This window comes from Somniosus microcephalus, chromosome 2, assembly GCF_052327205.1.
Source record: "Somniosus microcephalus isolate GS21.2 chromosome 2, FLI_Smic_1.0, whole genome shotgun sequence".
NCBI classification, from domain to species: Eukaryota; Metazoa; Chordata; class Chondrichthyes; order Squaliformes; family Somniosidae; genus Somniosus; species Somniosus microcephalus.
In genome coordinates this window covers 260,707,433-260,779,521 of record NC_140988.1, presented here as the reverse complement: position 1 = coordinate 260,779,521, position 72,089 = coordinate 260,707,433, and the positions used below count along the sequence as shown (strand labels likewise).

Here is a 72,089-nt window from a genome sequence, read left to right as displayed (position 1 = left end):
CTGATGTTAGGCTCACTGACCTGTAATTCCCTGGTTTATCCCTACTACCCTTCTTGAATAATGGTACTATGTTAGCTGTCCTCCTGTCCTCTGGCAGCTCCCCTGTGGCCAGAGAGGTTCTGAAAATTTGTATCAGAGCCCCAGCAATCTCCTCCCTTGCCTCACATAGCAGCCTGGGATACATGTCGTCTGGGCCTGGCGATTTATCCACTTTTAAGCCCGCTAAAACTGCTTGTACCTCCTCCCTCTCAATACTAATTTGTTCAAGTATATCACAATCCCTCTGTCTGATTTCTATGCCTACATCCTCCTTCTCCATAGTGAACACAGATGCAAAATATTCATTTAAAATCTCACCCACATCTTCCGGCTCTACACACAGATTGCCACTGACATGAATCTTGTCATTCATGTGGAAATGACTTATGAAATAATACTGGGCGGCCTGCTGGTGGCGCTGTCCAGGGAGAGTATAAATACTCGGGCATGGGCCCAGCTTGCTCGGAACATTCTTTAACAGGAATTAGTGAAGGACACAACTAGACTTCCATGTTGTAAAATAGTTGCTTAAAGCTTTAACGCTTAGACCAAGTGCCCAGTAGTTTTCTTACGTCAGCCACTTTGGTCCCTAATGGGATCTACTCTTTCCCTGGTTATCCTCTTGCCCTTAATATACTTATAAAACACCTTGGGATTTTCCTTTATTTTGCCCGCCAGTGTTTTTTCATGCCCCCTCTTCGCTCTCCTAATTTATTTTTTATGTACCCCCTGCACTTTCTATACTCTGTAGTGTCCGTGTGTTGATAAAGACACTGAAGACAGGAGTTGGTTCATAGGTGTTTACTAAGCAAAGTCTGGGGGGGGTTCTAACGGATATACACAATATACAGGCTTATATAGCCCGAGTGGCCATTACCAGCATTACAGCACACCTGGGGCTCTTAAAGGCACATACACTACAATTCCTCCCCTTTTAGCTAACCAGTACATCATATTTTAAGTAATTATTAATTATATGTTATAAGAAAAATAATATACACATTGCTGTAGTTAATTAATTATAAGTCAGTCTCTCGGGAGGCTTCCTGACTCGGTCCGGATAACGCCTCGGGGGTGTAGTAGTTTCTGGTGGTGCAGTAGGTTCTTTTGGCAAGGCTGATTCAGCTTGAATGCCAGTGTCGGGTTCGTCGGGTTCCAGTATCACCGGATCGGAGGTAGATATGGGTATCTCTACTTCATCGTTAGACGTATAGAGTTGTGGTGTAGGTTGTCCCTTTTCGGATGACTTTATGATTTGGTCAGCATGGCGCCTTATTATGCTTTCTCCGATGTCCACGGTATACATCAGTGGTCCTAGTCGTGTGCAGATAGTTCCAGGCTGCCATTTCTCGGTACGGTAGTCACGGGCCAAAACTTGTTGACCTATCTGGAAGGTTCTAGTTGGCCTTTCATTCATGCCTTGAAACTGTCGGTTCTCCACGTCCCTTCTGATGTTGGGCTTGACCAAATCCAGCCGGCATCTTAGGTTTCTATTGAAGAACATCATGGCGGGAGTTTGGTTGGTAACCATATGTGTTGCATTCCTGTATGCGAATAAGAAGTTATCCACCTTGTGCTGAAGTTTTATGTCTTCATTACCCATGGCCTTTATGGCCTTCTTGAAGGTCTGGACAAACCTTTCAGCCAATCCATTGGTGGCGGGATGGTATGGGGCGGACATGTAGTGCTTAACCCCATTGTTTTTTAAGAACTTTCTGAATTCTTCGGACACAAATTGCGGTCCATTATCAGAACATATCTGTTCCGGCAGCCCATTCCTGGCAAATATGGTCCTTAATACTGTGATGGTTTTTTCCGTGGTGGTGGAGGACATCTTTATTACCTCCGGCCACTTCGAGTGTGCATCAACCGCGATTAAGAACATTGAGTCCATAAATGGACCAGCAAAGTCGATGTGCACCCTTTGCCAGGGAGATGAGGGCCACTCCCATGGATGTAGAGGGGCTTGTGGTGGAGCGTTTTGGACCTTCTGGCATCCTAGGCAGCTCTTGGTCATTTCTTCGATGTCTCCATTGATACCTGGCCACCATACAAATGCCCTAGCTAGGTTCTTCATTTTCACTCCACCCAGATGCCCCTCGTGAAGCTCCTTTAGTACTTTATCCTGGAGTTTGGGTGGAATCACCGCTCTGGATCCACACATCAAGGTTCCTCGGCACACTGACAGCTGTTCTCTTCTTTGCGAGAATGCTGGCAACAGTGGTTCGCCATGTGCTGGCCATCCCTTCACTGTTAAATCGTAGACCCGTGAGAGAGTCGGGTCATTTCTCGTCTCCCTTTCAATGGCAGAATTTGTTGCTGGTAGACATTCCACTATGGTAGAGTGGAACATCTCTACTGGGTCTACTGTAGGTGCCTCTTCTACCGTTGGCAACGGTAGGCGCGATAAACCGTCAGCATTCCCATGCTGTTTTCATCCTTTGTATTCTATGTTGTATTGGTGTGCCCCTAGAAAAAGGGACCACCTCTGTAGCCTTTGTGCTGTCATAATGGGAACACCCTTTTTAGGGTTGAATATGGAGATGAGGGGTTGATGGTCAGTCAACAAGGTAAATTTTTGTCCGTTTAGGTAATGGTTGAATTTCTTCACTCCCCATACCAGGCTGAGTGCTTCCCTGTCGATTTGGGCATAGTTACGCTCAGCTGAGTTTAATGAGCGTGACGCAAAAGCTATCGGCCGTTCTGAGCCATCAGGGAATTTATGGGATAATACTGCTCCTATGCCGTAAGGGGATGCATCGCACGCCAGTCTGATTGGCAGTGATGGGTTGTAATGAGCCAAAACTTCTTCGGATGTGATTAAGTCTTTGCATTTATGGAAGGCACGTTTACAGTCTTCGTTCCATTTCCAAATCACTCCTGTTTGTAAAAGTTCATTAAGAGGGTGTAGAAGAGTTGATAAGTTCGGTAAAAATTTATGATAGTAATTTATTAATCCCAGGAACGACTTTAATTGTGAAACATTTTCAGGTGCTGGGGCTTTTATGACCGCTTCAATTTTTTCAGGTGACTTATGCAACCCTTCCTTATTAATTATGTGGCCACAATATGATATCTGATTTTGGAAAAATTCGCACTTGGGGCGATTTGCTCGTAGGCCCCGTTCTTTCAGCCTAGTGAGCACCTGCTCCAAATTGGCAAGGTGCTCGTTGTCATTTTCTCCTGTTACAAGGATGCCGTCTAGGTAGCATTGAGTCCCCGGAATCCCTTGCAGGACTTGCTCCATAGCTCTTTGCCAGATAGCTGGAGCTGATGCTACTCCAAAAACCAGTCGATTGTACTGGTACAGGCCTTTGTGTGTGTTTATCGTGAGATACTTTTTAGAGGTCTCCTCAACCTCCATTTGTAGATATGCCTGTGCCAAGTCAATTTTGGTGAAACGTTTCCCTCCGGATAGTGAGGCGAAAATATCTTCTATCCTCGGAAGAGGATACTGTACTGTGTGAAGGACCGGGTTTACAGTCACCTTGAAGTCTCCACAGATGCAAATTTTTCTCTGTTCTTCAGATTTATCATTATTCAATGCTTTTTTCATGACTGGAACGATGGGTGTTGCCCACTCGCTCCAATCTATTTTGGATAATACGCCTGCCTTTTCCAAATTCTCCAGCTCTGCCTCGACTGCTGGACGAATTGCCTTAAAAAATTTGGGAATTGCTGCATCTTCCACTTTTATTGAGGCAGTGATGCCTTTCAAGTTTCCTAGTTTCTCTTGAAACACTTCTTTGGCGTTGGCCAAGATGTCTTTTAATCGTTCAGGTCATCATTGTTTATTTTCTTACTGGTCACCGTCAGTGCCTGAATGGAGTGCCAGTCTAAACGTATCTTTCTGATCCATTCACGTCCCAACAACGGTGGACCACCATCTTGTAGAATGTATAAATACAACTTTTGTATTTCTTTGCCGTTGTATACAACAGGCACCCTTATTTTTCCTTTGGGGTATACTTTCTGCCCCGTATATGTTTTAAAGATAATGGATGTGTCTTTTAGAGGTATATGCGAAAATAGCCTCTCGTAATCCCGTCGATTTATTACGGTTAGAGCTGATCCTGTATCTAGCTCCATTTTAACAGGGGACCCTGCTATAGTGAGGGTAACCCAAATGGTTTGGTAATCATCTTTGGCAAGTACATTATGTAATTTGAGACAGCTTAGTCTCTTGTTTTCGGAGTCGCTATCGCTCTTCTGGTCTTCGGAGCTACTGTCCGTCATCATTTGTACCTTCCTGTACTTTCATTTATTGATTTTTTTTTCTCTGTCTTTGGATTTATTTTGTCCAGATCGGCATACCCGTGCAATGTGTCCAATCTTTCCGCATTGCCTGCATGCTTTGTCCTTGAACCAGCAGTCCTTCTGGTTATGGGTGGATCTGCCGCAGCGATAACATCTTTCGAAACCCTGTGTCATTTCATGGGTGCCGAAGTCCTGTGTCTTTTGTTGTATCTCTGCAGCTCCTCTTGCTGCTGCTTCGTATGATACAGCCATACTGAAAGCTTTGTCCAATGTTAAATCTTTTTCAGAAAGCAACCTTTTTTGTGTCCCTTCACTTAAGAGACCGCAAACGAATTTGTCTCGAAGATAATCTGCTAGTCCTGCCCCGAATTGGCAGTACTTTGATAGCTTTCTTAATTCGGTTAGGTAATCAGCGTTACTTTCATTCTTGTGTTGATTTCTCTTGAAGAATTTGAATCGTTCCGCTATCAGCAGCGGTGTTGGGTTTAAGTGCTCCTGCAGGGTATCAACAATTTCTTTAAAATGCTTGTCCTTTGATTTGGCTGGAGTGATTAAATTTTGTAACAGCCCGTATACCTTTGCGCCCATTAGGTTCAGCAGTACTGAAGCTTTTTTTTCATCTTCTATTCCATTTGCAGTGCAATATACCTCTACTCTTTCCACGTATGTGGTCCAATCCTCTATTTCGCTATCAAAAGCATCAATATTGCCAGACTTAGGCATTTCAGAAAAGATATGGCGCTTCCCGCGCTTTTCTTTCTTTTCAGCAGCAAAGATATGGCGCTTCCCGCGCTTTCCTGCCGCTGCTGCCGATGACAACGCTGTTTCCCGCGGTTTCCATTCTTTGTTTTTTTTAAATTTTTATTTGTTTACAGTTGGAGACTCGTTCCCGCCAGACTTTCTCTGCAGGTCTGAACGCTGACCTGCTTGCCGCGCCGGCCGTCTCCCGAGTGCTCCCTCCCAGTCCGTTATTGCTTGCCTCCGATTTCGCTGCCTGTCTCAACTGTAAAGCCAGCCGCTGGAGCCCCAGCCTGACGCCCAGGAAGGATTAGCGCAGTACCTGCCACCAGCTTGGTCAGCTGGTGAAACCACAGCTTCTCTCACTTTCTTGAGTCTTCTGGACGCCCGAGGAATCGATGTCCTTGAGGTGCTGCCGAATTGCAGGTAAGTCCGTTTCCACTTCGTCGCCACTGTAGTGTCTGTGTGTTGATAAAGACACTGAAGACAGGAGTTGGTTCATAGGTGTCTACTAAGCAAAGTCTGGGGGGGGTTCTAACGGATATACACAATATACAGGCTTATATAGCCCGAGTGGCCATTACCGGCATTACAGCACACCTGGGGCTCTTAAAGGCACTTACACTACATACTCCTCTAGGGTTTCCACTGTTTTTAGTCCTTTGTATCTGCCAAAAGCCTCCCTTTTTTTCCTAATCCATTCTTGTATATCCCTTGACATCCAGGGTTCCCTGGGCTTGTTGGTCCCACCCTTGAACTTAATGGGAACATGTTGTTGTTGTACTCTCTCTATTTCCTTTCTGAAAGACTCCCACTGCTCTGATGTGGATTTTCCTACAAGTAACTTATCCCAATGCACTTTGGCCAGATCCTGCCTTATCATATTAAAATCGGCCTTCCGATTAGAACCTTTATTTCCGGTCCATCTTTGTCCTTTTCCATGACTACCTTAAATCTCACCGAATTATGGTCACTGTCACCAAAATGCTCTCCTACTGACACTTCTATAACTTGCCCGGCTACATTCCCTAGAATTAGGTCCAGTACCACCCCCTCTCTTGTAGGACTTTCTACATGCTGGCTCAAAAAGCTCTCCTGGATGCAGTTTAAGAATTCCGCACCCTCTAAGTCTTTTACACTCTGACTATCCCAGTTAATATTGGGGAAGTTTAAATCCCCTACTATTATTACCCTATTATTTCTACACTTCTCTGAGATTTGCCTACATATCTGTTCCTCTATCTCCCCCTGACTGTTTGGGGGCCTATAGTACACTCCCAGCAAAGTGCTTGCCCCCTTTTTGTTTTTAAGTTCTACCCATATGGTCTCATTAGAGGAACCTGCTAAGATATCATCCCTCCTTACAGCAGTAATTGACTCCTTGATTAATATTGCAACACCCCCTCCTCTTTTACACCCCTCTGTCTCGCCTGAAGATTCTATACCCTGGAATATTGAGCTGCCAGTCCTGCCCCTCCCTCAACCATGTCTCTATGATAGCAACAATATCATACTCCCATGTGTTCATCAACACCTTCAATTCATCTGCCTTACTCGTAAGACTCCTTGCATTAAAATAAATGCCATCCAGCTTTGCCATACTCCCTTGTGCCATTACATATTTGCTCTGCCTTCCAGGCTGACTTGTTTTATCCTCTATATTTGGTTGTGCATCACCCCCTACTATAGCTCCCCTCTGTATCCCATCCCCCTGCCAAGTTAGTTTCAACTACGGATGGTGCTTCTGGATGAAGTCAAGGAAGATTAGTTATTTGCTGTAATGATATCTTCAACAGCAACTTGTATTTATATACCACCTTTAATGTAGAAAAACATCTCAGAGTTTAATTTTGGGGTTACCCTGCAGAGCAGGGCAGAAGAGCTGGAGGTCACTTGAATCCTCCTATAAGTGAGTTTCAACTTTTATATTTTGTTCTGATTGAGGTTGATGTGGAGCAGGTTTAAATAGCATTGTAGTGTTGGATGAAAGGATTTGGGGAGGGAGAGGCCACCTTTAGTGTCATTGCGTTGACTCTCTGAGGACCTTGGCTGATACAGACAAGGTTCCTGCTCTTCATTTTTATCAAGGGAGGTCTGCTGGGAAGTCAATGCTGGGTAAGGATCATACTTGGTTGCGATGCCCTCCATCATCCTGTCATCACTCACTGTCATGGCTCACCTATGAGAATGAACACTTGGAGAATTATTGGAGGGCTGCCAGGATCTGTGTAACCGTACCCCAGAATGTGTCATTATCTTCAGGAGGAGGAGCAGAAAATTTGCAAAAAACAAAAGTCAACTGAATAAATATCTTGTTAGAAATGGCTTTGACCATTATAAGGATGAGTACAGAAGAGATTATGAAATGCCGTGTGGAACATTAAGGTTCTGATTTTCTACAATCACAAAAATGTTATGCCAAGAAAGACATCTGCCTGGGATGTATAATGTAGGTGTAAGGTTAGATAGGAATTCTGGAGCTTTCATAGGATCATACAGCACAGAAGGAGGCCATTCAGCCTATCGTGCCTGTGCCTGCTCTCTGTAGCTACCAATTAGTCCCACTCCCTTGCTCTTTCCTCATAGTCCTACAAATTTTTCCTTTTTAAGCAGAGATCCAATTCTCTTTTGAAAGTTACTGTTGAACTTCTTCCACCACCTTTTCAGGCAATGCATTCCAGATTATATCAACTTGCTGAGTAAAAAAAGTTCTCATCTTTTGCCAATTATTTTAAATCTCTGTCCTTTGGTTACCGACCCTCCTGCCAGTGGAAACAGTTTCTCCCTATCTATATCAAAACCCCTCATAATTTTGAACTCTATTAAATCAGGGGTTTTCAATCTTTTTGCTTCTGAGGTCCCCTCCCGTGTTATAAAAATTCCACGGACCCCCTGTAACACAACAAGTATTTTTCCTGTATAAAAATTAGTTATACAATTAAACATATATTGTAGGAATAGGTGTATTCCTAACAAATAACGGAGCTTGACTCGGAAAAACAACAAACAGGATTTTAATGTTGAATTATTAGATGAAATACAGCAAACAACATAGAACAATGCAGGAGAGTCGTGGAACAGGTCTTTCCCCAGTGGGGACACCACGAGGACCGACTAGGCAGTCCGGAGGTTTGCGCGATGACGTCATCGCGTTTGCGTCGTGACGTCATCGTGTTGCTCGCGTTTTCCCGCGCTTGGGGCGTCACGTGACTTGCGACGTGACGTCATCGTGTTTGCCCACACTTGGGGCGGTCACGTGAATTGCGTGATGACGTTATCACGGTTACCCGGCATTGGAGCTGGCCGTTGCGGCCGAAGTCGCGGGAGCGGGAGGCCGAGCTGGGCTGGCGATTGCTGCGGGAGCGGGAGGCAAAGCTGGGCCGGCGATTGCCGCGGGAGCGGGAGGCCGAACTGGGCCGGCGATTGCCGCGGGAGCAAGAGGCCAAGCTGAGCCGGCTCACGTTTACCCGCGTCATCGCGTTTGCCCGCGTCATCGCGTTAGGTCGCGTTCTTAAAGGGGCAACGCCCCGTACAGGTAAACTATATACATACATCGTTAAGTTAAAGGGAATTATGTATAATATAAGTAAGGGACACTTGGTGGTACCGCTACATGCGCCGCCCCAGAATTCGCTTTAATGAACGACAAAAGGTGAGGTAGTCTGACGAGCCTGTCCGAACGACTCCTGCAGTCTCGAGACGGAGACTGTTGGGTGGCTGGTGCTCAGGCGGACGATCGTAACTGGTGTGCTGCAACGACGATGGGTGGTCGGTGGTCTCGGCGGTCGTGCTGTCTGGACTTGGCGGGCGAGGTCGAAAGGTGCTGGTCGTGAGCGGATCCTTGCGTGCGTCGTGGCGAATAATAAGTATCCAGCCGTGTGAAGGACCGCGGCGTCATGGCGAATAAAACGTATTCAGCCATGCGAAGGACCGTGGAGATGCGTGACCTCTGCAGCCCGTGGTTCGAAGCGCGCGCCAGGGCGAAACAGCAGGCCGCGTCATAGTGACAGGCAGGTTGGGCAAACGCGGACCATGGCTCTGTTGTTGTTGGAAAAAGTCCCCAGTCTGACGAAATCTGCATGAACGCCGAATGGGTGATCCAGGAGGACTTGGCGGCTGAGGTCGGTGAACTCGCCGACAGGTGAGCGAACTCTTTGGCAGTCTGGAACGCACGGAACGGTGTGTGCCATAGTGCTACGACAGTAACACAAAAGAGAGTGAACTGTGGCTGCGTTGATCAGTGATCAGTGAAGACAGCAACTTTCGCGTGGCCGATCGCGGCCGTGGGATGCCCGTTGGACCCGTCCTCGATGTTTGCAGTGTCAGTAATGTTTGCGTTTGTTGAAGGGAACACTGTAGAGAGGGCGGCAACGCTTCTAGTTGTTGGTTTAGGGGAAAAACTGCCGGGAGGGCGGCAACGCTTCTAGTTATTGCAGCGCGGTGGCATAGTGGTTAGCACTGTTGCCTCACAGCACCAGGGACCCGGGTTCGAACCCGGCCTCGGGTGACTGTCTGTGTGGAGTTTGCACATTCTCCCCGTGTTTGCGTGGGTTTTCTCCGGGCGCTCCGGTTTCCTCCCACAGTCCAAAGATGTGCGGGTTAGGTTGATTGGCTATGATAAATTGACCCTTCGTGTTAGGGGGGATTAAATACGTGGGGTTACGGGGATAGGGTGGGATATGTGTTGGTGTAGGGGTTACGGGGATCGGGTGGGATATGTGTCGGTGCAGGCTCGATGGGCCGAAATGGCCTCTATCTGCACTGTGGGGTTTCTGTGATTTCTGTGATTTCTGTGATTGAGAGGGAAAACTGCCGGGAGGGCGGCAACGCTTCGCTTTCGTGCTGAAAAGAGTGGTAGAAAACACAACCAGCAGGCTGTCGGGCTGGTGCGTCGTCGGCGGGGAATGAGTCTTTGTGTTTCACGAGGGATGGGTCCTCATGGTTTGCAAGGGAAGGGTCCTCGTGGTTCGCGAGGGATGGGTCCTCGTGGGTCGCGAGGAGTGCGTCCTCGTAATTCATGAGGGGTGGGTCCTCGTGGTTCGAGAGGGATGGGTCCTCGTGGGTCACGAGGAGAGTGTCCTCATGGTTCGTGAGGAGCGAGTCCTCGTGGCATCTCCGCGGGGGCGCGCTCCGATCTTGTGGGCCCGAAAACCTGCGGAACCCGCGCTTGGAGGGATGCATACTTGCTGTTGCGTTGGGAGATGTCGTGGAGGCGGACGATCCGTAAGACGGTAGAGCTGACGAATACGGAGACCTCGTTGGTCTGCGCCGCATCGATGTTCTTGGCGAACGGGGCTTCTACCTGAAGAAAGCACGAGTGCGGTTGCTGCACCCTGAATTGCGGTAGCGACAGCGAAACGGCTGATGCTTCCATGGCGTGCTTCTTTTGTGAAAATTGTTCACAAAAATCGGGGTCCGGCTGCGTTACGTTCATGAAAAATGGGATCACCTCCAGGCTGCACTTCCTTTGCGAATACGTTCGCAAAGACGGGGTCGCCATACGTCGTTGGTCAGCAATTGTAGGAATTGGTGTTCGTCGGTTGTTGCTTGTCGGATGTTGTTCGCCGTGCTCTTCCTCTGTGAAATCATTCACAGAGATGGGGTTCAGGCTGTGCGCTGTTTCCGTGAAAAATGTTCACAGAAAACGGGGTCACCAATTGTAGGTTTTGATGAATTCCCGTCCTCACGTCGTTGGGTCACCAATGTAGGAATAGGTGTATTCCTAACAAATAACGGAGCTTGACTCGGAAAAACAACAAACAGGATTTTAATGTTGAATTAGATGAAATACAGCAAACAATGTAGAACAATGCAGGAGAGTCGTGGAACAGGTCTTTCCCCAGTGGGGACGCCACGAGGACTGACTAGGCAGTCTGAAGGTTTGCGCGATGACGTCATCGCGTGGCTCGCGTTTTCCCGTGCTTGGGGCATCACGTGACTTGCGACGTGATGTCATCGCATTTGCCCACGCTTGGGGCGGTCACGTGAATTACGTGATGACGTTATCGCGTTCACCCAGCATTGGAGCTGGCCATTGCGGCTGAAGTCGCGGGAGCGGGAGGCCGAGCTGGGCCGGCAATTGCCGCGGGAGCAGGAGGCCAAGCTGGGCCGGCTCGCGTTTACCCGCGTCATCGCATTTGCCCGCATCATCGCATTAGGTCGCGTTCTTAAAGGGGCAACGCCCCGTACAGGTAAACTATATACATACATCGTTAAGTTAAAGGGAATTATTATGTATAATAAGTAAGGGACACTCGGTGGTACCGCTACAATGGCCCAGAAATTAAGATTGGGGGCTTGCCGCGCGTGCAAGCCCCCGATGTGCACTCACCCGGCGCGCCGACATCTGAAGCCTGGGCCTGCTTGGAATTCCTGTCACTGGCCCGGTTCAGATGTCGGCGCGCTGTGCTTGCCTGATCCAGCGGCGTAGTTAGTGCGATGTGCCGGCTGGGATCAGGTGAGCACTGTGCAGCCAATCAGGGGAGGGGAAACTTCATTCATGAGTTTGATAGTAAGAACTGTCAAACTCATGAAAAGTGCGGGCGCCCAAAAGACTAGTTTAACTTTAAATAAAATTTAAAAAAACATCCCAATAATTAAATAAACTATAAATAACTTTAAAAAATTATTTTAAACAATTAATCAAATTTTTGAAAAAATTTTTTTTTTAAGAAATCAGGTCTAAAAGTAAACTTACCTTACTGTAAAGTCCTTAAAAACAATAAAGCTGTGGAAAAAATGTTATCATTTTAAATAATAGACCACTTACCTTAAAGAATCAAGTCCTTATGCCTCCTTTTTATATGTCTAAAAAGTTCAGGCCCTTGCACACGGGCAAACCTGTCAAAAAGAAGGAAGTTCAACGCGTGCGCGCAGAGTCCTGCGCGCACGCGTTGGACCTCTGAACCCCTTGGAGGAAATGCCGGTTTCCCGCGCATGCGCTGTGCATGCTGAAATCCAGCACTTCCAACGGGCCCACGCGTGAGTACACCATCCGTACTCACGCGTTGGGACTGGAATTACTGGCCCAATATATTTATTATTATTATTTTGGTTTTACTTACAACTTGACTGCTATCCGCCAGTCTTTCCACTTCTTGGGCTGAGATTCTTTATTTTTTCCACACTCCAACTGACCAGAGACATCTCACATAATTATCCTTCCAATTTGCAAGTTTTTGGAACCTTAAGCAAGCATTTTTGTAAAATGCATATACTGTATAAATATGTTACTGGACACAATTCTAATTCCCAATGGTACAGCAGACAGTAACTCAATAGTAACTTTCCCATTCTTGTAAATTCACTCATGGAATTACAAAATCATAATATACATATATAATATCTGCATTAATGATTTAGTTTAATACAATTCAGTTGCACAGCAATTGTAACAAGCCCTGTCTTGACCAGTGTTTTTCCACTCAAATGGCACATGCATACATTGACTCACTCCAAAGACATATAAACACTTTTCCAAATTTTGGGCTTTCGTGCAATGGCTATAACCATCCAGCATAGGCCCAGCCCTTGTTAGCTGCTGCTTTACAAACAACATAGAAATAAAAATTTTACAAACAAGGACAAGATTTGCTACAAAAGAAAAATACTGCGGATGCTGGAAATCTGAAATAAAAACAGAAAATGCTGGAAATACTCAGCAGGTCAGGCAGCATCTGTGGAGAGAGAAACAGATTTAACATTTCAGGTCGATGACCCTTTGTCAGAACTGGAAAAAGCTGGAGATCGAACAGGTTTTTAAGCAAGTGCAGGGACAGGGAAAGGGGTGAGGGGAGGAAAGAACAAAAGGGAAGGTCTGTGATAGGATGGAAGGCAGGAGAGATTAAGAGACATTAAGAGATGGCGCAAGGCAAGATTTGTTAAGTGCAACTGCTTTATTGATAATGCAACACCAAGGGGATGGTTTAGGATTAGGAAATGAGTTTTTAATATATAATAGATACATATAAAATTAAATTACCAGGTTCCAGTCTAGATTACGACAAAACTCTAGGTGCAGAATGGGGTTTTATCTCACAAACGCTAACAATGTCCTGACTTACCCAGTTTTCCCCGAGATTCCTCCAGCTTCTGGATCCGGTTCTCCAGGGACAGCATCGTGGTCACAAATGCCACAACCACTGGAAGCTGCAATTTGGGCAGCAGGATAATTCTTAGAAGCCCCATGAAATTATCAAGATATAATGCAAGTGAAAAAAAATAAAGAAAATCGAAGAGCAGAGAAGGGGGAGGTGGGTGGGGGGTGGGAAAGAATGAAATCACATGCACGGGTTGGAACTAAGGAGAAATCAGAATCGCAAAGAAAACATGGGCACATGGAGAATTTTGCCAACTGATTTAACGCACTTAATCATGTCACTGGGGAAACAAGAGATGAAGCTTTAAGTCACGGCCTCTCTCTCTCTCTGGCACAAATTTTCAATGCTGTTCATCGGACAAAGACTCACCGGCCTAGAAATTCAGTTGCGTTTGCGCCCACTTACTGGCTATAGAGTGGGTTGCGCCGGAAGTTTTTTACGCCCGAAATTGAGTTCGTCCCTAACATCGGCGTTAGCCGGTAGCGCTGCACCGGCACCGATGACGTCATCGGTGTGCGCAGCGCCCCGGTTCCAATGGTAAACCGTCCCGATGGCCAAATTCAGTTGCGGCCGCCTCGCCCATCGCGGCCGCAAACAGCGTTTGCAAAACGGTGCCTTGCAGCTCCGAAAGGCCGGCGCATAAAGGTGGAGCGGCGGCCGGCCGCTTTTCCGGCGGCCACCTGCCCGCAGCTCCCTCCCCGGACTCCTGCACCACCCCCCCCGCGGCATTGGTGTGTGACTCCCGCGAGCCCGGCACTTCTCCGTGGTGCTGGGCTCATTTGCCGGGGGAATCCAGCGGCGATCTCACGGCTGCAGGCAGCTCCTCCTTAAGAGAAGGAGGAGGCCTGCAGTACCCCAGCCTGCCGCACCGCATCGGTTGCCGCAGCGGCAGCTGGGCGCCAGAAACTGGCATTCTTCGCCCCAAACGAGGTGGCCAAACCCTGCAATAGCGCCCGCCGCCGTCTTGGGGCGGCGCTACTGAATTTCAGGCGGGCGCTAGGGGAATGCGGCCCAGCGCTAAATTTTGGGCACTAAAGACCTGGCGCGGCGAGACCGAATTTTTAGCCCACCGTCTTATTTACTTGCTCTACCACTCTCCTTCCTTCCGGGGTCTCCCTCCGTGTGCTACATCCAAACACCAACCATCGCCGCTGCTTTGCGCATCGTCCAGCTTGCTTTTTTATTCTCTCGCTCCACACTTCAATGAAGTGCGAACACAGAGAGACCCCGGCTCTGATTTCCTCTCATTGGACAGCATCCCTTGATTAACAAGGCATCTTAGCCGTTGCTTGTCCCGACTCCGATTCTTATTGGTCTAATACCACGTCAATCTTTTTTTTCCAACACATTTTTGACGGACCCCTTGAAACCTTCTCACAAACCCCTAGGGGGCCACGGAGCCTCAGTTTAGAACCCCTGTAATAAATCACCCCTTAACTTTCTCTGCTCTAAGGAGAAATATCCCAGCTTCTCTAGTCTCTCCAGAAAACTGAAACTCCTCATCCCTGCCACCTTCAAACGTTTGTGTATGTGAACCCCAGGTCTCTCTGTTCCTGCACCCCCTTTAAAATTGCCTATATTTACAGAATCACAGAAACAGAATCACAGAAACCCCACAGTGCAGATAGAGGCCATTTCGGCCCATCGAGCCTGCACCGACACATATCCCACCCGATCCCTGTAACCCCTACACCAACACATATCCCACCCTATCCCCGTAACCCCACGTATTTAATCCCCCTAACACTAAGGGTCAATTTATCATAGCCAATCAACCTAACCCACACATATTTAGTTTATCACTGTGACTAATGACAATGATACAGCACATGTCCTTGCGCATGTGCAGTGCATACAACACATTTGCGCATTCGCAACTCCGCGGTGCGTCCAAGTTTGCGCATTGGCCCCTATAGTTTATACTGCCTCACTTTTCCTTCCAAAATGCATCACTTCAAACTTCTCTACATTCTCTGCTTGACTTGCTTTATTTTGGAAGGATGGAGTGAAACTACACTGAACTTTATCACAGCTAATTAAAAAGAGCAGGTGAAGTCCAAGGCAGCAAATGTCTGTAATCTGTGCAAGAACGGGCTTGATGGGCCAAATGGCCTTTTTTTAATTCCATGCTTTCATATAATCTAAGCACCGGAAACTTGGCACTTCATCTAAAACATCATCCATTCCAAGTCATGTCAACTCGCACTGCTCCCTCCTTACTATATAAAGGGAATGCATGATTTGATTTATACATGTTTGATATTATGAGCATGGAGAGAAGTCCAACTGACTGCTTGTTTTAGCCTGACAGAAGAATCAGCTGGAGAGAAATACTCCCCCAGCTCATCTCCAAAAAGGCTCCTCTGCCAGTTATTCCCACAAAAAATTAACTTGGAGGTAGTTTCAAATAGCTAAACCTACTATCAGATTTATCACATCTCAAACTGCAGAAGGCACATTAAGTGGTCCTAGACCCCGCCCCTCACCTGCCCTCCCAGGGCCTGGTGCAATCACATGTACTCAATCAGGTAGGATACCTGGATTTGATCCTGAAGCTGATTCATCCCGATCAGACAGGGTGATGTGCACTCGGTTAATAATGTGAGGCACCTCCCGAGTATTATACAATGTCTCAACACAATGATTGATCACATTTTTGTCCTCGCCTCTCTTTGGAAAGCCTTTCAATAGAGTGGGAAAACATGGGAAAAGCACCACAGACACTGGACGGGTGGGGGGGATAGTGAATTTCCGCGAGGCTTCTCCTGCTCCACTGCCATAACTTCAGTGGAAACTCCATTTATGAACGTAAATGGGTTTCTGCCAAGGTTATGGTGGCAGAACGCGAGAAGCCCTGAGGAAATTAACCCCCCAGGTTTTTGGACAGGCTTTATCCAGTTAGCTTCCGTCATTTCCCTCTAGGACTTTTAGTAGATGGCCCATTGCAATGCGTGTAAACTTTTATTCTCATTGCCTGCTCTATTGGACTCACTTTCTTTCTTGAAAGGTGTGCAAGCTGAAAATGTGAATCTTCAAGAATAAATATTTTTTTAATGGAGCACCAAGAAGAGCACAAAAAGACACATCCATCATTTTTGTTTTAATCTGACATGTCGACAAGGAATGAGGGAGTAATAGAAGGGGGTGAATGTGACCATTATCAGGATAAATATATTTTTACAGCAGATGGTATAGCACATAAATATCAATAAATACTTTTAGCAATAAATATCTAAATTAGAAATTTGTTGATAAAATTAAGAGCAATGGCATCTGGACACAATCATGTCATCAAATGCTGTAAGTGTTAATTTGCTATTACTGTTAAAATGGAGAAGGGTTAGTGGTTCATAGGATGCTGGAACACAGCAGGGGGCAGGAATAGCTCCATTAGAAAGACGATTCATCTTTGATTTGATTAGTGTATGCATTGTGGCAAGTTTGTACTTTTGTGGACAAGTGCCATCACAGTAAAAGGCATTATAGCTTAGCGGGGCCCTGATCCAGTCTGACCATCCGATCTCCTCGAAAGATACATGTAGCGATCGCCTACAACACTGTATTTGATCTCTCTGGCAGTCCTCGGTATGGCTTTCACGACGTGTGCGAACCTCTTTAAAAATCTTTTGCATTTCTATTTGCAGTTCTGCTTCAATGGCCACTTTGTCTTCAGGATTGTGTTTACGACTGGAAAACCGGGGAAGCAACTCAAGTTCAAGCCCGTAATTTTCCTGTGGGTGGTTTATCCAGTGTTCAACAGTTTTTCGAATGTCAAACATCTCAGCCTTTTCAGAATTTGATGTAATAAATTTAGAGCCAAGGAAATTGAGCTGAAAATCTTTCCTTTTAATTGCTGGCTTGAGTAACTGGTAGACTTTTACAAGCTGCAGTTTTCCGCCCCTCCTTTTCTGATGTAAACTTGCATTCCGCCGAATGCGCTTGTAGACTTTAAGTTCACCTCTCAAAATCTTTACTTTAGGAAAGACAAGTCTGTTCCTAGCAATGGTAATATTAAAGTACAGTCGCTGTTTATTGCTGGTCAGGTCATTTGTTGTTCTACTGGTGTTTTCCAAAAATGTCCCTGTTACAAAAATAAGAGAAATATATTATTACATAGTTTATGATTATGTGGATTTTCCTTGTATTCTCCTATTTCACTTCCTATAGACTCAATGCTATGCAGCTTCCCCCGAGAAAGAGGATGGGCTGGATACCTACTCCTATCTTCCCAATGCAGCTGTAGGATTTGCAAGAGAACAGCCTGAAGTATTTGCCTCTCAGATTTTTCTTTTCTCCTTCTATGACCTTGCTCAGTATGACTTTGCTCAGATGTGTCAGGCGTGGCTCAGTTGGTTGCATTCTCACCTCTGAGTCAAAAGGTTGTGCGTTCAAGTCCCACTCCAGAGATTTGAGCATAATAATTTAGGCTGACATTCCAGTGCGGTACTGAGGAAGTGCTGCACTATCGGAGATGCCGTCTTTCAGATGAGATGTTAAACCAAAGCTCCATCTGCCCTCCCAGAAGGATGTAAAAGATCCCATGGCACTATTTCAAAGAGAAGCAGGGGAGTTACCCAGTGTCCTGGCCAATATTTATCCCTCAATCAACATCACTAAAAAAACAGTTTAATAAGAACATAAGAATTAGGAGCAGGAGTAGGACATACGGTCCCTCGAGCCTGCTCTGCCATTCAATAAGATCATTGCTGATCTTCAACCGCAACTCCACTTTACATGCAAAGCAGCAGTTTAAATAGGTTTTTGGAAGTTTTTTGAAGATTTTGGTAACTTTCATAAACTTTTTTAAATGTTTACATTATTTTGAGTAATCTGAAGTAGTTTTAAACAGAATTAAAGCAATTTAAAGACTTTTAAAAGCCCTAAAAGAATTTTTTTAATTCCATTTATTTATTTAGCAATGTCGTCGTCATACGTGTCTTCACACTGTTCCCTTTGGGGAACTGGAGGAAGTGGTGGAAGGATTTATGGCCATGATTAACGCTCATTCCGTGACCGTAACCATCTTTGAACCAGGCATTAGGGCGGTTAGTCCTATGGCGGGAGGGTTTTACGGGCTCCCACAAGCTATACAAGGAGGGGGGGCCACCCACACCCACGGACGCAAATATCCCACTGGATGTCAACCCAGAATTTAGAGCCGGAGCTCCGACTCCACTTGCCGGGACTGTCTGGAGCGGGGTTCAAAACCCTACCCTGATCTGGCCCAGCGGCGGGGATCCTACCGCTATGACAAAGGCCCAATCCGATTAGCAACGTGAAATGGCAGCATAGGGCTCCAGTCACGGGGAGGGAAAAGGCGCAGGAAACGTATGGGTGTCACCTTTTGTGCGGAGTGGGCCTTTTGCGTAGCAGTAAGCATCCCCGCCGCTGGGCCAGAAGGAGTAGGGTTTTGAACCCCACTCCAGACAGTCCCGGCAAGTGGAGTCGGAGTTCCAACTTTAAATTCTGGGTGGACATCCAGCGGGATACTTGCGTCCGTGGGTGTTGGTGGCCCCCCCCCCTCAGATGGGTTGTGGGAGCCCGTAAAACCCTCCCGCCATAGGACTAACCACCCTAATGGCTGGTTCAAAGATGGTTACGGTCACGGAATGAGCGTTAATCATGGCCATAAATCCTTCCACCACTTCATACAGTTCCCCAAAGGGAACAGTGTGAGGATACGTACGATGATGACCTCTTGCGCAATGCACCTCCTTGGACCCTCAGTCGCAGATGCGAGGGGGCAAGTCGTGCAATTGTTAAATTTTTCATTTTATTGACATGTAAAATGTTGGCCCAGTAATTCCCTTCCAAATGCGCGAGTACGGTCGGGGTACTTACGCATCTGGCTGGATGAAATGCCGGTTTTCAGCATGCACAGTGCATGTGGGGAAAACCGGCATTTCCTGTCCTCTGAACGAAGGGGTTCAGAGGCAGAACGCGTGTGACTGCACAGGCAGCGCGTGCGCAGTATAATTCGCCGCTTTCATTAATGCTTTCAGTGAGGTCAAGTCATTACAAGTTACACATGAAAAAAGCATGGGTACAGTTGCTCCAGAGGCTGCGGAGGAAGATATTTATTATCGTGGAGCTTCTGAAAGTATGTATGTCTGTATATATTCCTTTGCGTGTTATGTATATATTCCTTTACTTATGTGTATGAATGTATTATTTAATTATGACTTTCAGAGAAAGTAACTTACTGGAAAATCATAATTAAAAACATACATTCATACACATTAGTAAAGGAATATAAAACATACATACATATACGTAAAGGAATATATGTGGACATACATACATAACTCATTCTCACATTCCATTCACACAGCCACAATTGCTCCTTCTACCTACCGTTCTGAAAATCCGTTTAAAAAAAAAAAATTAAAGTTTAAAACTTACTTAAAATTTCTTAAAATAACTTCCCTCCCTTTCCCAAACCTAAATATTGCATTTCATAAGCTCCTCCATAAAATATATCTCCTTCCCCAGCCAATGAACAACTTTACACTTGCTTTTTTCACGTGTAAGTTCTAGGGACTTACCCTCACTGAATCCATCAGTGAAATCTACAAAGTTCACTGCGCAAGCGCTGCCTGTGCAGTCGCACGCGCTGTGAATAGACCTCGGGTCTGGAAATGCCGGCGTTCCCCGCATGCGCTGTTCCTGCTGAACGCCGGCATTTCCAACGGCCAGATGCGTGAGTAACCCAACCGTACTCACGCTTCTGGCCTGGAATTTCTGGCCCGTTATATCCAAGAAATGGGCAGTCTTTAGACTAAAAATGGTTAAGCAGCACCACCTGACAATTGTCTAGGATGCACGCAAAATTCGTGCTCACTCCTCGTTAAAATGATTGCAGTCATGATTCTCATCTAAAACCTCAAGCTGATTGGCATTACACTGAACAGCTGGACCAATGTCAGGGGAAGTCAAATTGCAAGTAATGATTGCCGCAGGCTTTTTTCAAAGGGGAGGTTAATTAATGCTGTTGCACCTCATTCTCAGCATTGTTGAGTGTGCAGCTGCCCTAACACGCATAAGAAGAAGGACAAGGAGAAAGAGCACTTATTACAAATCCTGATGGCGGATCGTTGCTCCAGGGAGAGAGCCTGGAGGTTCCCGGATTAAGCTTTGGATGCATTGGTTTTTGTGTTGGAGAGAAGGTGGGCGGTCTTGTACCAACTGGCAGGAGGCCCTCGCCACAAGTCTGCTGGACTATATGGAGGGAGGTGGCATGCCACATCATGGGCAGCACTGTGGACCCCACGTCCCACACCCAGTGCAGGAACAAGTTTAACAACCTCACATTATTCGTTCATGGGATGTGGGCATCGCTGGCAAGGCCAGCATTTATTGCCCATCCCGAGTTGCTCTTGAGAAGGTGGTGCTGAGCCGCCTTCTTGAACCGCTGCAGTCCGTGTGGTAAAGGTACTCCACTGTGCTGTTAGGTAGGGAGTTCCAGGATTTTGACCCAGTGACGATAAAGGAACGGCGATATACTTCCAAGGAGAGGGCATATATATTGACAAGAAAAAGCAGCAAACCTGACGTTTGGGAGCAGTTTAGGATTCAGCAAAGGAGGACAAAGAGATTAATTAAGAGGGGGAAAATAGAGTATGAGAGTTAGCTTGCAGGGAACATAAAAACTGACTGTAAAAGCTGGTATAGATATGTGAAGAGAAAAAGATTGGTGAAGTCAAGCGTAGCTCCCTTGCAGTCAGAATCAGGAGAATTTATAATGGGGAACAAAGAAATGGCTGACTAATTAAATACATACTTTGGTTCTGTCTTCACAAAGGAGGACACAAATAACCTCCCAGAGATGTCGGGGAACATAGGGTCCAATGAGAAGGAGCAACTGAATGAAATCATTATTTATAGAGAAATGGTGTTAGGGAAATTGATGGGATTGAAGGCCGATAAATCCCATGGGCCTGATAATCTACATCCTAGGGTACTTAAGGAAGTAGCCCGAGAAATAGTAGATGCATTGCTGGTCATCTTCCAAAATTCTATAGACTCTGGAACAGTCCCCATGGATTGGAGGGTAGCTAATGTAACCCCACTATTTAAAAAAGGAGGTAGAGAGAAAACGGGGAATTATAGACTGGTAAGCCTGACATTGGTAGTGGGGAAGATACTAGAGTCCATTATAAAAGATGTAATAGCAGAGCACTTGGAAAACAGTGACAGGATCGGACAAAGTCAACATGGATTTACAAAAGGTAAATCATGCTTGATTAATCTACTGGAATTTTTTGAGGATGTAACTGGTAGAATAGATAAGGGAGAACCAGTGGATGTGGTGTATTTGGACTTTCAGAAGGCTTTCGATAAGGTCCCGCATAAGAGATTAGCGTGCAAAGTTAAAGCACATGGGATTGGGGGTAAGGTACTGACTTGGATACAGAACTGGTTGGCAGGCAGGAAGCAAAGAGTTGGAATAAACGGGTCTTTTTCTGAGTGGCAGGCAGTGACTAGTGAGCTACCACAGGGATCGGTGCTAGGACCCCAGCTATTCACAATATATATTAATGATCTAGACGAGGGAACTAGATGTAATATCTCCAAGTTTGCAGACGACACAAAGCTGGGTGGGCGTGTGTGCTGTGAGGAGGATGCCGAGAAACTCCAGTATGATTTGGACAGGTTGGGTGATTGGGCAGATGCATGGCAGATGTAGTATAATGTCGATAAATGCGAGGTTATCCACTTTGGTGGCAAAAACAGGAAAGCAGATTATTATCTGAACGGCAATAGATTGGGAAAAGGGGAAGTGCAACAAGACCTGGGTGTCCTTGTGCACCAGTCGCTGAAGGTAATCATGCAGGTGCAGTAGGCAGTTAAGAAGGCAAATGGTATGTTGGCCTTCACAGTGAGAGGATTCAAGTACATAAGAACATAAGAAATAGGAGCAGGAGTAGGCCAATCGGCCCCTCGAGCCTGCTCCGCCATTCAATAAGATCATGGCTGATCTGATCCTAACCGCCAATCCACTATCACAGAACCATCTCCTGCATCTAACAGAATTAGACACACGAAATAGGAGCAGGATCAGGCTACACGGCCCCTGGGCCCGCTCCGCTACCCACAGGGCCATGACCGATCCGAACCTCGACTCATGTCCAAATTCCTGCCCGCTCCCCATAACCCTTAATTCCCTTTACTTCTAGGAAACTGTCTATTTCTGTTTTAAATTTATGTAATGATGTAGCTTCTACAGCTTTTTGGGGCAGCATATTCCATGGACCTACCACCCTCTGAGTGAAGTAGTTCCTCCTCATCTCAGTCTTGAAAGAGCAGCCCCTTATTCTAAGACTATGCCCCCTAGTTCTAGTTTCACCCATCATTGGGAACATCCTCCCCGCACCCACCCGATCCAACCCCTTCACAATCTTATATGTTTCAATAAGATCGCCTCTCATTCTTCTGAACTCCAATGAGTAGAGTCCCAATCTACTCAACCTCTCCTCATATGTCCATCCCCTCATCCCCGGGATTAACCGAGTGAACCTTCTTTGTACTGACTCGAGAGCAAGTATGTCCTTTCTTAAGTATGGACACCAAAACTGTATGCAGTATTCCAGGTGCGGTCTCACCAATGCCTTGTACAACTGAAGCAATACCTCCCTATTTTTATATTCTATCCCCCTAGCAATGAAAGCCAACATTCCATTGGCCTTCTTAATCACTTGCTGCACCTGCATACTAACCTTTTGAGTTTCGTGCACCAGGACCCCCAGATCCCTTTGTACTTCAGTACTTTCCAGTTTCTTGCCATTAAGATAATAACTTGCTCTACAATTTTTCCTGCCAAAGTGCATAACCTCACACTTTCCAGTATTGTATTCCATCTGCCAAATCTCTGCCCACTTACTTAGCCTGTCTATGTCCCCTTGAAGGTTTTTTATGTCCTCCTCACTCACTACTTTCCCCCCCATCTTAGTATCATCTGCAAACTTTGATATGTTACACTCGGTCCCCTCCTCCAAATCGTTAATATAGATTGTAAAGAGTTGGGGACCCAGCACTGACCCCTGCGGAACACCACTAGTTACTGATTGCCAGTCTGAGAATGAACCATTTATCCCAACTCTCTGCCTTCTGTTAGATAGCCAATCCTCTATCCATGCCAGAATATTACCCCCAATCCCGTGATTTTTTATCTTAAGCAATAATCTTTTGTGTGGCACCTTGTCAAATGCCTTTTGGAAGTCTAAATACACTACGTCCACTGGTTCCCCTTTATCCACCCTATATGTTACTTCCTCAAAGTACTCCAGCAAATTTGTCAAACATGACTTCCCCTTCATAAAACCATGCTGACTTTGTCCTATTAAATTATGATTATCCAAATGTCCTGTTACTGTCTCCTTAATAATGGACTCCAAACTTTTACCTACCACAGATGTTAGGCTAACCGGTCTATAGTTTCCAGCCTTCTGTCTACTGCCCTTTTTAAATAAGGGTGTTACATTAGCAGTTTTCCAGTCTGCCGGGACCATTGCCGAGTCCAGGGAGTTTTGGAAAATTATTACCAATGCATCCACAATCCCTACCGCCACTTCCCTCAAGACCCTAGGATGTAAGCCATCAGGTCCAGGTGATTTATCCGCCTTGAGACCCATTATTTTACCAAGTACCACTTCCTTAGTGATTTTGATTGTGTTTAGCTCCTCCTCCCCATAGCCCCCTGTTTGTCCAGTGTTGGGATATTCTTAGTGTCTTCTACTGTAAAGACTGATGTAAAATATTCATTCAGTGTTTTTGCCATCTCCATATTTCCCACCATTAATTTCCCGGTCTCATCCTATAAGGGACCAACATTTACTTTAGCCACCCTTTTTCTTTTTATATAACTATAAAAACTCTTACTATCTGTTTTTATATTTTTTGCTAATTTACTTTCATAATCTATCTTCCCTTTCTTAATCAATCTTTTTGTTATTTTTTGCTGTCTTTTAAAGTTTTCCCAATCCTCTACCCTCCCACTAGATTTGGCTACCTTATATGCCCTTGTTTTTAGTCGAATACTATCCTTAATTTCTTTACTTAGCCACGGATGGCTGTCTTTTCTTTTACACCCTTTTCTTCTCAGTGGAATATATATTTTTTGGAAGTTGTAAAATAACTCCTTAAATGTACACCACTGATCATGTATCGTCTTACCCTTTAATCTATTTTCCCAATCCACTCTACTCAATTCCGCTCTCATACCTTCATAGTCTCCTTTATTCAAGCTTAGCACGCTTGTTTGAGATCCAACCTTCTCACCCTCTAATTGAATATGGAATTCAACCATGTTATGGTCACTCATTCCAAGGGGATCCTTTACTAGGACATTTTTAACTAATCCTGTCTCGTTACACAGGACCAGATCTAAGGTTGCCTGCCCCCTGGTCGGTTCAGTTACATACTGCTCAAGAAACCCATCCCTAATACACTCAATGAACTCATCCTCAAGGCAGCCCTGCCCAATTTGATTTGTCCAATTAATATGATAGTTAAAATCCCCCATAATTATAGATGTTCCCTTATTACAAGCCTCAACTATTTTCTGATTGATACTCCGTCCAACAGAGTTGCCACAGTTCGGAGGCCTATAGACTACGCCCACTAGTGTTTTTTTCCCCTTATTATTCCTTACATCCACCCAAACTGTTTCATTGTCCTGATCTTTTGACCCTATATCATTTCTCTGTATTACAGTGATTCCTTCCTTTATTAACATAGCCACCCCACCTCCCCTTCCTTCCTGCCTGTCCTTCCTGATCGTTAAATAACCTGGTATGTTTAATTCCCAGGCATTGTCACCCTGCAGCCATGTTTCTGTAATGGCCACAAGATCATACCCATATGTAGTTATTTGTGCCATTAACTCATCTATTTTGTTACGAATGCTACGTGCATTCAGATAGAGAACTTTCAAAGATGTTTTGTGACACTTAGTTCCTGCTTTTGCCCTTTTTATTACTTTACCTTTTACTCCATACCTTCTGCCCCTTCCTGACATGCTCTGGTTTTTAATTTCCCCACTGCTACCTAAGTCTATGACCTTCTCTGTTGTCATTTGTATTATTTGCTCTCTAGGAACCTCCCCCCCACTAGTTAGTTTAAAGCCCTCTCTACAGCCCTAGTTATATGATCTGCCAGGACTCTAGTCCCAGCACTGGCCAAGTGAAGCCCGTCCCAACGGAACAGCTCCCTCCTGCCCCAGTACTGGTGCCAGTGTCCCAGGAAGCAAACCCATTTCTCCCACACCAGTCTTTGAGCCACGCATTTAACTCTCTAATTTTAGTACAGGAGCAAGGATGTCTTGCTGCAGTTGTACAGGGCCTTGGTGAGACCACATCTTGAGTATTGTGTGCAGTTTTGGTTGCCTTATCTGAGGAAGGATGTTCTTGCCATGGAGGGAGTGCAGCGAAGATTCACCAGACTGATACCTGGGATGGCAGGAACGACATATGAAGAGAGATTGGGTCGATTGGGCTTGTATTCGCTAGAGTTTAGAAGAATGAGAGGGGATCTCATTGAAACATTAAGTTCTAACAGGACTAGACAGACTAGATGCAAGAAGGATGTTCCTGATGGCGGGGGAGTCCAGAACCAGGGGTCACAGTCTAAGGATAAGTGGTAAGCCATTTAGGACTGAGATGAGAAGGAATTTCTTCACCCAGAGAGTGATGAATGTGTGGAATTCTCTACCACACAAGGCAGTTGAGGCCAATTCATTAAATGGCCCAGAAATTCGGGTCGGTGGCTTCCCGCGGGTGTAAGCCCCCGACCTGCACTTACCTAGCACACTGGCCGTTGAGCTGTGGGCCCGCGTGGAATTCTGATCCTGGGCCTGCTCCAGCTGCCGACACGCAGTGCTTGCATATCCCAGGGGCGCAGTTAGTTCGAAGCATCCCCTGGGATCACATGGGCCATGGGGAGCCAATCGGAGCAGGGAATGCTCCATTCATAAGTTTGACAGGAAGAGCTGTCAAAACTTATCAATACTACAGGCCCCAAAACATCACTAAATCTTCAAATAATTTTTTTTTTAAATCACATTTTTTAAATAAACTATAAATTACATGAAATAACTATTTTAAACAATAATTTAAATTTTGGAAAAAAATAATTTTATTTTCTAACGGGGCTAAAAAATAAACTTACCTTGCTTTAAAGTATTTAAAAATAATAAACCTGTGGAAAAAATGTTTTAAAATTAATTAATTCACCACTTACTTTGTAAAAAGCAGGCCTTACACCTGCTTTTTATGTGTAAATTCTGCAGACTTATCCTCCCGGGAAAACCTGTAAAAAAAATCTAAGTTCGATGCGCACGCACAGCCTCTCCCACGCACGCATTCAACCTCGTAACCCCTTCGTTCAGAGGAACGGAAGTGACGGTTTCCCACGCATGCGCAGTGCTTGCAGGAAACCGGCACTTCCATTGGGCCTACGGGTGAGTACCCCGTGCGTACTCACCCGTGGAGACCCGAATTTCTGGGCCATTAATTTATTATTAAATATATTCAAGAAGAAGTTAGATATATTTCTTAAGGTTAAAGGGATCAAGGGATATGGGGAGGAAGCAGGGACAGGGTACTGAATTTGGATGATCAGCCATGATCTCATTAAATGGCGGAACAGGCTCAAGGGGCCGAATGGCCTATTCCTGCTCCTATCTTCTATGTTTCTATGTAAGTCAGGATGGTGTGTGACTTGGAGGGGGACTTGGAGGTGGTGGCGAAGAACAAATGCTACATACCACCATCTACCACAAGCTTCACACACTGCTCAATACACCACACCCCCAGCACTCACCCACCAACAAGCAGTTCCTACTGACACTCACACCTACGTCTCACACCTTGCACACAATGACAGCTATTCGACGATGGCAGGCACATCACCCAAACACATTGCACCACACTCACTCACACACTTTCCTTTCTCTTGCAGGCCAAGGTGGCTCACAACCAGCATGAGCAGGAGCAGATAGACATGGGCCAAGCTCAGATTGAAGAGCTGAGCCAGCTGCAGACGAGAGTGCTGGAGATCATCGGGCGCCAGGTCGTCGACACCGTGGCCACGGCGACATTGACCCCCTTGGGGATAACAACGGTATGTTCATTCCTAATCCTTCTTCTCACATCCCACTTCCGTCTCAGCCGTCTTTTCTCACTTTCAAGCTACTTATGCTGTATGCATGCATTTCTGCCTTCCTGCCCCCACTTCCCTCACCATAAATCAAGTCTTGTGCTTTTCTGCTTTCAGATAATCAGCATGCACCTGAGCAGCCTCTCCCCGAGAGCACCAATGAGCGCGAGGGGGGAGAAGAGGAGGAAGACACCAGCTCAGATACTGGCACTAGGCGTTCTTTAAAGGCTAGTGTAGTAGCAGGATCTGCACAGGGTGAGGCACTGGGCATGAGTGGGCTGCAGCAAGGCCAGGGAGAAAGGGTAGCTCTGGGGCCAGCTCCCCAGTGGGCGAGTTCGCTGCATAGGACTCAGATGAGGGCCTTGATGGGGAGGTCCTTCAGAAGAAGGGTGATGGGCAGGCACATGGAAATGATGGGTGCAATGGCAAGGCTGCCAGAGAGCCTCTCAGCAATGGCAAGGAGTGTGGTGGGGGCTGCCTCCAATATTGCACAGGGCTCTGCGCAGAGCAAAGAGCCCATAATTTCCATTCTGAAAATGATGGTAGACTCCCAAAGAGACCGTGGCGACCCAGACGTGATGGCGCGCATGATGAGCGATGTCGCAGCTTCCATTGCAGCACAAGCGGAAGCGACCCAACGTCTTAGTGCTGCAGCGGAAGCTCAGACTGCTCTCATGCTGTCTCTGCTTGGTGGCATCCAAACTCAAACTGCTGCCATCGTGGCTGGGTCTCCAACGTCGACCGGGGTTTTCCTGCAGATTGCTAGGAATGCTGAGGTTCCATTCTGGGGTAGCGTCAGTGGCTCCGTGGAGCACGAACCTGCTGTCCTCTCTCAGGATGACAGCATTTCTACTCCCACCACTGCCACTCCGCCAGTGCCCTTGCAGCTGCCTGTCAGCCAGCCAGCCCAGACAGCTGCCGCTCATGCCGAAATGGTACAGTCTACAGCCGGGCCCTCTAGGTACACAGCTGGTCGAGGTCGTCCTGCAAGGCCATCTGAAGTGTCCCGCACGGAAATTCAGCAGCCTTCCACCAACAGTGCTGCAGCCACTAGGTTGCACTGCATAGCAAATTAATTAATTGTGTTTGGAATCTTTTGTGGTGTCTCTCATTTCAGCTTTGCGCCCAGGAGGATGCTGTGATATTCCATGACAGAGGGATTTTATGATGGGGATGTGGTGAGCAACGGGGATCTGGAGTTTCATTCATGCGAATCGGAATCTGATTAGCCGGTCAAGGACAGCCCGCCCGGAAGGCCAATTGTCTTGCTGCCTCCGCCCTCCCTCCAATTCCTCCTCCTCCTCCTTGTCCTCTTCCTCCTCATCCTCCTCCTCAACATCCTCTCCCTCATTGTCCTCCTGAGGTGGTCCCGCAATCCCCGGTGGCAAGGGCTGGACCCTCATGATGGCCAAGTTGTGGAGCATGCAGCAGACCACCACGAAATGGCTCAGCCGAGTACTAGAGGGCTCCTCCCGAGCAGGCAAGGCAGCGGAACCATTGCTTCAGTAGGCCGATGGTCTGCTTGATGATGTTCCTGGTGGCAGCATGGCTCTCATTATATGAGTGCTGATCACAAGTGATGGGGTTGCGGAGGGGAGTCATGATCCAGGTGGCGAGCGGATAGCCCTTGGAAATCCAAATATACTACATCTGTTGGTTCCCTATTAATTACATCCTCAAAAAACTAATTAATTCATCAAACACAATTTCCCTTTCGTTAAAAACATATTGGACTGGATTTTGATATTGGGGCAGGCTGGGGTCGTGTAATCCGCATTTCGTGTTAGCCACCCGATTCTAAATCGATGTGGGAAAATGATGCCATTTTAACTTAATTGGCCAATTGAGTTCCAACGTGTGGGAACCCATGGCCAATGAGTTTTTCCAGTCTGAAAATCGCCTCCGATGACATCATCATTGCTGCTGCATTTAAGGTCTGCAACAAGCCTTGCTTCTTCTGCAGACTGCCACGCTTTTGCCCTTGCATGTTAGAGGCACCTGCAGGAAGAATGGCCAGCCAGAGACCTAAGTCTGCACCCCGCTTTGATGATGTTGCCCTGCAGGCTTTAGTAGAGGGAACAAGAGCAAATAAAGAGGTGCTCGTCCCTTCTTCAGGGAGGAAGAAGCCTCCCCAGCAAACCAAGGCTGTGTGGATTCAGGTGGCAGAGGAGGTCAACCCTTTGTCAATAACCCGCAGAATCTGGCTTCAGTGCAGGAAGAGGTTTCATGACCTTCTGCGCACTGGAAAAGTGAGTATGAATTTCCCATCACCATCAATCTGATCCCCATTGCCTCTCCTCACCAGCACTCAGCTTTAGAAATCTCTTCCTCCACATCCCACTTGACACTGACATCCATGCACCCTTACCCATTCCCTCTCTCTCTATGGTCACATTCACCTAACTATTCGACTATGCAGCCCTCACACTCCCTATCACTGTGATGCAGTTACAACTTACAACACACAGGGAGGGCCCTTGGTCTTGCCAACTCACTCCATCTTTGTCTCCTTCTAAGCATCTATGCTATGGATTCTCTACACTCACTCCTTCATTCTCACTCAAACTCCACTTGTCTCCCTCATTGCAGGAAAAGAGGGCTCACAATAAGAGGGAAAGAGCGAGGACAGAAGGAGGGCCACCCTCAGTAACCCAGCTCACCACCTGGGAGGAGACGGTCCTGGAGATCGTGGGAGTGGAGGAAGATTCCCAAGTGGGGGAAGGAAAGACGGGCACATCACAGCAAGCTGCTGATAGAATAGTTTTCCATCTCTCTCAATGACATTGCATGAGTCGCTGATACAAATTCTGAAGCTCTAATAGATGGACTTCTGATAATCTGCAATATGCAATGTGCATGTGCATCTCTGGCACTTTCCTTTACTCCCCCACAGAACCATCGCAAGCACCCATCCCCACTATCCAGGAGGAAGAGCATAAGCCTCAAGATCCCTCAGAGGGAAGCTACAACCTCTGAGGGTGCAGCGTCAGCAGAATTCACCGCACCCAGCACCAGCGCAGACACTCACACTTCGGAGGGAACATCGCGAGATAGTGTTGTCACCTGGTGTATCACAGCTCACAAGTGAGCATCAGCAGATTGTGGAGACAGGGACAGCAGTGGAGAGTCCTCGTCGGAGGGCGCAGGACTCTGCCAGCTCGGCTCAGCTGCATGTCGACCCTCTGCTTCTGGGTCCATCCATAAGATCAGCGGTGCTGGAACTCCAGGAACAGATGCAGGAGTCTCTGGCAGGTTTTGTCTCCAGGGTCGCTGTGAGTGTGGAGCGAATGGAGGAGTCCATTGCGAACATGAGCAGAGCCTTTGTGGAGTCATTGGCGCATGAACGCATCACCATGGAAAGGTTGGCAACCTCCATGGAGGTGATAAGTCGCCAGAGTGCAGAAAACATGGTGAGTGTTCTGAATAGAATGACATCTCTGGAGGAGCGATGGTCATCTATTGAACAGAGAAACCAGACCTTCATGGAAGTCCTTCTGAGTAGGACTGCCAGTGCAGATACGGGTCCCCATGTCCCCCTGATGTGCAGCAAGGTGCTCTCAAGCCACTTGCAAGCGCTGAGGGGGACCTGACCCATGAGAGGGAAGTTGGTGGCAGACATCAAGGAAGTGGGGGCTCCTCTCCAAGCGCTTACACTTCCATGCCACAGCAGAGCCCTCGGTCAGAGCCCCACCAGAGTCCACACCCAACTGAGATCGGCAACTCAACTCCTGCACAGCTGCAGGAGCAGCAGACTGTTGGCAAGCCCTCACAGGTTTGCAACCCCAGAGGACGGCACAACGTCGAGACAGGAGCAGCAAGAAAGTGAGCAAGGGGCCTCCACATATGCTGAAGCCACAGGGGAAGCACCACGCAGGAGCACGTAAGAGAAAGATACTGCACAAATAGTCACTTGGGTGAAATTTGATGTTTTATGTTAAAAAGCCATCAGATGATTACTGTAAATAAAACATCTGATGGCTACTGCTGTAGTTGTGGCGTGCGTCATTTCGCGAATGGGACTTCCACATTGAGGGCTTAGGATTACTTGCAATTGTCAGTATGGTGGTCAAATTGCTAGGAATCCGTTGGTTCTTGGCCATTGTCGATGCTCAGGTAAGAAGCTGCGAGGCAAAAGTGCTTGATTGGCTAGGCTAAGCAAATCTGGCCAAGATGAGTGCGTTCCTTGCATCCCGGGCAGCAATGTTATCGTGTACTGCTACCGCTGGTTGATGGGCCTCTGCAAGATGTTCGTTTTCGCTCTCCTCCTCCTGCTCCTCCTCCTCCTCCTCATCTGAGGAGGATATGTGATGAGCCACTTGGTCCTCAGGAATCTGCAAGCCACGACGTTGTGCCATGTTGTGGAGTGCACAGCAAACCACGATGATTCTGGAGACCCTGGCTGCTGAGTACTGCAGGGCTCCACCTGATCTATCCAGGCATCTGAAGCGCATCTTCAGCAAACCGATGGTTTGCTCGATTATGGCTCTGGTGGACATGTGGCTGGAGTTGTAGCTCTCCTCAGCTTCATTGGATGGGTTCCTCAATGGCGTCATTAGCCACGTCTTCAGGGGATAGCCCTTGTCTCCAAGTAGCCATCTGTTAAGTTGGTCTGGTGGACTGAATAGCGGAGGCACACTAGACTGGCACAGTATGAAGGAGTCATGGCAACTGCCAGGGTACTTGGCACAAACATGCAAAATTTCCTTCTTGTGGTCACACACCAGCTGAACGTTAAGGGAGTGGAAGCCCTTGCGGTTAACAAAAATACCTGGATTGCGATGGGGTGCCTTAAGGGCCACATGTGTGCAGTCAACGATGCCCTGCACCCTTGGAAAGCCTGCCAGATTAGCTAATCCAACCGCACGCGCCGTGACACTTGCTTGATCCTTGGTGAAATGGATGTGATTGTGCACGATGGCAAAGAGGGCACTGGTTACCTGCGTGATGCAAGTGTGTGCAGCTGCCTGGGAGATGCCGCTGATGTCTGCTGCTGATCCCTGGAATGAGCCTGAGGCAAAAAAGCTGAATGCGGTGGTGGCTTTGATGGCCACTGGTAAGGGTTGTTCACCTGGTCCTCTGGGCTCCGGGTCTTGTTGCAGCATTGCGCAGATGTCACCCACTACCTCTCGTGAATGTCGGAGCCGCCTTTGGCACTGCTGCTCATGTTAGATCCGTGTGTTAATGGAGACACGGAATGCAGGAGTTGATTTTAACAAGTGTTTACTGAACAAAATCTGGAGGTGAACTAACTACACAAGACGCAACACAGGCTTATATACCTGAGTGGTCACTACTGGTACTACAGTATACAGGGGCTTCAAAAACATAGTTCCTCTTAAAGGTACATACACTACAATTCCTCCCCCTTTAGATAAATAGTACATAACATTTTAAGTAATCATTAAATAACATTTTTACAAGAACAATAATCTACACATTTGCTGAAGTTAATCAATTACAAATTCAGTCTCTCTGGAGGCTTCCTGACTCGGTCCGGATAACGCCTCGGTGGTGTAGTAGGTTTCGGTGGTGTAGTAGGTTCTTTTGGCAAGGTCGATTTGGCTTCAATGCCAGTGTCGGGTTCATCTGGTTCCAGTATCACCGGATCGGAGGTAGATACTATGGGTATCTCTGCTTCATCACTAGGCGTATAGAGTTGTGGTGTAGGTTGTCCTTTTTCGGATGACTCTATGATCTGGTCAGCATGGTGCCTTATTATGCTTTCTCCAATGTCCACGGTATACACCAGCGGTCCTAGTCGTGTGCAAATAGTTCCAGGCTGCCATTTCTCGGTACGGTAGTCCCAGGCCAAAACTGGTTGACCTATCTGGAAGGTTCTAGTTGGCCTTTCATTCATGCTTTGAAATTGCCGGTTCTCTACGTCCCTTCTGACGTTTGGCTTGACCAAATCCAGCCGGCATCTTAGTCTTCTATTGAAAAACATCATGGCGGGGGTTTGGTTTGTAACCACATGTGTTGCATTCCTGTACGCAAACAAGAAGTTATCTACCTTATGTTGTAGATTTATGTCTTCATTACCCATGGCCTTTATGGCCTTCTTGAAGGTCTGGACAAACCTTTCAGCTAATCCATTGGTGGCGGGATGGTATAGGGCGGACGTGTAGTGCTTAACCCCATTGTTTTTTAAGAACTTCCTGAATTCTTCGGATACAAATTGCGGTCCATTATCAGAACAGATCTGTTCAGGCAGCCCATTCCTGGTGAATATGGTCCTTAATACTGTGATGGTTTTTTCCGTGGTGGTGGAGGACATCTTTATTACCTCCGGCCACTTGGAGTGTGCATCCACCGCGATTAAGAACATTGAGTCCATAAATGGACCAGCAAAGTCGATATGTACCCTTTGCCATGGAGATGAGGGCCACTCCCATGGATGTAGAGGGGCTTGTGGTGGGGTGTTTTGGACCTTCTGGCATCCTAGACAGCTCTTGGTCATTTCTTCGATGTCTCCATCGATACCTGGCCACCACACAAACGCACTGGCTAAGTTCTTCATTTTCACTCCACCCAGATGCCCCTCGTGAAGCTCCTTTAGCACTTTATCCTTGAGTTTGGGTGGAATCACCACTCTGGATTCACACATCCAGGTTCCTCGGCACACTGACAGCTGTTCTCTTCTTTGCGAGAATGCTGGCAACAGTGGTTCGCCATGTGCTGGCCATCCCTTCACCGTTAAATCGTAGACTCGTAAGAGAGTCGGGTCATTTCTCGTTTCCTTTTCAATGGTAGAATTTGTCACCGGTAGACATTCCACTATGGTCGAGTGGAACATTTCCACTGGGTCCACTGTAGGCGCCTCTTCTACCGTTGGCAACGGTAGGCGCGATAACCCGTCAGCATTCCCATGCTGTTTTATTCCTTTGTATTCTATGTCATATTGGTGTGCCCCTAGGAAAAGGGACCACCTCTGTAGCCTTTGCACTGTCATAATGGGAACGCCCTTTTTAGGGTTGAATATGGAGATGAGGGGTTGATGGTCAGTCAACAAGGTAAATTTTTGCCGGGTAGGTAATGGTTGAATTTCTTCACCCCCCACACCAGGCTGAGTGCCTCCCTGTCGATCTGGGCATAGTTACGCTCAGCTGAGTTCAATGAGCGTGACGCAAAAGCTATCGGCCACTCCGAGCCATCAGGGAATCTATGCGATAATACCGCTCCCACGCCGTAAGGGGATGCATCGCACGCCAATCTGATTGGCAGTGATGGGTTGTAATGAGCCAACACTTCCCTGGACGTGATCAAGCCTTTGCATTTATGGAAGGCACGTTTACAGTCTTCGCTCCATTTCCAAACTACTCCCGTTTGTAGCAGTGCGTTAAGAGGGTGCAGAACCGTCGACAAGTTTGGTAAAAATTTATGATAGTAATTTATTAATCCCAGGAACGACCTTAATTGTGAGACATTTTCAGGCGCTGGGGCCTTTACGACCGCTTCAATTTTTTCAGGTGACTTATGCAACCCTTCTTCGTTAATGACCTGGCCACAATATGATATTTGTTTCTGGAAAAATTCGCACTTGGGGCGATTTGCTCGTAGGCCCCGTTCTCTCAGCCTCGTGAGCACCTGCTCCAAGTTGGCAAGGTGCTCGTTGTCGTTTTCTCCTGTTACAAGGATGTCATCCAGGTAGCATTGAGTCCCCGGAATCCCATGCAGGACTTGCTCCATAGCTCTTTGCCAGATAGCCGGAGCTGATGCCACTCCGAAAACCAGTCAACTGTACTGGTACAGGCCTTTGTGTGTGTTTATCATGAGATACTTTTTAGAGGCCTCCTCAACCTCCATCTGTAGATATGCCTGTGCTAAGTCAATTTTGGTGAAACGTTTCCCTCCGGATAGTGAGGCGAAAATATCTTCTATCCTCGGAAGAGGATACTGTACCATGTGAAGAACCGGGTTTACAGTCACCTTGAAGTCCCCACAGATGCAAATTTTTCTCTGTTCTTCAGATTTATCATTATTCAACGTTTTCTTCATGACCGGGACGATGAGTGTTGCCCGCTCGCTCCAATCTACCTTGGATAACACGCCTGCTTTTTCCAAATTCTCCAGTTCTGCCTCGATGGCTGGACGAATTGCGTATGGCACCGGCCTTGCCTTAAAAAACTTGGGAATTGCCGCATCTTCCACTTTTATTGAGGCGGTGGCGCCTTTCAGGGTTCCTAGTTCCTGTTGAAACACTTCTTTGGCGTTAGCCAAGATTTCTTTTAATCGTCCAGGTATGATGTCATCATCGTTTTTTTTCTTACTGGTCACCGTCAGTGCCTGAATGGAGTGCCAGTCTAAACGTATCTTTCTGATCCATTCACGTCCCAACAACGGTGGACCATCTTGCAGAACGTATAAATACAACTTCTGTATTTCCTTGCCGTTGTATACAACAGGCACCCTTATTTTCCCTCTGGGGTATAGGGGTATACTTTCTGCCCCGTATATGTCTTCAAGATAATGGATGTGTCTTTCAAGGTATATGCGGAAATAGCCGCTCGTAATCCCGTCGACTCATGACGGTCAGAGCTGATCCTGTATCTAGCTCCATTTTGACTGGGGACCCCGCTATCGTGAGGGTAACCCAAATGGTCTGGTAATCTTCTTTGGCAATTACATTATGTAATTTGAGACAGCTTAGTCTCTTGTTTCCGGAGTCGCTATCGCTCTTCTGGTCTTCGGAGCTACTGTCCGTCATCATTTGTACCTTTCTGTACTTTTCCTTATTGACCTTTTTACTGTCAGCAGATTTTTTTCCAGATCTGCATACATGTGCAATGTGTCCCATCTTTCCGCATTGCCTGCATGCTTTGTCCTTGAACCAGCAGTCCTTCTGGTCATGGGTGGATCTGCCGCAGCGATAACATCTCTCGAAACCCCGTGTCATTTCATGGGTGCCGAAGTCCTGTGGCTTTTGCTGTATCTCTGCAGCTCCTCTTGCTGCTGCTTCGTATGATACAGCCACACTGAAAGCCTTGTCCAGTGTCAAATCTTTCTCAGAAAGTAGTCTTTTCTGTGTTCCTTCGCTTAGGAGACCGCAGACGAATTTGTCTCGTAGCGAATCTGCCAGTCCTGCCCCGAATTGGCAGTGCTTTGACAGCTTTCGTAATTCGGTGAGGTAATCAGCGTTACTTTCATTCTTGTGCTGATTCCTCCTGAAGAATTTGAATCGTTCCGCTATCAGCAGCAGTGTTGGGTTTAAGTGCTCCTGTAAGGTATCAACAATCTCCTTAAAATTCTTGTCCATCGGTTTGGCTGGAGTGATCAAGTTTCGTAACAGCCCGTATGTCCTTGCGCCCATCAGATTTAGAAGTACCGATGCCTTTTTTTCATCCGCTACTTCATTCGCCTTGCAATATACCTCCACTCTTTCCACATATGTGGTCCAATCTTCTATATCACTATTGAAAGCAGTAATATTGCCAGTCTTTGGCATCTTGAAAATCTAAAATGGCGCTTCCCGCGCTTTTCCTCCGTCCCCGATGGATCAAAATGGCGCCTCCCATGCATTTCTTTCTTCCCCGCTAAGTTAAAATGGCGCCTCCCGCGCTTTCCCGCCGCTGCCGCTGCTGCCAACGCTGTTCTCCGCGGTTCCCGTTGCGACCTGCAGCTTTTCGCGGTATTTCTCTTTTTTTTTTATATATATCTCTTCAATAGTTTCTCCGTTACTTGGAGAACCGTTCCCGTCGTGGAGCGGACTCTCTGGGACTTTCCCCTCCCTCTGCTCGATCCGAACGCCGACCCGTTCTGCAGCACCGGCCGCGCCCTGAGTGCTCCACCCTCTCTCTCTCTTTGCTTCTGCTTCCCGACTCGCTGCCCGGCCCCATTGCAGAGCCACCCGATCGAGCTCCAGCCCGCCGCAGCCCAGGAAGGATCAGTGCACTACCTGCCACCAGCCCGTTCAGCTGGTGAAACCAGTTTTTTTTTTTTCTTTCTTCCCCGCCGAGTTAAAATGGCGCTTCCCGCGCTTCAACCTTCGTCTGAGGAATCGATCCCCTTGAGGTGCTGCCGAATTGCAGGTAAGTTAGTTTCTAACTCGTCGCCAGTGTTAGATCCGTGTGGTAATGGAGACACAGAATGCAGGAGTTGATTTTAACAAGTGTTTACTGAACAAAGTCTGGAGGTGAACTAACTACACAAGACGCTACACAGGCTTATATACCCGAGTGGTCACTACTGGTACTACAGTATACAGGGGCTTCAAAAACATAGTTCCTCTTAAAGGTACATACACTACAATTCAGACATGTTGAGGTAGCTGACCCTGTGTCTGTAGACCCTGTTTGGGGGGTATATCCTGCGCTGACGGGCTTCCATGCACTGGCCACTGATCTTCTGTCATTTTACCCATTAACAGATTTGCCAGTTTATTGTGGACAGTCTGTGTCTCATCCCGTTGAAGTCGGCCTTACCCAAATCTAGAATCTTAGGGCTGGATTTTGCCGGCGCTCAGAGTGCGGGTTTGGAGGCGGGTCCGCTGTCAAAATAGCAAAGATTGACAGCGGGTAGGAAACCCTCTGTCAACCCACCTCCACGCAAGTCTCCCAGACGTCGGGTCTGTCTGCGCAGAACTGACCAGACATCAAGCGCGGGGGAGACAATTTATATAATTAAATGGCTTGTTAACAACCAATTTAATACTATTTTGAGACTACCTTGTAATTTTACATGCTCCCCGCGGGTTACCCACTGCTCGGGGAACACGCCAGCTCACCCTGAATGAGTTGAGTTTGCTTTGATTTATCCGATAGCCTGACAGCTGCAGAAGTGGTATAAAGTATGCCATGTTGCAGCTGTTCAGATTCAGAGCTCAGAAACGGTTGGTTACTGCATTTGTAAGACATATAGAGATTTCTTTAGCTTGCAAGTGTTTAGAGCCAACTGTATATCCAGTGCCACCTCATTGGAACAACCTCTATCACCATTGACAGATCGCTTCTGTCATTTCAACTGCACCCGCCATCTATTCCAGCAACATCGGTGCACTTGAAAAAATCACACCTTGATCCTCTGAATCCTTCCACAATCAGCCCCAACACAAACATCACCAGGCAAATCAACATCACCAACAACATCACCAACCTTCTCCACCATCACAGGACACAGGGCATCAGCACCTGACAACATTGCTGCCCGGGAGGCCAGCAATGGCATCACCATGGCCAGATTTACTTCACTGTACACCCTGGCTGCCACATGATGCGCCAGGTTAATACCACCCCACACCAGCACCGTAAGACATTCCTACAATGACCAAGCCGTTCCTTTCACACTCATCACCATTGCGGGGGATACTGTTATGTCTCATCATTCACTGCAATGCACAGGTAAACACAGATTTGTACAGTAAGGCAAAGTGTTGAAAATAAAGATTTCAATGTTTGACAACACATTAACAGAAAATTTACATGAACATTGCATTACACACCCAAGTGCCTACCCTTGTGTGTTGTTAGTTGGTATGCTTGCAGTAGGATGAGGGTGAGTGTGAGGGGTGGCTAGTGAGATGGGGAAGTGATAATGTAGATAGAGAGGGATGGGTGGAGGTGCAAGGTAAGTTGGTGTGAGTAAAGATGTGCAGGAGTAGGGTAGGGTAGACAGAGTGATGGGGATGCGATGAGTGGCACAGCAGGGTGAGTTTGAGTGAGGCATTGCAGTAACGTTTCATAATCTACTGAGATCATTGAAAGGTTGGCGCCACTGCAGCCAGGCACTCCTGACAACATCCCTGCTTGTGCTCTCTTGTGCAATGTACAACCAGACTGCGTTGATCTCCTGGGGAGGCCTCTTCCGCCCATGGGAAGGGAAGAGAATCTCCCTGCGTGCTCTCACTCCCTCCATAAGCACATGGAGGGAGTCATGTGTGAGCCTGGGTGCAGCCGTGCAGCTCTGTGCAGTGCTTGTCAGTGTTTGCAGCACCTCAATGCTGCAGAACACTGACAGCACAACTGTAAAAATCAATGTGGCTGTGGTCCATTTAAGGAAACCGGCTGATGACGCGTCATCAAATGACGTCATCAGACCTGCTTCCTGTTAATTAGTCAGGAATCCTGCAGGGCGGGCTCAACAAGGCCAATCTACGGAAAATCTTTTTCAGAGAGGCGGCTGCAGATGGAGCGGGACCGGAAACCACCAACCAGCTCTCCCGCCTCCACAGGGAAAATCCAGCCCTTAGTGGTTGTTTCGTGTTTCTCCCTTTCAAACGTTACATTGAACTCGATCATGTTATGATCACTGTTGGATAAATGGTCACAGTTAGGCTGTTAACTAAATCTGGCTCATTACTCATTACTAAATCTAATATAGCATGCCCCCTTGTTGCCTCTAGGACATATTGTTGTAGAAAACTATCCCAGGCACACTCAAGAAATTCACTACCTTTCTGACAGGTGCTAGTCTGCTTGTCCCAATCTATATGAAAGTTAAAATCCCCCATTAAAAGCACGCTGCCTTTACTACATGCTTGTCTAATCTCTGCATTTATACAATCTAGCACTTCACAGCTGCTACCAGAGGGCCTATACACAACTCCCACTACAGTCTTAAATCCTTTCCTATTTCTTAATTCTACCCATAAAGTCTCCACTGCCTGCTTACCTCTCGTTATATCCTCTCTTATCATTGAAGTGATTTCAATCTTAATCACTCTGGCTGGAATTTTTTGGGGTTCATGTGGACGGAAATGGAGGCGCGTCGGGTGGGAAAGTTGATATTTTTGGGAGCAGGTCGGGAACCCGCTGTCATCCTGCCCCCACATGCCTTTCCCTCGGGCACGTTTGCCGGTGTGGCAGCGAACCAACCAGCAGAGGTGGGCGACCTAATTGAAATCATTAATATCTTGTTTTCAGACAGTTAAAAGCCTTTTTCCCCCTACATTTTAAATTTCCCTGCATGGCCACGGGAACCATGCTGCTCGGGAACCACATCTGTCAACCTGAGGCGGGAGTTGAGTGGCCATTGCTCCAGCTGATTAGTTGACAGCATGAAATGTACTATAAAAGCTCCCACCTGACAGTTGATCACTTTCCTCAGGCAGATGCTGTTGCTGACTACATTCCCAGCACAGATTGAGATTTCTGCAGGCTGCAAGTCTTTCCAGCAAAGTCTCCATGCAGTGTCACCTCATTGGAAGAACCTCTCTCACCACTGACAGATTGCTTCTGTCATCTCTACTTCACCTGCCATCTATTCCACCAGCATGGGTGCCAGTTATACTGCCTCACCTTGGTCCTCAGAATCTGACCACGATCAGCCCCAACGCCAGCAGCACCAACAACACCACCACCAACCTTCTCCACAATCAACTGATGCTGCACAGGACAGATGGCATCAGCACCTGAGTACATTGCTGCCCAGGAGGCCAGGGATGGCATCATCATGGCCAGATTTACTTAACTTGATGCTGTACACCCTGGCTGCCACATGATGCACCAGGTTATCGCCACCCCACACCAATACCATAAAGCATCCCTGCAATGACCAAGCCATTCCTTTCACATTCACCACCATTGCTGAAGGTATCGTTATGTCTCACCATTCACCGCAACTCACTAAACCTTTCCAAGCCAAAGGTGCACACAAATGTGTCCAAGACAGGAAAGTGGTGAAAATAAAGATTTTTTATCTTTGACAGCACATTAACGGAAACTTTACATGAACCCAAGTGGCTACCCTGTGAATTTACCTGTGTGTCATCTTTCTCTTCCATGTGCTTCAACGAGGTGCTAGCCCTGTGGCTTCAGCAGAGGTAGAGGCAGCCTGCTCACTTCCCTGCTGCCAAGGAGCTGGAGAGCACCTTGCTGCACATCAATGGGGCCATGAGGACCCACGTGTAAACTGACATACCTCCTAGGGAGGAGGTGTAAGAGCTGCTGCTATCTATTCTCCGTACATAGCCATCTATCCTCCATAGATGGCCATCTATTCTTCATAGAGACCATGTGCTCCTATGAGTGGCGCATTAGCTGTTCCATGTAGGTGGCCATCCTATCGCCTGTGACAGGTGGTGCTCATGTTGGAACATTTGCAGACATCACGTTCGCAAAGCCTGTCAGAGCCCCCTGCACTTCTTCCTGCACCTCCAGGATCGCCCTCTTTCTGGATGGCCCCCGAGACTCAGCGTCTGCATGCAGCTGATCAAAGCTAGGAGCGTCCTGCGCCCTCCGGCGAGGATTCTCCACTACTGTCCCTGTCTCCACCATCTGCTCTTGCTCACTTGTGAGTTGTGAGACACCAGGTGACAACACTACTCTATCTCAAGTGAGACCCACCGAGGTGTGCGTATCTGTGCTGGTGCTGGGTGCGCTTATGTCTGGTGACGGTGTGCCCTCAGAGGCTGGAGGCTCCTCTGAGGAGTTGTCTTCCTCTTCCCCCTGGACAGTGGTGGGGGCGGGGGGCCTCTTGATGGACCTGTGGGAGAGTAAAGAGATGAATTAGATATGTCATATGAAGAATGGCTAAAGATACCATTATGCACATGATGACCATTCACTGGCTGCTGACATCAGTCCCCATATGAGTGACTGCCATGTAGCTGTCTGATATGTAATTTTGTCACCAGGTTGCTGAGATGTCCCCCTCTCTCCGTATCTCACCTCTAGCTGCTCGGTGACACCAGACATTTCTAAAGCGGCCTCCTCTGCTGTTGTAAGGTTTGCAAATGATGAAGGGCCACCGCCAGTTCTCCCCCTCTCTCTCTTATTTTGGGCTCTCTTTTCCTGCAATGATGGTAAGAAGAGAAGGTTGAGTGACAGTGATGGAATGAGTGTAAGGAATGGATGGGTTAGATCTTTCAAGGGAGATTATGATTGGGGGGGGAGTGCTGCCAAAGCCAAGTGGCCTCCTTGTGTGTTGTTAGTTGGTATGATTGCATTAGGATGAGGGTGAGTGTGAGGGGTAGCTAGTGAGATGGGGAGGTGAAAATGTAGATAGAGAGGGATGGTTGGACGTGCAAGGAATGTTGGTGTAAGAAAGGATGTGCAGGAGTAGGGTTGGGAAGGCAGAGTGATGGGGTTGTGATAAGAGGCACAGCAGGATGAAGTTGAATGTGGCTTTGTACTCACATTTCCTGATCTAATGAGATCAATGAAACATTTGCAGCACTGCACCCAGGTCCTCATGCCTGGTTGTGCCCACCTCTGCAATCTCCAACCAGGCTGTTTTGGTCTCCTGTGGAGATCGCTTCTGCCCATTGGAAGGGAAGAGGACCTCCCTGCGTGTTCTGCATCATCGGAAAACCTGGGTGCAGCCCTCTGCCTTTGAGCAGTCATTCTCAGTGTTTGCAGCACTCCAATGCTGTAGTGCACTGACAGCACTATGTTACATTAACCTTCAAATCTAATGTGGTCATGGCCCCTTTAAAGATCCCGGCTGAAAGTGCATCATGAATGACGTCACCAGACCATTTAATTGGCCTGGGTATCGCACAGGGCGGGCTTAATAAGCTCTATTAATGTAAAGTCGTTCTGTGGAGTGGGATGGAGCCAGCAATGGGGTCGCGAGCCGCCATGGCCACCGCCCACACCTGACCCACCCAGATAAAGAAAATCCTGGCCTAAGGCTACTCCTCCCCCTCTGCCATTTTCCCTATCTTTCCTGTAGACCTTATAACATGGTATATTTTTCCCAGTCCTGACCATGAGGGGTGAGTTAGCTAAGGTAGATTAAAAGTAATGATGGTAGATAAGCAGCCATGTCTCAGTACTGGCTACCCTGTCACACCCTCCAATTTGAATTTGCGCCTGCAGTTCATTCAATGTATTCCTTATATTCCATGCATTTGCATAAAGAATGCTTATTTGGGCCACACACCCTAGCCTGTCCTTCAGCAATAATGTTTTACCCACTTGTTTCTTATTTCTCTCTCCTGGTTTAATCACTGTACATCTTTTAGTTTTCCTTCTACATGTAGTGCCTAAAGCACATTTTCTGACTGTTACTCTACTCTCTTCCCTTTCGTTTGTTTTTGAACTACTATTTGTACTACAATTTCCACCTGAGCCCTCCCCCCACCATTTACTAGTTTAAAGTCCTTGTGACCGCCCTATTTATCCTTTCCGCTAGGACCCTGGTCCCTGACCGGTTCAGGTGGAGCCCGTCCCAATGGCACAATTCCTTACTGTCCCAATACTGGTGCCAGTGCCCCATGAAATGGAACCCCTCTTTCCCACACCACTCCTTTAGCTACGTGTTCACTTCCCTAATCAGCTTATCCTATGCCAATTTGCATGTGGCTCAGGTAATAATCCAGAAATTATAACCCTTGAGATCCTGTTCTTTAATTTAACTCCTAGTTCCTGGTACTCCCCAAACAGGACCTCTTACCTAGTCTTCCCTATGTTGTTGGTCCCAACATGGACCACAACGACTGGATCCTCCCCCTCCCTCTGCAATATCCTTTCAAGCTGGGTCTCTTCCTTTTTACATACTTGTAGAAGTTCTTACAATCTGTTTTTATATTTCTTGCTAATTTACTCTCATTCTATTTTCTCCCTTTTCATCAGTTATTTGGTTATCCTTTGCTGGTTTCCCGTGGAGATTTTATTTCTCAATAGAATGTATATTCATTCAGAATTTTGTAATATTTCTTTAAATGTTCGCCACTGCTTATCTACCATCATTACTTTTAATCTACCTTAGCTAACTCACCCGTCATACCTATGTAATTGGCTTTGTTTAAGTTTCAGACTCTAGTTTCGGACTTAAGAATGTCACTCTCAAACTCAATGTGAAATCATATTATGGTTACTCTTCCCTAGAGAATCCTTTACTATAAGATTACTAATTAACCCTGTCTCACTACATAAAACAAGATCTAAAATAGCCTGTTCCCTGGTTGGTTCCATGACGTATTGTTCTTGGAACTCATCCTCCAGACTACCCTTGCCAATTGCCCAATCTATAAGAAGATTAATGTCCCCCACAATTATTGCATAACCTTTGTTACAAGCTCCTATTATTTCTTGATTAATACTCTGTCCAATTATATAGCTACTGTTAGGGAGCCTATAAACTACTGCAACCACTTCTGCCCCTTGTTATTTCTTATCTCCACCCATACTGATTCTACTTCCTGATCTTCTGAGCCAAGTTCCTTTCTCAATACAGGAAACTTTTTGGTATCCGGCACCGACTGGACCGGGATGGTGCTGGTTGATTAAAAATTCCGGATGACGGAGAAGGTTATCTACCGAGGCTATTTTTAACAAACAAAAATTTAAAAATCAAGAAATGTGCAGTATACAGTAATTGGACTTCCGACAGCGCCAAAAAGCTGAGCAGTGGCAGTTTGGAGAACTACCCCCACTGACTAACTCGGCCACCGCGGGAGACTCGGACTCGGACTTGGCAACATTTCCGGTTATTGAGGTGTTGTTTTCGGAGTTTGAATTTTGCCGGTTAATAGAGAATTCTGGATATTTAGGTGCTGTTTAAACGAGAGTTTCCTGTACTGTCCTTATGTCATCCATAATTATCAGGGCTAGCCCCCTCCTGTTCCAGTCTGCCTGTCTTTTCAAAACATCAAGTACCCTGGAATATCTGGTCATTATCACATTGCTTTTTGTGGGACCTTCCTGTGCACAAATTGGCTGCTGCATTTCCTACATTACAACAGTGACTCCACTTCGAAGGTACTTCATTAACTGTAAGGCACTTTGGGGCATCCTGAAAGGCGTGAAAGGCGCTATATTAATGCAAGTCTTTCTTTCTTTCGTTTACCTCACAAAAGCAGTTGCAGAATCACAGCTGTAAACTCTCCATGCTACCAGATGGCTGGAGCTCCAATGTCTTGCCACCATACCAATTCCTGTGTATGTTTAACATCTTATTTCAATTTAGGTAATGAGTCAGATGGATACATAAAAGTAATGGTATTTTGCAGCAATATCATCAGACCAATTTGTAGGAAAATCTTTCCAGGAGTTTTCTTGTGATGCAGCTTCCAAAATGGAAACAAATCACTATCATGGTTTTGATATTGTCAAGTTTTTAAGAGTAGTCAGTGTAATAACATAGGTATTTTCTTCTTGTTTTTCTCCCCTACTCTCCTCTCCTGAAGACAGACTCTTAATGGGGTCTTTTCCATAGATGTTCCATAGCATCTATCCAGGATCTCGCTGAAGTAGCCACTCTTTGTGTGTCACTCATTTGACAGAGGTAGATAAATTCTTGGTAAGCAAGGGGGTGAAAAGTTATCGGGGGTAGGCGGAAATGTGGAGCAATCGGATCCGCCATGATCTTACTGAATGGTGGAGCAGGCTCGAAGGGCCGAGTGGCCTACTCCTGCTCCTAATTCGTATGTTCGTATGAATGTTGGGTTACTTGTCTGTACGAGAGTATCACAACTGAGCCTGATATTCACCCACACTCACTTTCCAGCAGGGTCATCAGATAATGATCAGGGGTTAGTGACGGTATTGCTGATCCAGTTAAGATCAGCTAACTCATCAAGGATTAAACTTGAGCCCTTGGTGGTCTGTATAGTTCAGTACAACATTGGGCAGTTATTGGACACGCTGCTCTAGGATGGTTATATCACTAGTCTATTGATAAGATTGTCATGTTATTGTGAAATATGCATTTTTTATTTTGGACATTTGAAATTTCAGTTAATGAGAAAGAAATTTCAAATCAAAAATTTTTCAATGAAAAATGTTCAGAAAGCAGTTTGATTGATGGCCTGGATTTTGCGGTCAGCGGCGAATGAACAACACTCGCTGTTCATTAAGCTTATAGCTATCCACAGACTTTTTGTGGGCTTTTGCGCAGCAATTTACGGTCATCAGGACTCTGAAACAGCAAGCCGGTCACGACAGGGGAGCTGGGACCTGTACAAACAAGGCAAGCAACAGCATGTCTCTTCAACCAATCAGATTGAAGAATCCTTAATGAGGCCCGCAGAATCTAAACCAGGAAGTTAGAATTTTTAATGCCATGTCAAATCATGTACAGAAAGTGAAATAAAGAGAGGGAAAGAAAGATGGGATTAAGAGAGAGAGACGAGGCAGAAAGAAAAAGTAGACAAAAATGTTTATTTTAACTTTTTTTTTAATCTCCAATAACAATTAAAATCTCATGGAATGAAATTCCACATTTATTAAAGTAAATTTTTAGTGGCAGAGACATTGTTTGATTGTAAGTAATACTTAACATGCCATTAAAAATTCACTTACACTTGAATGGACAAGCCATAACTTTTTCTGGCATATTTAGTAGGCAATCATAGAATCATAGAATGGTTACAGCACAGACGGAGGCCATTCTCCATGATCAGGCCTTTTTGGAGGGTGAAATTGTACAGTGCAGTGGGGAAAGAGTTAAACTGACACACTGGCAGTTTCACTGAATGGTGTAATAAAGACCATATTTTGCAGCAGTAAGATTTCTCTAAGTAGAGATAGCATAGCCGGACATAGAACCATAAAAGGCCTAAGAGGATGTAAGTTCTGTTCTGGCAGGAAAGTAAAACAATGAGCTGGAAGTAAAAGAAGCCTAGAAGGGCAGGAAAAGAGGATAATGAACCAGAAGTATGAGACCCATTTGGCATAAACAGAGCTCATAGGTGCAACAACAGCTTGAGCCGATAATAAAGGCGGTACTTTAATGTAACGCGACATAGGCAACCAATCAGTGAAGATGCATGCGGGCCAAGGTCCAATCAGGTGGCAGGAATGAATTTTGACATGTGTATTGTAATGTATAAAAATGTAGTACGATAGCAAAATACTGCAGATGCTGGAAATCCGAAATAACAACAGAAAGTGCTGGAAAAACTCAGCAGGCCAGGCAACATCCGTGGAGAGAAAATAGCGTCGACGTTTCGGGTCTAACCCTTTTTCAAAACTGTAGTGTTTGCTGAACCAATTTGGAAAGGTCTGGCTAAGACAGAGTAGACTGTTTCCCCACCGGTGGAATAAAGACAACTTGACTATCGATCTAAAACCTTGCGTCGAGTGTTGGTTTAAAATACTCCACTATATACAGCATGCAGCACATAACCATTATCCAAGAGGCTCTAGCTGGATTGGACTGCAGAGTCCCTTCTGAACAATCCAGGTATCTGAATCTACCCTTTGGCATTCTGATAGTGTGCTTGATGATGACTCTGAAGGCAGCTTGGGCATCATTGTAGGAGTGCTCTGCAGATTTTGCGGGCATTTGCAGAGGTCGCAGGAATAGTATGTGACCTTTATCACCAAATAGCCAACCAGACAGTTGCTGTAAGATGAAGGCAATTTGGCAGTTGGCAGCAAAGTGACCATTGACTTGAAGGATTAGGTGCTGCTAGTCACAAACAAGCTGCACCTTTCCTGTTGGTATAATTAATAAGAGGGAACGGGTGACTAAGTGGGTGCCATCTATTACACCTTGCACCTCGGGGAAGCCAGACACTCAGTAAAACTGAATGGTCCCATTGTGGGGGGACCGTCCAAAATTGATTACCTGGCTTGCCTTGGCAAATAGGCCATCAGTAACCTATTTGACCCATGCAGGCAATGTGGATTGAGTGATTCTTGTAATGTAGGAACATAGGAACAGGAGTAGGCCGTTAGATAGAATTACATATGATGTCTGCCACAGTATGCTGGTGGTTGAGGGGGTGACTACCGAGTCCATTTCCCTGCCCCATTTCCCTGTCTGAGGCATTAAAAAAATCCATCTCCAATCCTTGACTCTCTTCTGCCCTCTTTAAGTTGCCTCTTCTCTTCAGGTGCTGCTGCCTGAATTTTCCTAGTTAGCAGTGGTGAGCTGCCTCTTGCTCACAGGAATTCTGCTGGGAGCCCACTCTGAAAACCTAAAGACCAGGAAACTGAGCCGGGGTCAGGGCAGCATTTTACCCTCCTCGGGCTGATTCAGGAAAGTCCAGCCCACCATTCTCAATAAAACTACAGTAGCACTGTTACATTCATTCGTCTGGTTGTATGAATATCATGGATCAAAAACAGCAAGTGCAATTGCAGCTGGCATCAGGACAGATAATTGCTGCCAATGAAAAGAATGACCAAAAGCGGAACACACACACAATACTGAAATAGTCTGCTTCATAAATTATTAACTTATATCTTTTGTTGAAATTACCAGCAGTGGTTAAATTATATCTAATGTAATCTAACCTCATGGTGTCAGATGACAGTTATAAACATTTGAGTTTTACTCTGTCTGTTTATAAAGTAACCTGAACCCTTCAATTAGATTACAGCCTTGCATTTATTGCCCTAATGAGAGCATTCCAATAATTTGACTCTCCAATTTTTGAGTTAAACCGATAAAACACAATAAAGCCCTCGTCATCGAAAAACATTGAAATCTGTGTTTATTTAAAACTGAATAAACAACTAAAATGCATTTTGTAAATATGATTATTTTATAATAATTTGTATGATTAGATCATGTTTCAGTGGGTCCTGCAAAGTAATAATAAATTGCTGCACACCATCATTATTTGCAGTTGAATCTAATCACGTATTTGTCCTGAATACAGCTGGTCTAGTGAGGTGAATAAAGTTCCATTATTTGCTCTGATGTGTACTTCTGTTTATAAAAAGCAGTAGAAAAAAATCCCTCAAATGACTCAACTAAAAAAAATGGCCAAAATAAACAATGAAATTAGCTAATTTCAAAACCAAAACCAGAAAGTATTCATATTTAATTTAACATTTATTACCTTTTTTGTCAAATTTTTAACTTACATTTTTCACTTACTAGTTAGGCCATACTATCTTACGTGCTGTTCTCCAATTAACAGGGCAGGCAGTTTCTGTTGTGGAGAGGCAGACTGTTTATGCTGTGTACAGGGAGATAATAGTATCTGATGGATATTCAGGCCAAAACAGCACTGGAATCGGATTACTTCTGATGCTGGATGTAGTGAAACCATTCACTGAAGTTTTTAAAAAATCCCAGTTTACATTCCCCTTTTAAATTTAATGGCAATGGCCCAAAGTATAATCATTATACAGCAATAGTTATTTTCTTGACTGTTATAAAAGCCTGATGTTTGTGTACCCATCAAAAAGTACACTTCCTCATTCCCTCTTCCACTTCCACTGCAAAGCTAGGTGGGAAAGTAAGTTGTGGGGAGGACATAATCTGCAAAGGGATATAGACAGGTTAAGTGAGGGGGCAATAAGGTGGTAGATGGAGTATAATGTGGGGAAATGTGAAGTTATTCACTTTGGTAGCAAGAATAGAAAAACAGAATATTTTTTAAATGGTGAGAAACTATTAAATGTTGGTGTTCAGAGAGATTTGGGTATCCTCGTACACAAAACACAGAAGGTTAACATGTAGGTACAGCAAGCAATTATGAAGGCAAATAGTAGGTTAGCCTTTATTGCAAGGGGGTTGGGATGAAAGAGTAAGGGAGTCTTGCTGCAATTGTACACATCTTTGGTGAGACCACACCTACAGTACTGTGTACAGTTTTGGTCTCCGTACCTAAGGAAGGATATACTTGCCTTAGAGGGGATGCAACAAAGGTTCACTAGATTGATTCCTGGGATGAGAGGGTTGTCCGATGAGGAGAGATTGAGTAGAATGTGCCTATACTCTCAGGCGTTTAGAAGAATGAGAGGTGATCTCATTGAAATGTATAAGATTCTGAGGGGGATTAACAGGATAGATGCTGAGAGGTTGTTTCCCCTGGCTGCAGAGTCTAGAACTAGGGGGCATAGTCTCAGGATAAGGGGTCGGCCATTTAAGACTGAAATGTGGTGGAATTTCTTCACTCAGAGGGTTGTGAATCTTTGGAATTCTCTACCGCAAAGGCCTGTGGATGCTGAATCATTGGGTATATTCAAGGCTTTGATAGATAGATCTTTGGAGTCTAGGGGAATGAAGGGAAATGGGGATCGTGGAGTTGAGGGCAAAGATCAGCCATGATCTTATTGAATGGCGGAGTAGGCTCAAGAGGACATATGTCCTACTCCTACTCCTATTTCTTATGTTCTTATGTTCCTCTTGTGGATATGCCTGGCAAACAACCTAGAGAGGAAGGTTGAGTGTTAACATTAGTCAAGAATGGGTTTCAACTCTGATTACCTGATTGAAAATCCAGCACTCTCGCATTATAATTACCAAGCCATTCTGAAAATCATTTATTTCATTCTCACATCCCTACAAATATATATGCACTCAGACATTATGGAATAATAATGTAATAAAAAAAAGACTGTAATAATGTAATAAAAAAAAGACTGTGAGCCTACGCAGTAATTGCATTAATTATTGAATTAATAATTCATAAGTGTGAAAATCACAATGATAATTTGGCTGGAAGAAGCAACACACGGGGAATAATTTGTGTTCGCCAGCAACTGCAGTTAACAGCCGCTGGAAATGGCTGCAATGCTAACTGAGTGAAATTGGTCTAGGGGGCTGAAGATTGGTGGCGCAGCGCTCACCTTCCGTGCAACATCGTCCTGGTGGTGTTGTTGGAGGGACCTGGGATGAAATTTCTGTCCAGGTCCGGCGTTGCCGCTTCCCACAGCCTCTGTGAGCGAAGCTGTAGAACTCACAAGGAATTGTGGGCAATGAAGAGGTCTAAGAATTAAAGGGCCATGCACACTGAAGCAATACAAAATAAAATGCAGTGAATAAATACATTTTTCAGCCCTTTCTGCCTTTTAAGAAATAATCAATATTTAAAAGAAGTTCCAAATGTGAATATTCAGCTGTTAAAGCTGAATTACCTTCCTAACCTCAACAAATGGGAAAACTGCCTCAGCACTGACACAAATGGCTCAACAAGCCAGGGAAGGGGCACCCAGGGTCTCGCACACAGCACTCCAGCTTTGTGCAGGGGGTCAACACTGCAAGAGAGGCCCTCTACCCACAGGGGCCAGGAGACCCTCCAGAAAGAATGATGTGGGAGTACATCACTAAGGCCATCACTGCCAGCAGTGTTGCCCCCACCACCTGGCTCCAGTGCCCAAAGAAGCTTCATGACCTCAAACCAGGACCTCAAGGTCAGTGAATGCATCTTCAAACGCCGTCTCCTACCAACTGCACCATTAGCCTTGCACACTTCTCAATGCACAACCCCCAATCAGCCACTTACCAACAATCTGCATGAATGACAAGGCACATCTCCCATTCCTAGCCTCACCTCACCCCCTTGGAGGAGATGGTGCAGGCCATTCTTGGCAGGGGCATGGTTGAGCCCTTGGACAGTGGTGGGGCTGAAAGGATACAAGCTGCGGATATCCTTGTACATTATCCGCCTTCTGGCATGCACCTCTTGCTTTCCTGCCCTGCCATCAGCACAACTCCACCCATGTGCCTTCCTCATTTCACACACCCAAAAAATGCAGCCTGCCCAGCCAGTGGGACCGCAGGCAGATGATTCCATCACAGATATGCCGGCCACAAAGGAGCTGTCTGAGGTGCATCCTTCCGTCTGATTCCTCCTCTTCGGCTTCCTACTCTTCTGCGTCTTCCTCTTCCTTCTGCAAGCAGATGCTGTAAATGTGAAATGACAGCATAAAATGCTGGAAATACTCAGTTGGTCAGGCAGCCTGAGACATGAACTCTGTTTTTCTCTCCATGGTTGTTGCGTGACCTGCTGAGCATTTGCAGTATGCTCTGTCTTCTCAAATGCCGTCATTTACCATCTGAGTCCTTGCAAGCATCCAGCAGCACTCACTACACACTTAAAAAACTTTTCACATCTATTGCAGTAAGACACCACTTCAATAGAATTTTAAAAAAAAGTCTAAAGCCTTAAATTCAAACTTACCTGAATGATGTGTCTGTCCCTTTAAGATCTGCAGACATCGCCACTGTCAGCCTGCTTGCACGCCAGGTTAATCTGGCGTGCTTAGGACCCAGCGCTGAATTCAGCACTAGGGTCAAAGTTCACGTTGGTGACGTTAAGTCGGAGTTGCTCGTCGATTGACATCACTACGCCGCCATTTTTTTCCAGGGGGAGAGCAATATGGCAGCCGCTGCGGGACCCGCCACCAGCTGGCGAAAGAGCAGCGGCCCTAATTTTATCGCCATTTCATGGCGCTACGGAGTGGCGCTCAACAGGTGAATTTCTAGCCCATAATGGTTTTTCAGAATTAAAGGAGACTACGGATAGTTCAGGACATGGTACTCTTCCACCATGTTATTTTAGAACAAAAATGGGTAAGGTGTCTCCTAACCAGTTTATTGCCATATTTTCCCTCTCATGGAAATTGTTTTCGGTGTCCATACGTATCTGGCACTCCTCCAATGACATACATTACAGAAACAGCTTGAAAGCATTTTCTGTTCACTCGAAGAAATAACTTAGAATTCAGCACTTCAAACAGGACTGGCTACTAATTTAGAAGGCCTGAACTAGGAAAATAGTCTTCAATGACAGCAATAGTAGAGGGAGCGCAGCTGGATGGTATGGATAGGGAGACAGCATCAGATAGTATTGGGTGGATACACAGGCCAGAACAACATTGGAATCAAGTGACTTCTGATCCTGGAAGTTATGAAACCATTCAGGACAGGCATAATAATCCTATCCTCAAATGAATCTCATACCCCCGCAAATAATAAGATCCCAGAATAATAGCTGTTAGCATCACATTCTTACAATAATTGTGAATGCCATAATTAGCTGCCAATTTTAAACCTGTATCAATATTATAGGGTTCAATTCTAACTGGTATAAGGTTCTAGCTATATATTTTACCCTATTGCCTTTAGGGCACCAATTAAGCTCATGGCCATTTCTATCAAGGCTATTGTGGAGGGTACCTTTAGGCATGGCCTCTTGACCAACACCAGTTTGCCTATCGTGCAAACAGATCAACGGAGGATGCAATCACAGCTGCTCTACATTCTGCATTGAAACACTTAGACGGTAAAGAGACCTACATCAGAATGCTGTTCATAGACTACAGCTCAGCATTCAACACTATCGTCCCCAACAAGCTGGCCATCAAACTCCACACTCTTGGCCTGAACACTTCCCTTTGCAACTGGACCCTGGACTTCCTAACTAACAGACCCCAGTCTGTCAAATTAGGTAACCACACCTCCCCCCCCCCCCGACCCTGAACACGGGGGCCCCACAAGGTTGTCTGCTGAGCCCCCTCCTCTACTCCCTCTTCACCCACGACTGTGTGGCTGTTCATGGTTCCAACACCATCATCAAGTTTGCGGATGATACCATGGTGGTAGGCCAGATCACCAACAACGATGAGTCAGCCTACAGGGAGGAGGTCCAGCACCTCGTGAAGTGGTGCTCCGATAACAACCTGGCCCTTAACATCAAGAAAACCAAAGAAATCATTGTGGACTTCAGGAAGTCTAAAGGCGGAAGACACACCCCCATCCACATCCATGGGGCTGTGGTGGAAAGGGTGGACAGCTTTAAGTTCCTCGGAGTCCACATCACGGAAGACCTCTCCTGGTCCCTCAATACCTCCTCTTTGGTGAAGAAGGCCCAGCAGCGCCTATATTTCCTAAGGAGGCTGAAGGGATGTAACCTGTCACCCCTGATCCTCTCTAACTTTTACCACTGCACAATAGAAAGCATCCTGACAAACTGTATCACAGTGCGGTATGGCAGCTGTAGCTCCTATGACCGGAAATCCCTGCAGCGGGCGGGTAGTCAAAACTGCCCAACGCATTACCGGCACCCGGCTACCGACCATTGAGAACATCTACCAGAAACGCTGTTTACGGAGGTCACTGACCATCATCAAAGACCCTACCCACCCCAGCCACAGTTTGTTCGCCCCCCTGCCATCTGGGAGACGCTACAGATGCATTCGCACCCGAACGACTAGATTTAGGAACAGCTTCTTTCCCACGGCTGTCATCCTATTGAACTCTGCAAATAAACTCTAAAGCCTGCACATCTGCCAATGCACTTTATTATGTTTATGTTTATGTATTACAAGCCAAATGAATGTTGAATGTTAAATGTCTTAATCAAAATGTACACTCTCGGGAGCCGCAAGCCTACATTTCGTTGTACTGCACTTGTGCACTAACAATGACAATAAAGTTGATTATTATTATTATTATACACACACTTCATTTTGGTAGACGAGTATAACTACTTCTTGGCAGCATTTAGTTGAGGGTGTATTGAGTATACCCACTTTTTATTTTTGTTGGCTAAGGTATGAATGAGAATTAAACACAGTAGGCTAGATTTTCCAATCAGTTTTGTCAGTGACAGTAAATTGTGCAAATCTGATTGGAAATTGTGTGGAGATTCAATATCATACCCATTTAACGTTGCATCCAATTTTTCAATACTGAGTCTAAAGATACAAAGTTCTCATCAGTATGTGACCTTATAGCATCCTGTATGAAATTTCCCAGTGTATATGCCTGCATAGCACTGCTTCCTATAACCACCCATATAAAATAGTAGTCCAGACATGCCAGGAACGATACTGTTTAACGAAATAGCTTTAATGAGCACTATAACAAAATTACTAAGAGAATTTGGAAGCTATTACAGCATCGTTACTTTTCTTCTTTTCCCCCCATTTTTTTCCTGTTGCTACTTAGGAAAACTACACTGGAATTGCTATATGTCAACTACTCACCGCAATAGTAGCACAATGAGTTTCCCCATGGAAATCCTCCTATATCTCTGCTTTTTTGGAGGAAGAAGAGGAGGACCAACAGATGAATGGCAGCCAGGCTGCGCAAAATGCACTTTAGCTGTTCAAGAAGGCCTACCAGAACCTTGTTAGGCTAACCAGAGAGGGGCAATAAATGCAGCTTTTCCCACATCCCAAGAATTGTCTGGAATTTATGGTCAGCAACAAAGCAAAGGCGTTCGCCGCTGGCCCCGAAGTAAGCTTCGCACAAAGATCTTACAATCTCTGTGTTGAGAATTTTGTGTTTTCCGATGCATAGTTGAAATCAACGGAAGTTAATGGGGATTCCCAGTGAAGAGCTGCTGCGACGTCAACTAGCTGTCTAAGCAGCCAATCAAAATGCAGAATTCTCACATACAGTGAACCAGGAAGTGAGTAAGCTCCTGAAATTCTAAAAATGATAGAGACAGCAAAACAAAGATTTGGGCTCTCACATGGGGAAAAGGTAAACCTGGAATAAAGATGAAAAGATTTTTTTTTTAATGTTTTTAAAGTTTCTTAAAATTTTTAATTCTTATTAAAATGGATAAATTTGACACTGCACAAAATTTCAGGACCATAACCTTTGTTTAGCACTCAATACGCTGTTAAAACCCGTTACACCTAATCCCTTTGGGTTTAACTTTTAATGGGATATTTAACAGTGTAATTACTGCAGAAGCGCCAACGTTTTTGTCAGTTTCCATGTTTTGAGAGATTTTATTGATTTCCGGCTCTGGGGTGGGGCACAGCGCAGCCTATGGAGTGAATGACAGACTGCAACTTCTGGATTTCTGCATTAGGCTATGCATGTACTAAATCCTGAAGTTGTGGTCAGTTTCAAAGGCGAAATGACGGCAAACACTGCCAGTTCACTGTCATCAGGACCACAAATTCCGGGGCAATTTTTTTTTTTAAACTACTGATTCCCCACGCTGTCTCTACACGCAGAGGTGCACATACCTCCAACTGTCAGAGGAGCAATACCTGTGGAGACATCAATTTACAAGGGACACTATGGGCTGAATTTTTACCTGTGAGTGGGTTCCGGTGCAGGATGGGGGGGTGGCGCATAGCGAGTCGCCAACACGATCGGTGTTATAAATCTCATCATCATCAAGAAACTACTCATGAAATAACGCTGAACGGCCAGCTGGTGGCGCCATCCAAGGAGTATAAATACTCGGGCGTGGACCCAGCTTGCCAGGGACATTTTGTAAGACAAGGAACTAGTGAAGTACAACTAGACCTCCATGTTCTGAAACAAGTTGATTAAAGCCTTGCTTTATGCTCAAACCAAGTGCGTAGTGAGTTTTATTACGTCAATCGGTCCATCAGCGAGCTCTCCACTGCGTGTTTAACTTAACTAGATCACTTGACTCGACTTCAACTCACCTATTTATAGGGGCAGTGGACAGATGAGAGTTGAAAGTTGTTGGAGGTCGTCCAGAGGTGGCTTTAAGAGGTGCCTGTTGGTGTTACAGCCAACACTTTGACTTTGACTGTGAGGGTGCAATCATTTATAGCCAAGGATGCAGTCTCAGCACCAGAAGGTTGTGCCCAGGTTTTCAGATTCCTCCCTGGAAATTCTGCTCCATGGAGTGAGAGCAAGGAAGGAAGTCCTCTTCCTTGGTTACAGCAGGAAGAGGCCACCCAGTGAAACAAAGAGGGCATCGCCCACAAAGCGAGCAGCAAGGCTGTTGTCAGCCGCTCCTGGATGCAGTGTAGGAAGAGATTAAATGACCTCATGAGGTCAGGAAAGGTGAGTACAGTGCCACATTCAATTACATCCTGATGTGAGTGCTAACCTAACCCCATCACTCTGCCTTCCCAAGACTACTCCTGCATGCCACTGCTCACACCAACTCACCTTGCATGGTGCACCCATCCCTTAATGTCTATGCACCTATTCACAGTCCCATCTGACTATCTACCACTGACACTCACCCTCAGCCTAATGCAATCATAGAAAGTAACGCCACAGATGAAGGCCATTTGGCAATGTCATGCCACTCCCTCATAGTCGCCCTCTACAGATGTAGCCCATCCATCGCCTACACTCATTCCATCACTCTCACTCAAAGTTCTCTTTTTTCCCCTCCTTGCAGGAGAAGAGAGCATAGAACAACAGGAAGAGACTGAGAACCAGAGGTGGCCCTCCAATTTACACTACATTGACACCAGTAGATGAGGAGGCACTGAAATTAAACGGAGTGGCAGAGCTGCTGGCGGTGAGAGATGGAGAGAGGAGGATCTCCCAGCTACCTGGTGACAGAATTAAATATCACACAGCCACATGGCATACAATAGGCACTCATGGTGACTGATGTCAGCAGCCAGTGAAATATCATGATGTGCATTTTGGTAACATTAAACATTTTTATCATAAAAGTTCTAATTCATGTCTTTATTCTCCCACAGGTCCATCAAGTGTCCCCTCCCCACTGTCCAACCAGAGGAGGAAGACGATTCCTCAGAGGATGCTGCAGTCTCTGAGGATGCACCATCACCAGATCCATGCGCACCCAGCACCAGCGCAGATAACGCACACCTTGGCGCATCCTGCGAGACATAGGATAGTGTTGTCACCTGGTGTCTCACACATCAGAAGTGAGCAAGAGCAGATGGTGGAGACAGGGATTGCAGTGGAGAGTCCTCATCGGAGGGTGCAGGGTGCTCCAAGATCTGCCCAGCTGGATGCAGATGCTGAATATCAGGGACCATCGACAAAGAGGTTGATCTTGGAGGAACAGCAACAAATGCGCGAGACTCTGGCTGTTTTTCCAGCCGCAATGTGCAGGATTGTAGAAAGAATGGAGCAGTCTATCTCCAACATGAGCAGCACCATGTCACAGGCGATGGTGACGATGTACTCTTCCATGGAAAGGATGGCCACATGCATGGCGCAGCTAATGCGCCAGTCACATGAGAACATGCTTGCTCTGAACAACAGCTTCCAGAATCTTATTGCATTCATCTCTAGAAGGAATACCAACGTAGACTTGGGCGTCATCGCCCCATTAATGTGCAGCAAGGCTCTCTCCAGCTGCTTGCTAGCAGGGAAGTGCAGGTGGCCCATGAGAGGGATGATGTTTAGAGGGCACATGGAAGTGGGGGCTTTGCTCAAAGTGCTCCCACTTCTCCCCCATTGCATCCCCCTCAGTCAGAGCCCCACATGCTTCCTCAGATCCCAATGACCGAGTCTGCCCCTGCACAGCTGCAGTTGAAGCAGTCTTTGGTGGGGCCCTCACAGGCTCCAAAACCCAGAGGGCATCCATCAAAAGTGTCTAAGCAGTCACAGCAGGAAAGTGAGCAGCCTGCCACTACCTCTGCTGAAGCCACAGGGGGAGCACCTCATAGAAGCACTCGGAAAAGAAAAATGACACAATCATAGATGCACAAGGGCGCATACTGAAGGGCCCCTCCAGATCTGTCAAGGCATCTGAAGGGTATCTTCAGCAGGCTGGTTGCTTGCTCTATGACACATCTGGTCATCAAGTGGCTTTCATTATAGCACTCCTCGACCTCATTGAAAGCCAATAAATCCCCAGGGCCTGATAATGAAAGCTGATAAATCCCCAGGGCCTGATAATCTGCATCCCAGAGTACTAAAAGAGGTAGCCATGGAAATAGTGGATGCATTGGTTGTCATCTTCCATAATCTATAGAATTTTGGAACAGTTCCTGCAGATTGGAGGGTGGCAAATGTAACCCCACCATTTAAAAAAGGAGGGAGAGAGAAAACAGGGAACTACAGACCAGTTAGCCTAACATCAGTAGTAGGGAAAATGCTAGAGTCTATTATAAAGGATGTGATAACAGGACACTTAGAAAATATCAACAGAATTAGACAAAGTCAACATGGATTTATGAAAGGGAAATCGTGTTTGACAAACCTACTGGAGTTTTTTGAGGATGTAACTGGTAGAATAGATAAGGGGGAACCAGTGGATGTGGTGTATTTGGATTTTCAGAAGGCCTTTGATAAAGTCACACATAAGAGGTTAGTGTTAAAAATTAAAGCACATATGATTGGGGGTAATATATTGGTATGGATTGAAAATTGGTTAACAGACAGGAAAGAGAGAGTAGGAATAAATGGGTCTTTTTCGGGGTGGCAGGCGAAGCCTACTGGGGTACTGTAGGGATCAGTGCTTGGGCACCAGCTTTTCACAAAATATATCAATGATTTGGATGAGGGAACCAAATGTAATATTTCCAAGTTTGCTGACGACATAAAACTAGGTGGGATTGTGAGTTGCGAGGAGGATGCAAAGAGGCTTCAAGGTGATTTAGACAAGTTGAGTGAGTGGGCAAATACATGGCAGATGCAGTATAACATGGATAAATGTGAAGTTATCCACTTCGGTAGGAAAAACAGAAAGCCGGAGTATTATTTAAATGGTGATAGATTGGGAAATGTTGATGTACAAAGGGACCTGGGTGTCCTTGTACACCAGTCACTGAAAGCAAACATGCAGGTGCAGCAAGCAGTTAGGAAGGAAAATGGTATGTTGGCCTTCATTGCAAGAGGATTTGAGTACAGGAGCAAGGATGTCTTACTACAGTTATACCGGGCCTTGGTGAGACCACACCTGGAGTACTGTGTGCAGTTTTGGTTTCCTTACCTAAGAAAGGATATACTTGCCATAGAGGGAGTGCAGTGAAGGTTCACCAGACTGATTCCTGGGATGGCAGGACTGTCGTATGAGGAGAGATTGGGTCAACTAGGCCTGTATTCACGAGAGTTTAGAAGAATGAGAGGGGATCTCATTGAAACGTATAAAATTCCGACATGGCTAGACAGATTGGATGCAGGGAGGATATTTTCCCTGGCTGGGGTGGGTCTAGAACGAGGGGTCACAGTCTCAGGATACGTGGTAGGACATTTAAGACTGAGATGAGGAGAAATTTCTTCACTCAGAGGGTGGTGAACCTATGGAATTCTCTACCACAGATGGCTGTGGAGGCCAAGTCACTGAATATATTTAAGGAGGAGATAGATAGATTCCTAGGCACAAAAGGGGAGAGAGCGGGAATATGCTATTGAGATAGAGGATCAGCCATGATCATATTGAATGGCAGAGCAGGCTCAAAGGGCCAAATGGCCTACTCCTACTCCTATTTTTCTATGTTTCATTGCTTGACCTCCTTAAGAATGACATCAGCCACGTCTTCAGTGGATAGATGTTGTCTCCATCAGCCACGCCGGGTAAAGTGGAGGTCAAAGGCATAATCCTCCAATGTAGTGAGAGTGGCTTCCGAGATTGCAAAAGTCTGTTTGGAGGTGTGAATTGCTGAGGGAGGGTGGACTGGTGCAGGACTAAAGAGTCATGACAGCTCCCAGGGAATCTGCCACACACATGCATGATGATCTTTTTGTGGTTGCAGACGAGCTGCTCATTGAGGGAGTGGAAGCCCTTCCAGCTCATGAACACTCTTGGGTGATCTTGGGGTGCTTTGATGGCCACATGTGTGTAGTCGATGATGTCCTGCACCAGTGGGAAGCCAGCCAGAGCCACAAAGCCGAGCGCCCGCTCAGTCACACTGGCTTCATCAGTGGCAAAGTGTATATAGTGCCTGACTTGTGAAACATGGCATCGGTCACCTGGGTGATGCATTTGTGGGCAGCGAACTGAGATCCTGCAAATGTCTGCTGCAGATGCCTGGAAGGAACCTGAGTTGAGGGCAGTGGTGACTTTGACAGCCACTGGTAAGGCGTGTCCACCAGGTCCACTTAGCAGCAGGTCTTCCAGCAGGCTACAAATGTCTGCCACAACCTGGTGCGATAGCCTGAGCCTTCTGAGGCACTGGTGTTCAGTCATGTCCAGGCAGCTCATCCTCTTCCCAGAAACCTTGTGTTGGGGGTATCGACTCCAGCGAGGTCCACCCCTGTGCTGATCCCCTCTCTCCTGTGGAGCATCAGGTCACTGAGGAGAAGGCTGCTGGTGTTGTTGGTGCTGGAGTTCAGCTTGGTCCGAATCTGAGGTCCAAGGTGAAACAGCATAAGCGGCACCCATGCTGATCTGGCATCCACGCCACGCAATCCTCCAATGTAGTGAGAGTGGCTTCCAAGATTGTAGAAATCATCTGCAAACTCCTGAAAGCAAAATCTCTGCACAAAATGGTGTGATGCCCCTTGACATTCAACAGCATTACCATCGCCAAATCCCCCATCATCAACATCCTGGGGGTCACCATTGACCAGAAACTTAACTGGACCAGCCACATAAATACTGTGGCAACAAGAGCAAGTCAGAGGCTGGGTATTCTGCAGTGAGTGTCTCACCTCTGGACTACCCAAAGTCTTTCCACCATCTACAAGGCACAAGTAAGGAGTGTGATGGAATACTCTCCACTTGCCTGGATAAGTGCAGCTCCAACAACAATCAAGAAGCTTGACACCATCCAGGACAAAGCAGCCCGCTTGATTGGCACCCCATCCACCACCCTAAATATTCACTTCCTCCACCACCGGCGTACCGTGGCTGCAGTGTGTACCATCTACAAGATGCACTGCAGCACCTCCCAAACCCGCGACCTCTTCCACCTAGAAGGACAAGGGCAGCAGGCGCATGGGAACGCCACCACCTCCAAGTTCCCCTCCAAGTCACACACCATCCTGACATCGCTGGGTCAAAAACCTGGAACTCCTTATCTAACAGCACTGTGAGAGTACCTTCACCACACGGACTGCAAATAGTTTGAAGCAAAGCAATTTCATCCTCTTCCCCACGGACAACCAGCATGAGGGCCTGTGAAATTTTACCGAGTTGCAGCATTCCCAAAAGTCCAGGGATTTATAGATTGCACTGCTGTGGCTCTATGTATTCCGTCACACAATGTCATTATCCACATGAATAGAAAAGGAGCCCACATTCTCAATGTTCAACTCGTTTGCCACTATCAGCACCGGATTGTGCAAATCAATACTTCCTTCCCAAGCAGCTGTCACGATGCCCTCATTTTAAGACAATCCACCAGCCCAATTTGACTGTTAGCAGCGCGAGGTTGGAAAACTGCTTCTCATAATTCATTAGTGTTTTCAGAGACAATTTAGCTAGTGTGATATTAAATTTAACAACATTCATTTTCTCAAATTTCATTCCTTAAAAATCGATATATATTTGAAAAACCATCCTGTCCGCTCTTGAGTGCTGTACCCAAAATGTTCACTCCGAACAGAAAAGAATGGGTTTAATTGATGGATTTTCACAACGTACAAAATCTTATTTAAGTTCGTGGCTAATTTGATTCTATTACACAGACACTGCTATTGAGGATTAGTCAAACTGCACGCTCATAATATACACACACAAGTACTGTACAAGGACAAAGCGCTTACCCTTCTGAATAAACATGTTGACAGAGTTCATTCTGATAGGTTTCTTGTTCGTCAAGCTAATATTGTGATCGGATTGTCTTACACGCTGCAGGTAAAGTTTATACATTTTCTTCCCCTCTATTCTAGAAATATTAATTCCTGAAACAGGGGGTCTTCTCAGTCCCAGTTGCTCCATGACTGATTTCTTGATCGCTTCAATCCGGATTTGTTTCTCGTCTCTCCACCTCAGACTGGATTGAGGTTTCAGCTCACTGCTCTTGATAAACATCAGTGCCAAATAAATAGAAAGATACATGGAATAATAGTTGTGCAGTTCCATGCTGCGAGATTGCCGGCAGAATTCCTGGCACGTCCTGCACCAGGAAGCAGTGATGCGGCTGGATGTACTCCTATCTATTTCTTGCTATTCTCTCCAGTTGGCAGTTCGGCTGCGTGGGTTTATATTGAGTCCAAAGTTGACCCTGTTCGCCACCGCCTTTTGTTTATTCGTTTTCGTTTAAGAACAGAGAGGTTTCGTTCAAAAGCACCCGAGAACAAACACCAAATTATTTAGGTTTCTAAAATGCTGCTATAATAATAAACATAATAAATAATGACACAATAAAGTTCACACAAAATGAGAAAATAATTCCAACAGGTTTGATTACAACAGTTTAAAGAAAGCACTTTTGGACTCTAGAGGAAAAGGGGATAGGGCGGGAAAGTGGAGTTGAGGTCGATGATCAGCCATGATCTTATTGAATGGCGGAGCAGGCTCGAGGGGCCGTATGGCCTACTCCTGTCCTAATTCTTGTGTTCTTTGGAAAGGTGTAGTTGATGGGTTGTTACTAACCAGTGTAGCTTTTGGAAGGACTTCTGATATAACTACACAACAGGCTCCCTGTAAAAACCTAACTGGCTGTTCTGAGGGTGCTTGATGCAAATTGCTTTTTTCGATTCTCTCCTTTCAGGAAACCAGGGAAAGCAAGACTTTACCTATTTGGGCTCTCCGTTTCACGAATACAGTAGCTGCTATTCGAACTTTGGTGAAACTCTTATTGTAATCCTGGAAACATTAAAAAAAAAACATTTTGGTTGGGCTGGTAGTTTGTCAATCTCGTGTATTGTAAACTGGTTTCACTGCACAACATCGGAGACAGTGAACGATTTGCAGAGGACATTACTAAAGTTATTAGAGGCAGAAATTCCGATCCTTACGGGTGGGTAAGCGCTGTGTACTCACCCGTAGGGACATCGGAAATGCCGGTTTTTTGAGACCCTCCGCCCACCGAAAAGATTTACAATTCTTGCGCCTGGGCCTGCTTTTACCAGGCTGAGTTGAAGAAAGTAAAAACAAAATTTCCACTGATTTATCATTTTAAAATACTTTAAAGAAAGGTAAGTTTATTTTTAGCCCCGTTAAAAACTTTAATTATTTTTTTCAAAAATTTAAATTTTTGTTTAAAAGAGTTAATTTATGTAATTTATAGTCACCAGAGCGGCGGACCTGGGTGTGGAGTGAGGACCGCGGCGGAGCTTAAAAGCGGCGGCAATGAGGCGAGGCCCGACCAGAGCGGCGGACCCGGGTGTGGAGTGAGAAAAGCGGCGGCAACGAGGCGAGGCCCAACCAGAGCGGCGGACCTGGGTGTGGAGTGAGGACTGCGGCGGAGCTTAAAAGCGGCAGCAACGAGACGAGGCCCGACCAGAGCGGCGGACCTGGGTGTGGAGTGAGGACCACGGCGGAGCTTAAAAGCGGCAGCAACGAGGTGAGGCTTACCAATTCAGCAGCGGGAGAGAGAGGTAAAAAGTAATCAAAGTGTGACGTCACCAGGAAGCAGGTAAGTGATTGATTGGTGAGTATTTCTCTCTTTTTTAAACTTTAACTCTGTGGTTTATAGTTACTAAGGTCTCTCTGGTGTAGCGGGGACTGTTGGTAAACCATTTAACTGTAGTGTAATTAGTGGGATTGATTGATTTAATTTAAATTCAATTAATTAAAGGGTAAGTCATGGCAGGACAGCCCGGCCACGTGGTATGCTCCTCCTGCGATATGTGGGAACTCAGGGACATTTCCTGTGTCCCTGGCAACTACATGTGCAGGAAGTGCATCCAGCTGCAGCTACTGACAGACCACATTGCGGCACTGGAGCTGCGATTGGATGCATACTGGAGCATTCATGATGCTCAGAACATCGTGAATAGCACGTTTATGGAGTTGGACACACCACAGGTAGAGGTTGGACAGGAAGAAAGGGAATGGGTGACCAACAGGCAGAGTACTAGGCGCAGGCAGGTAGTGCAGGGGTCCCCTGTGGATATCCCCCTCTCAAATAGATACACCACTTTGAGTGCTGTTGGGGGGGATGGCTTATCAGAGGAAAGCAGCAGCAGCCAACTTCCTGGCACCAGGGGTGGTTCTGCTGCACGGGATGGGAGGAAAAAGAGCGGGAAAGCTATAGTAATAGGGGATTCTATTGTAAGGGGAATAGATAGGCATTTCTGCGGCCGCAAATGAGACTCCAGGATAGTGTGTTGCCTCTCTGGTGCAAGGGTCAAGGATGTCTCAGAGCGGCTGCAGAACATCTTGGAAGGGGAGGGTGAACAGCCAGTTGTCATGGTGCACATAGGGACCACCAATATAGTTAAAAAGCGGGATGAGGTCCTAAAAGCGGAATATAGGGAGTTAGGAGGTAAATTAAAAAATAGGACCTCAAAGGTAGTAATCTCAGGATTGCTACCAGTGCCACGTGCTAGTCAGAGTAGAAATAGAAGGATATTTCAGATGAATACGTGGCTAGAGGAATGGTGCAACGGGGTGGGATTCAAGTTCCTGGGACATTGGAACCGGTTCTGGGGGAGGTGGGACCAGTTCAAACCGGATGGTTTGCACCTGGGCAGGGCTGGAACCAATGTCCTAGCGGGAGTGTTTGCTAGTGCTCTGGGGGAGGGTTTAAACTAAAATGGCAGGGGGTGGGGAACCTGAGCAGGGAGACAGAGGAAAGGGAAACAAGGATACAAGCAAAAGAAAGGAAGGAGAAAAACAAAAGTGGCAGTCAGAGAAATCAACGGTTTAAATCAAACGTGGCCACAGTAAATAATAATTCTAATAGGGCTAAGAGCGTTAAAAAAACAAGCCTGAAGGCTTTGTGTCTTAATGCGAGGAGCATTCGTAATAAGGTGGATGAATTGGCTGCGCAAATAGAGGTAAACGAATTTGATTTGGTTGGGATTACGGAAACGTGGCTTAAGGATGGCCAAGGCTGGGAACTCAACATCCAGGGGTATTCAATATTCAGGAAAGATAGGACAAAAGGAAAGGGAGGTGGGGTAGCATTACTGGTTAAAGAAGGGATTAACACAATTGTAAGGAAGGATATTAGCTCTGATGATGTGGAATCTGTATGGGTAAAATTGAGAAATACTAAGGGGCAGAAAACGTTAGTGGGAGTGGTATATAGACCTCCAAACAGTAAGGCGGAGGTTGGGGATGGCATTAAAAGGGAAATTAAAGAAGCGTGCAATAAAGGCACAGCAGTCATCATGGGTGACTTTAATCTACATATAGATTGGGCTAACCAAATTAGTAACAATACTGTGGAGGAGGAATTCCTGGAGTGTTTACGGGATGGTTTCCTGGACCACTATGTCGAGGAACCAACCAGAGATCAGGCCATCTTAGACTGGGTATTATGTAACGAGAAAGGATTAATAAGCAATCTTGTTGTACGAGGCCCCTTGGGTCGGAGCGATCATAATATGATCGAATTCTTCATTAAGATGGAGAATGAAGTAGTTGACTCAGAGACTAGGGTCCTAAATTTAAATAAAGGAAACTACGATGGTCTGAGGAGCGAGTTGGGTAGGATTGATTGGGGAATGTCACTCAAAGGGTTGACGGTGGATAGGCAATAGCAAACATTCAAAGACCGAATGGATGAGCTACAGAATTTGTTCATCCCAGTTTGACATAAAAATAAAACAAAAAAGGTGACTCAACCGTGGCTAACAAGGGAAATTAGGAATAGCATAAGATCCAAGGAGAGGACAGATAAATTGGCCAGAAAAAGCAATAATCCTGAGGATTGGGAGCAGTTTAGGATTCAACAAAGGAGGACAAAGGGATTAATTAAGAAGGGGAAAATAGAATAGGAGAGTAAGCTTGCAGGGAACATAAAAACTGACTGTAAAAGCTTTTATACATATGTGAAGAGAAAAAGATTGGTGAAGTCAAGTGTAGGTCCCTTGCAGTCAGAATAATGGGGAATTTATAATGGGGAACAAAGAAATGGCAGACCAACTAAATACATATTTTGGTTCTGTCTTCACAAAGGAGGACACAAATAACCTCCCAGAAATACCGGGGAACATAGGGTCTGATGAAAGGGTGGAACTGAAAGAAATCAGTATTTGTAGGGAAATGGTGTTAGGAAAATTGATGGGACTGAAGGCCGATAAATCCCCAGGGCCTGATAATCTACATCCTAGGGTACTTAAGGAAGTGGCCCTAGAAATAGTAGATGCATTGCTGGTCATCTTCCAGAACGCGATAGACTCTGGAACAGTACCCATGAATTGGAGGGTAGCTAATGTTACCCCACTATTCAAAAAAGGTGGTAGAGAAAAAGCGGGGAATTATAGACCGGTAAGCCTGACATCGGTAGTGGGGAAAATGCTAGAGTCCATTATAAAAGATGTAATAGCAGAGCACTTGGAAAGCAGTGACGGAATCGGACAAAGTCAACATGGATTTACAAAAGGTAAATCATGCTTGACTAACCTACTGGAATTTTTTGAGGATGTAACTGGTAAAATAGATAAGGGAGAACCAGTGGATGTGGTATATTTGGACTTTCAGAAGGCTTTCGATGAGGTCCCGCTGTGGTAAACCACTGTTGTTCACTTCACTGTTGTTCACTCTTGCCCATTGTTGTACCTGTCTGTGCATGCCTCAGCTGGCTCCGCCCCTGGCTCCACCCATATGCCCTGGTATAAAGGCGGCTGCTCTGCAGTCCCCCAGGCATTCAGGACCGGTCAACCACTAGAGGCATGCCTTCGTTCTTTAGCTAATAAAAGCCTGTTTGTTACTCTCTTAACTTCCAGTCTTTCTCAGTAATTGATAGCGCATCACCCGCATAAGAGATTAGCGTGCAAAATTAAGGCACATGGGATTGGGGGCAAGGTATTGAATTGGATAGAGAACTTGTTGGCGGATCGAAAGCAAAGAGTTGGAATAAACGGGTCGTTTTCCGAGTGGCAGGCAGTGACTAGTGGGGTACCGCAAGGATCGGTCCTAGGACCCCAGCTGTTCACAATATATATTAATGATCTGGACGAGGGAATTGGATGTAATATCTCCAAATTTGCAGACGACACAAAGCTGGGTGGGAGGGTATGCTGTGAGGAGGATGTCGTGAAACTCCAGTACGATTTGGACAGGTTGGGTGAATGGGTAGAAACATGGCAAATGCACTATAATGTGGATAAATGTGAGGTTATCCACTTTGGTGGCAAAAACAAGAAGGCAGACTATTATTTGAATGGCAATAGATTGGGAGAAGGGAAAGTGCAAAGGGACCTGGGTGTTCTTGTGCACCAGTCGCTGAAGGTAAGCATGCAGGTGCAGCAGGCGGTTAAGAAGGCAAATGGTATGTTGGCCTTCGTAGCAAGAGGGTTCGAGTACAGGAACAAGGATGTCTTGCTGCAGTTGTACAGGGCCTTGGTGAGACCGCACATTGAGTATTGTGTGCAGTTTTGGTCACCTTATCTGAGGAAGGACGTTCTTGCCATGGAGGGAGTGCAGCAAAGATTCACCAGGCTGATACCTGGGATGGCAGGAATGACGTATGAGGAGAGATTGTGTCGATTGGGCTTATACTCACTGGAGTTTAGAAGATTGAGAGGGGATCTCATCGAAACCTATAAAATTCTGTCAGGCCTGGACAGACTAGATGGAGGAAGGATGTTTCCGATGGCCGGGGAGTCCAGAACCAGGGGTCATAGTCAAAGGATAAGGGGTAAGCCATTTAGGACTGAAATGAGGAGGAATTTCTTCACCCAGAGAGTGGTGAACCTGTGGAATTCTCTGCCACAGAGGGCGGTGGAGGCCAGTTCATTAAATATATTCAAGAAGGAGTTGGATATATTTCTTAAGGCTAAAGGGATCAAGGGATATGGGGAGAAGGCAGGGACAGGGTACTGAATTTGGATGATCAGCCATGGTCTCATTGAATGGCGGAGCAGGCTCGAGGGGCCGAATGGCCTACTCCTGCTCCTATCTTCTATGTTTTCTATGTTTCTATGTGATTTTTTTAAAATGTATTTGAAGTTTTACTTATGTTTTGGGGTTGATCTCTATTCATAGATTTGACAGATCTTCCTGTCAAATCTATGAATGGAGATTCCCTGCTCTGATTGGCTCCCCATGGCCCATGTGATCCCAGGGACGCTGCGAACCACCTGAGCCCCTGGGATACGCGTGCCCTGCACACCGGCAGTTTGCAGAGGCACAGCAACGGAACTCTGCGCCTCCCGGGAGCCCACCGGTCCAGGCGGAGATTTTTCCAAATCGCAGTCCCCCGCCTGCGGGAGGGCTGCGAACGGAATTTCTGGCCCTTGTAGGCTGTCCATGGCTACGAATCTGCATTCCTGTCATCATGAGAAAGCTGTCAATGCACAATTGCATGCAGGTGCAGACTGGAATGGCTATCCTCTCAATGATTCAGTTTATAAGGCATCCAGGAGGTTCAACAAACAGCCACCACAATGAAGTTATAATCAATACACATCACAAGTCACAAGATAAATATTGATGAGGAAGGCGATTCAGTCCATTTTAGTTAATTCATCCAGAAGGACCTTACCATCCATGTGGATTCTAATTGCTTCTTTAAACAATTCTGGACTTTAGCATCCCCTACTCTATTCCGAAGGCCATTCCACATGTTAATTACTTTTTGTGTCGAAAAACCTCCTGACATCTATATGTGCCATTTACTAGTTTGAATCTATGTCCCCTTGTCCAACTTCCACAATTTAGTTTGAAACAATTTTATGAATCTACCCATTTTGTACAGTTTACAATCTTGTATACCTCTATAAGGTCACCTGTTACTCGCCCCTTTTCCAGGCTGCAAAGCTCAAGTTTCTCCAGCCTTTTCTCATATCTCAGACCTCTAATCCGAGATTCTTCTCTTCACTGCCTCTAGCACATGTGGGCTCTGCCTGTATGTCTTGGTGACCAGAACTGGACATAGTACTCAAGTTGTGTTCTTAGCAGAGCACTATACAGTTTTTCATGACTTCCTCTGACTTGTATTTCACTATTTTGACTATATAGTTCAGCATTCCATTTGTTTTGCGGACAGCAGTTCTGGAGTGATTGGACATCTGGAGTGTCAAGTCCATTATGACCCCGAGATCTCTTCATTCTTAGCTATTTCGACAGCCTTCATGGATAGGTGTGTTATTCATTATTTCTTCTTATGTGAAGTATTTTACACTTGTCCATGAGATTTTATCTGTCATTGTTCCCACTTACATATTTTGTTTAACTCATATTTCTTGAGCTTTTCTGAATAATCAATTGTCTCTCCTAGTTTGGTATCACCTGCGAATTTAACCAATTTGCATTGAATTTCTGAATCCAAGCTGTTTATGTAAAATTAGAAACAATGGTGACCCAATACTAATCTCTGGGATACATCTACCTGGCACTAACCAACCCCCATCCCACCCCACCCCCGCCCCTGCATCTTGACATAACTGTTCTAATTAGTATAGCTGTTTTCTACCTTGCAGACAATTTCTTATCCATGCTGAAGTTTTACCCAGAATTCCCACTGCATTCAGTTTAATTTGCAATCTTTTATGAGAAACTTGGTCAAATCTCTTTTGGAAGTCTAGGCACACTACATCACAGGCTTTCCACAGTCCACTTGGGATATCACTTCCTCAAAGAAGACAAGGAAGTTGATCAGGCAGGATCTTTATTCCTGATTGATTCCATCAATTTACATGGTATTGAAGTAAGACTAAGACTAATAGGTCGTTAGCTACCTGTGTTTACTCAGTCACTTGTTTTTCAAAATGGGCACAGTGTTTCCAGACTACTGGTTCCTTCCCAGTGTTCAACAAGTCCCTCATAATGAGTGTCAATCTCTCACAAATGTCATCCCTTTTCTGTCTTTGAATATTCTGGAATAAATACCATCTAGACCTGAGTATTTATTGTTTTGAGCCATTTTAGACCATCTAGGACTTCCACCTCATTTATATCAAAATCATTCTTTTGACTTGACTTAGCACTACTTATGGATAAACAAGATAACAGAAAAAGATATAATTGGATATGAAGGTGGTCTCATCCTTAGATACCAGCATTAGTGACTGTGCCAAAATCTAGAAATCACGATAATGTCTGATTATGTACAGCATGCTGCTGCATACAAGCCAATTAAACTACAACACAACACATCAATGCTAGATAAATTTATTGTGGCGATAAAAGGATCGTGTACATTCCCCAAGTTAGAGCTTAGGTACGCGCATATTAATATCAGCCCAGAATGCCACTGTATCATGATGTTCTTCATTGACATCTGTTTCAAACGATACAAGAGAACTTTGGGATCAAAAGATGCTAATGAAAGTCTGGAAGAAAAGGCTGGATGCTTGTGAAAAATGTGAATTCATTAAGAACAAACTGGGTTTTTTGGGTTGTTATTTGGGGAAGATTGTTTGTCATCAGAGTCAAAGAAGTAAAGTCTATTCAGATGTCACCTCCACTGCAAGGCACAACTGTGGTAAGAAGCCCACGTATAGTTCATGTTTTATCCCTAACCTTGATACAATAATGAAATATTATCACTAATAATAAAAGATGCAAAATTTCAGTGGGAGTTTAAACATGACAAAATCTTAAAACAATTGAATAGCTCAAATTTTAGTAAAATGCTTTGCTAACTATTAATCATTTGAGACAAAGAGCCTCCTTATAAGGAGAGAAGGAAAATTGGAAAAAGTGTCATCACCAAACCAATCTCATACACAGTCATATTCATGGAGCTTACCACTCAGTCCATGTTGAACAGAATGGTCTGCATGCTGTGCACGAAGCCCCGACACAAGTTGGAGCTGGACTCTTCCAGGCTCTGAGCCATTGTGTGCAAGCTCGCTAGCAGGCTGCCCGGTACACCTAGCATTTCCTGGTCAAAGTCCATCAGCCTTCATTCATAGCCTGGGTCCTCAAAGTCAGCATCTGAGTTCTCTGCAGCAGATCTAGTATGTGATCTCACCCTCTGGCGAGCTGGCACCTGCGGTGTCCTATCCCCCAGCACTAGATCCTGCAAACGTGTGGCCGGTGATTCGCTATATGAAGGCCCCTCCACTAGCTAGTCCATGAGCTGGTACTTGCTAGGGTCAGATCAAGTCACAGTGCACCTTCAGAAAGGCTGACCTCTTTCTGAAGCGGAGAGGTGTCTGCACATTTTGAGCTCCTGAAATGAAAGGGTTAGCTTTTAGCATGAAGGCAGAGCAGAAGAAGAGGCTGATAAAATTGGCTGCAGTTTGTCATGCAGAGTGTATAGGGTGAGATAGAGGTAAGAAAGTAAAAAGAGGATAAAGGGTGTGAAGAAACCATGAACGACTTCTCCTCCAGCGTTGCCACTCATCATGATGATGACACTCCCCCTGCCCTTGATGCCCAGCGCACTTCTACAGGAAAGAGGGGAGCTGTATTTCCGCTGCTTTTCCACAGTTTCCATGACTCTTCAGACTAAGTTACGGCAGATGATCGGGAGATCCTGCATGGAAATTCACCCCTAGGATGTGCAGGCAGACTCTGCCTCCTCCAGTAGCAACCACCTGGAGCAGGTTGTGTGCGATCATGTCCGA

The 72,089-nt window shown here is 45.9% G+C and overlaps 1 protein-coding gene across 1 annotated transcript; it reads right to left on the bottom strand.

Moving 5' to 3' along the window:
- Positions 1 to 16,232: 16,232 nt before the first annotated feature.
- On the bottom strand, positions 16,233 to 62,583 carry LOC147123353 (bone morphogenetic protein 2-like). Its single transcript, XM_086004376.1, has 2 exons — positions 62,220 to 62,583; positions 16,233 to 17,214 (listed from the first exon to the last, which is right to left on the bottom strand). Exons 1-2 carry the CDS (start codon positions 62,536 to 62,538, stop codon positions 16,391 to 16,393), a joined length of 1,143 nt encoding a protein of 380 aa, XP_085860502.1. The 5' UTR covers positions 62,539 to 62,583; the 3' UTR covers positions 16,233 to 16,390.
- Positions 62,584 to 72,089: the final 9,506 nt, after the last annotated feature.

Excerpts from the sequence above, each read along its gene's own strand:
- LOC147123353 (XM_086004376.1), bottom strand. The coding sequence starts at position 62,538 with ATGGAACTGCACAACTATTATTCCATGTATCTTTCTATTTATTTGGCA. Across the intron at positions 17,215-62,219 it reads CAACATGTTTATTCAGAAGG|GGACATTTTTGGAAAACACC; the intron begins GTAAGCGCTTTG and ends TTTTTGTAACAG.